The following is a 68971-nucleotide window of genomic DNA, read 5'->3' on the forward strand; positions in this document are numbered from 1 at the left end:
TTTGCGAAAATTCTCTCTCCGCTTTCAAGAATTTCTTCAGACTTTCTTCACCTTCAAAAAGTAAGAAAAATGTCTTCTTCTTCTTCTTCGGAGTCGGGTAGCGGTAGGAGAGGCGGTAAGGGGTCTTCTGGCCGGAAAGAGTCCGGGGAGAAGACCGTAGAGTATTTCCATAGTATTTTGAGTAAGGATACTGTGATATCCCTACCCGAAAAATACTTTTTTCCTGGGGGGAAGGCGGTGGTACCTGACGGTGATCATAGGGCTGACTCCCCGCCGGAGGGTTACGCCACCGTGTACGAGGCCTGCTTAGAATGCGGGCTTCGTTTCCCCCTCCCTTCTGCCTTTATAGATTTACTAGATTTTTTTCAGCTTCCTTTAGGCCAGGTGACTCCGAACTCTTGGAGGCACTTGTCGGCCTTCGCTGCCGAACTCCGTAAGTTAGGAAGGGATTTGTCTTTGAAGGCGATCCTTAAATTCTTTCAATTTAAGAGGAAGGGGTCTTGGTTTTACTTGATCCCTGTACAGCCCTTTAGGGCCTTTTGTAAAACGAAGTGGCCGAAGTGGCAAAACCGCTTCTTCTACTATGATAGGACCGCGGCTCCTAGTTTTCCCTGGAGAGGGCCGAAGTCCGTTATCCGTCATCCTCGGCCTGAACCGTTGGACGAGCTCGATGGCGAGCTCAACAAGATTCCCATAGTTAGGAAACAATACACGGAGTCTGAGCTCGTCAAGGGCGACGTCGTGTTCGACATCTCGTCTTCGGACGAAGAGGCCGAGGGTGAGGATTTCTCTTTATCTTTATGCTCTACTGCTTTAACGAAGAAAACTAACCTGGCTTTCTTGCTTTTTGGCAGTGTACATGTTGAATAAGGCTATCCGAAAGTCCTCCGAGCTTGTGGAGCCGGAGAGGCAGAGAGCCCCTCGCTCGGCGTCTGAAGCCGAGAAGAATCCGAAGAGGCAAAAAACCTCTTCTTCGGATCCGAAAGAGCCGGAGCCGTGTTCGGCTAAAGGGAAGGGGAAATTTCATGAGTCCCCAAGAGTGCCGGGGAAAGACCTGGTCATCTCCGAGGTGGTTGCAGACATCCCGGAACACGTCCCTGAGCCTTTTCAATGGCCGACGAATTTTGTGGAGGTAAGCTTTCTGACTTGGCTTCTTTTCCACATTTTTTGATGGCCATTCTGTTGAGTTTTTTCCTTGTTCATCTTCAGAGAGCCAAGCTCGTCTCCGTGGAGCTCTCCAAAGCATCCCACGACTACGAGGAGATGCAGAAGAAGTTGCATCTTGCTCGTAGTCTGGCCGAACAGGCTGAGGCCAAATTTGAGAGGGCCCGAGCTGCTAGGATCTCGGCTCAGGATGAAGCCCGGTCAGCCAGAAACCAGCTCATCATCCTGCAAGAGCAGACGAAGCACCGGGAGGCTCAGAAGGAGGCTGCCGCCGTGGCTGCCCAGGGGGAGGCTCTCCGTGTTTACACGGAGAAACTCTTTTTGAGCAGCCAGTTCTCGGCCTTTGTCGGTAGTCTGGTAAGGCTAATTACCGATAAGGGTGAGCAGGGGGCCGACGTCGTGCTGCCTCTGTACAGCCGAGAGATAGCAGCTCGGCTTCAGAATCTGCCGCTCCTTGAGGAGCTCGCTTCATCCTCGGTCCTGCTTTCTGCAGACCGAGTCCGGAGTTGTCGAGCTGATCGGGACGAGAACCTGGAGGCTATCTTTGCCTCCGTGGGACCCGTTTCACCCGCTTCGACTTACAACGGAGAGGGTGAGGCCGAGCCGCTGGAGCTGGAGGCCGAAGTCGAGCGGGCCGGGCATCCGGAGAAGGAAGCCGATCAGGAGGCGGAGGCGAGGCCGGCAGGATGCGAGGCCGAGGCTGAGGTAGCTCAGGAGAAAGAAGCTGAACCAGACCGAGGAGCCGAAGCTGGCGGAGTATGATTTCGTCTCCCTTCTCTTAGTCTAGTTTCTTCCTTGTAAAATGGCCTTGAAGCCCTCCTAGTGTAAAAAATTTTCCTTGTGAATGAAAAATTCTCTACACTTGTCTTCGTATAGCTTTTCGTACTCGCCTTTATTCCTGTTGTATTTTACTATCTGCTCGGTACAGCTGCCGAACTAATATAGCTGCTTTGTACTCAAGGAGATGGAGATACTTCACTGGAAACGGCTGTACTCTTCGGCTTTAGACGAAGCTGAGAAAAGAGCTATAGCCGATCAGACGAAGAATGACGAGCTTCTGGCTCGTTTAGTGAAGCTGGAGGCCGATAATAAGGACTTAGAGTCCGATAAGAAGGATCTGGAGGCCGAGCTGAATACGACCATTGCTGAGAGGACTGCGTACGAGGATTACATCCGTGTGCGCGGGGGAGTGACCATATCAGATGTTCAGTGTCGAGTTGACGAACTGTGGGAGGAATATCATGTACTCCGGAGGAACAATGCGCTGGAGAGCTCGGCTTGCCAACAAGTTGTGAAATCATTGCGGCGCTGGGCTTCTCGGTACGACATCATTCTTTCCCGGCGTCCCTCAATCGAGAGATTCCTTAGGCATTTCCCGCCAACAGATGCTCGCACTCCAGATCAAGCCTCTGGTTCCCTTGTTCAAAATCCTACTCCAAGTCAACAACGAACTCCGGAACAGCCGGAAACGTCAAGACGAGAACGGGCTCAGGAGCAACCGGAATCGTCAAGACAGGGACGGACTGAAATTCGCCGAGGAGTTGTGACTATGAGCGAGCAAGATCAGCAGATGCTTATTGCAGAGACTCTTCATCGCCGAGGGGTTAGAGCTTCTGGGGCTCGCGGAAGAGGTGTTGGGTCGAGGATAGCATCTCGTCGACCTGCTTATTCTTCATCTGCTCGGAACAACCGAACTCGGCTTCCAGAGGATTTTGCAGATAGGTGGCTCAACTTTAGCAACCCCGGACAGTAGAATAGTCCTTTGTAATAGCGTAACGCCATTTTGTAGGGTAGCGGAGTTGTAAGCCGAACAAGATTTAAAAAATGAAATTTTGTTTTCGCTTCTAACACTGTATATTTACAGCTTAGCGAAAAAATTTCATCGTACTTGTCCTCGGTCTTATGAAGTAAACTTCTTTGACCGGACTCGTCTTTGGTCTGATGAAATAAACATCTTTGACCGGACTCGTCTTTGGTCTGATGAAATAAACATCTTTGACCGGACTCGTCTTTGGTCTGATGAAATAAACATCTTTGACCGGACTCGTCTTTGGTCTGATGAAATAAACATCTTTGACCGGACTCGTCTTTGGTCTGATGAGATAAACATCTTTGACCGGACTCGTCTTTGGTCTGATGAAATAAACATCTTTGACCGGACTCGTCTTTGGTCTGATGAAATAAACATCTTTGACCGGACTCGTCTTTGGTCTGATGAAATAAACATCTTTGACCGGACTCGTCTTTGGTCTGATGAAATAAACATCTTTGACCGGACTCGTCTTTGGTCTGATGAAATAAACATCTTTGACCGGACTTGTCTTTGGTCTGATGAAATAAACATCTTTGACCGGACTCGTCTTTGGTCTGATGAAATAAACATCTTTGACCGGACTCGTCTTTGGTCTGATGAAATAAACATCTTTGACCGGACTCGTCTTTGGTCTGATGAAATAAACATCTTTGACCGGACTCGTCTTTGGTCTGATGAAATAAACATCTTTGACCGGACTCGTCTTTGGTCTGATGAGATAAACATCTTTGACCGGACTCGTCTTTGGTCTGTGTTCTAATTTGGCGATTTTTGTTGCCGGGATCGAACTTTCCCTTGTCCTAATTCGGCGAGTTTTATCGCGTGGATCGGACTTTCCCAGTTAACCGAAGTGGTCTTATGCAGTAAACCTCTTTGACTAGACATGGTCGTCCTCGGTCTTATGAGGTAAACTTCTTTGACCGAACTTGGTCGTCCTAATTCGGCGAGGTTTATCGCGTGGATCGGACTTTCCCTTATTGCAGTTCGTTTCAGACGAAGTGCTTATTTCTTAAGCCGAATTGTGGTCTTGTATCTTCCTGAGAAGCTTGGACTCACAATCGTTGGCTTATTGCAGTTCGTTTCAGACGAAGTGCTTGTTAAGCTGAATTGTGGTCTTGTATCCTCCTTAGAAGCTTGGACTCACAATAGTCTTTATTGCAGTTCGTTTCAGACGAACTGCTTGTTTAAGCTGAATTGTGGTCTTGTATCCTCTTTAGAAGCTTTGACTTCACAATCGTTGGCTTATTGCAGTTCGTTTCAGACGAACTGCTTGTTTAAGCTGAATTGTGGTCTTGTATCCTCTTTAGAAGCTTTGACTTCACAATCGTTGGCTTATTGCAGTTCGTTTCAGACGAACTGCTTGTTTAAGCTGAATTGTGGTCTTGTATCCTCTTTAGAAGCTTTGACTCACAATCGTTGGCTTGTATATGTTCTAAGAAGGGGATCAGCCTTCGAAGAACAAGATACCTCAGTAACATTTGCAAGAGACGACACGCACATAGACAGACAAAACGCATATAGACAAATAAAAAGCACATAGAGACAAAAACGCACATAGCCTTAGGACCGAACTAGACACAAGACTGACAGACCGGACTGTCTCTTACAAATGGAACTTTTTGAGGTTGGAAACGTACCATTTTAGGGGTACTTGTGCTCCTGACACGTGAGTCAAATTGTAAGACCCTTTGCCGAGGACTTCTGACACCCGATATGGACCTTCCCATGTGGGTTCGAGTTCGCCCAGCTTTTCTGCTCGGCTTACTTCGTTGTTTCTCAGGACGAGATCTCCCACTTGAAATTGCAGCTTTTTCACCCTTTGGTTATAATACCGGGCTACTTGCTCCTTGTACTTGGCTGCTTTTAGGCAGGCCAATTCTCTTCTTTCTTCGGCAAGATCTAGTTCGGCTCTCAGTCCGTCACCATTCATTTCTGAGGAGAAATTGAGTTCGGGGACTGGGTATGCCGATCTCAACCGGAATCACGGCTTCAGTGCCGTACACCATCGAGTTCGGCTCCGGTGTGACTTCGGTCATTTCGCCTGCCTCTGAGTCCGGCTGCTTTGATTGCTATGCTTGATGGTGCCGATCTGATTGCTCGGCACTTTTAAGCGCAATCTGCAGTCTTGCTCTTTTTTGATCACCTTGGATGACCGCTATCCCTCCTTTAGTGGGGAAGGAGTTCGGTGAGGAAACCTCTGATCGCTATGATCGGGCTTCTTTTTGTCTTCTCTAGATGAGCTGTCTAAAGACCGTTTTCGACGGTCTGCCTCATCGGCACGAGAAAACTGGTCCGCAATGTCCCACATCTCTTGAGCTGTTTGCGGACTGCATTCCACGAGCTTTCTGTAGAGAGCTCCGGGCAGGATTCCATTTTGGAATGCCGAAATGACAAGTAGATCGTTGAGATCATCTACTTGTAGGCATTCCTTGTGGAATCTCGTCATGAAGTCGCTGATCTTTTCGTCGCGACCTTGACGTATAGAAAGCAGCTGAGCCGAAGTGATCCGGGCTTCCGCTTTCTGAAAGAACCTCCTGTGGAAAGCATCCATTAGATCTCGGTAAGATCTAATGCTGCCTTGGGGGAGGCTATCGAACCACCTTCTCGCGTTCCCGATAAGCAGCTCGGGGAACAGCTTGCACATATGGACCTCATTGAGACCCTGGTTCGCCATGTTATACTGATAGCGTCCCAGGAAGTCATGAGGATCCACCAACCCGTCATAAGTCATCGACGGAGTTCGGTAGTTCTGTGGAAGGGGAGTTCGGGTGATATCGTCCGAGAACGGAGTCTTCAATGCTCCGTACATGGCGAACCCGACATCTCTTCGGTATGGAGGAGATGGAGATCTCCTGTGATCCCGGTACCGAGGAGGAACAGGAACATGTCGGGGTTGAGGATTCTTCTTCCTGGAAGACACGGCACTACTGCGGTAGTGACTTTCATGTCTGGATGAGGAAGGAGAATCCACCGTTTTCGTCTTCGGCTCTTGGCTCTTTTGCAGGAAGGCTAAGAACTCATCCTGCTTCTCAGCCAAGAACAGCTTGACAGCCTCATTCAAATCAGGCTGCTGGGAAGACTCGGTGTGTGGACCTTTTGAGCGGCTTGTTCCTTCATCGTGAAAACTGGAAGTAGATGTCTCCCGAGGCGGTTTTCCGGACCTGCGGGCTGGACTAGCTTCCTCATGGTTTTCACGAACGGTATTACGGGTAGTATGTGATCTGGTATGCATTTTTTTGGGGTGGAAAAAGGGTCAAAAATTCGCTTTATCACAAATTTGGTTCTCTGTTTCCCACAGACGGCGCCAGTGATGGATCCGCGAATTTTTGATGGTGAAGAATGCTGGAAAATATAGATCACGACACAGAGAATTTACGTGGTTCGATTTACTGAAGTAAATCTACGTCCACGGGAAGAAGGGAGGGCAAGATTGTATTGCTTGATCTGGGATTACAGCTTACAACACAGACTTGCTATATGATATTTTATCTCTAGAGAGCTTAACCTTTTTCTATCTGATCTAAGTTCTATTTATACATTGAACTAAGATCGTGGCTTGCATCACCACTAATGATGGTTGTGGATGTCGTGGAGGTCATGGCCTAAGATCGTGGATGTAGCGTAGGTCATGGCCTACGATCGTGGCCTGAGTTGACACCACGTGGTAGTGGGTGTGTTGGAAGTTGTGGAAATCCTGTATGGGTCCACTAACTCCTTGTTCGGTCGAATACTGAGACCGAACTGCTTTGGTTGCCGATCTGAGAGTAGAGCTTGATGCCGACCTGAGAGCAGAGCTTGATTGGTTGGCTTTTACCGAGCTGTAGGCTGAGGCCGAACTCTTTGTTCGGTCGAATACTGAGACCGAACTGCTTTGGTTGCCGATCTGAGAGTAGAGCTTGATTGGTTGGCTTTTACCGAGCTGTAGGCTGAGGCCGAACTCTTTGGTAATGCCGAACTCATACTCTTCCTTGGGCTTTGGGATGATGGGCCGTCATTGCTGTTGGGCTTGTTTAGTACGCACCCCATCAAAGTTATATCCAATTATACATGAAAATTAATGGATGTAACTCTAAATTCAATTATTACTCTAAAATTGCAAAATATTACAGTTACGATCATACATATACATACTCCCAATTTACTGGATGCAAATATTCGTATAGTTAAACATGTCTAGCAATTTTATTTTATTATTTTAAAATTTTCTTATATTTTTTTATGCTATCAAAATAGTAGAAAAAAATTAATAATAGTTAATAATATATCAACAAATTTAAATTAATAGCCAAACTTTATTATTTATGTTGAATATACGTTTGTGCATATAATATCACCTGTATTCTACATAAATAATTATTTTCAATTTGTCATAATTTTTTTTGCAGCATGAACAAATTTAAGAATAGAAGATAGCTCACACCTTCTCTACGTGAAGATGTTGAGTACTAGACCACAAATCTTCTTACTGGTTCTCGGACTGTATGCTGATATCAGTGTGGACTGATCTCACCAGGATACTAGGACTTGAATAAAGAAGACAGAATCCTATCTCACGGAGGAGGGAAAAAATTGTCCCTCACAGTGCAGGAGAGGGGGATGAAAATTATGAGTATAATTAAGTGTGTTTTCTGTCTCTTTTATTCTCATATTTATATTAAGTCACATATTGGGCCTAGTCAGGGATCTATGGAAGGTTTTGGATATGACCTCCCCAATTGGCTTTCTACTAATTAAATTGAACCCACAATTTAATACCCCATCCGTCCCATAGTAAACTAGAGATCAGCTTGAAAATCTGAGTTTGTATATCCCAAAGGACAGAGCTCGGCTGCATTGTAAACTAGAGCATAGTCCTTAGTCCGTTTAAGGTACTTGAGTATGTTCTTTACGGCAGTCCATTGTCATTGGCCCGGATTCGACTGATATCTTGCCACCATGCCAACAACAAAACAAATATCATGTCTTGTACAAAGCATAGCATACATGAGACTACCAAGTGCTGAAGCATATGGTATCCTTCTCATCTCTTCTATCTCAGACGACATCTTAAGACACATCTCTTGAGATAGATGGATGTCATGTCTAAAAGGTAAGAAACCTTTCTTGGCATCTTGCATGCTAAAGCGACTAAGTACAGTGTCGATGTAAGGTTCTTGAGATAAGCACAACATCCTCTTCTCATGATTCCGAAAAACATTGATGCCGAGAATGTGACCCGCGTCTCCTATATCCTTCATCTCGAACTGGATTGACAGCCAAGTTCGTACTAATGACAACATCTTTTTATTGTTTCTAATTAGAATAATGTCATCTACATATAAAACTAAGAACACAACATTTCTCTTTTCAACCTTCTTGTAGACGCAGCTTTCATCTGGGCACTTTTCGAATCCAAACATATGAACAGTCTGATCGAAACACTGGTTCCATGATCTAAATGCTTGCTTGAGGCCATAAATGGCTTTCTTAAACTTCCAAACCATGTGTTCATTGCCCTTCAAGGCGTATCCTTCGGGTTGTTCCATGTAGATGGTCTCCTCAAGACTAACGTTCAAGAACGCAGTCTTAACGTCCATCTGCCATACATCTCAATCTATGTAAGCTGATATAGACAGAAGTATCCGGATCGATTTAAGCATGGCCACCGGCGAGAAGGTCTCGTCGTAATCGACACCTTCCTTTTGGGTATACCCCTTAGCCACTAGTCTTGCCTTAAAGACTTTAACTCGTCCATCGGGTCCACACTTACGTTTGTGTATCCACTTGCTCCCAATGGCAGTATAGCCTTCGGGTGGGAAAGACAAATTGTAGACGTCTTTGTCTATCATTGATTGTAGTTCCGAATCCATTGCTTTCACCCATTCGCAATGATCGACATCTGTCTGCGCCTCTGCAAAATTCTAGGGATCTAATACATTGCTGTCCGAGAAGTGATCCATATATTCCCCCAAACAAATGTATCTATCGGGCTTATGTGAGACCCTCCCACTGCGATGCGGCACTACAACAATTGGAGTAGAAGTTGAAGTTACGGGAATTGTTTATACACTTGGTACGGGTTCTTGGTTAATGGAACTTGTGACAGAAGTTAACTCTTTAAGAGCCACATCACTGCTGGGTTCATTACAAAGTCTTCCTCTAAGAATGTCCCGTGAGTGCTCACGATGACTTTCTTATCTCAGAGACTATAGAATTCATAAGCTTTCGATCCTTTAGGGTAACCTATAAACAAACATACCTTTGTCCTTGATTCCAGCTTAGTTGGATCATTTTCCAATACATGAGTCAGACAACCCCATATCTTGAGATGTTCTAGATTGGGCTTGCGCCCAGTCCACAACTCATACGCAGTAGTAGGAACAGATTTTGAAGGTAAATTGTCTAAAATATGACTTGCAGAAAGCAAGGCATGTCCCCAAAACGAAATAGGTAGTCGTGCATAACTCATCATCGATAGGACCATGTTCAACAAGGTCCTATTCCTTCTTTCAGCTAGGCCATTCTGCTGGGGTATGAACGGCGCAGTCAATTGGGATTCAATTCCCTCTACTGACAAGTAGTCCAAAAACTCAGCACTTAGGTATTCGCCTCCGCGATCGGATAGCAGGCTCTTGATACGTTTTCCATGACGTGTCTCAACATAAGCCTTGAATTCTCTGAACTTGTCAAAAGATTCAGACTTGAAACGCATCAAATAAACGTGTCGGACTTTCGAATAATCATCAATAAAAGTGATTAAATATCGATAGCCACATTTTGCCTCTGTTGACATTGGTCCACACACGTCAGTATGAACGAGATCTAGTACTTCGTTGGCCCTATTACCTTTCACCCTAAAAGGTCTCTTAGTATTCTTGCCTTCTAAGTAGGATTCACGTGTTGAAAACGACTCCTTCTCTAAACTTTTAATAAGGTCTTTGTCCACAAGAGAATGGATCATTCTTTCATTGGCATAACCATGTCTAAGGTGCCATAAGTACATTTCGTTCATTGAACTTGAAGGTTCTTTCCTTTTCTTTGAAATTTTCGATGTTATATTGAGTTCTGATTTGCGATCAATAAATTGTGTAGATGTGATTGTGTACAGATTGTTTTGTATGATACCACGATAGATATAAGAACCATCTTTCTTAATAATGCAATTGTCATTAAAAGAAATCGAATATCCATCAAAAACTAATTTAGAAACTGAAATTAAATTTCTTCTAAAAGAAGGTATCAACAAAACATTCTTCAAAATAAAAAAATCTATCACTACTAAAACGCAAATAAACGTCTCCCACTGCAACGGCTGCCACTTTTGTAGCATCGCCCAGCTGGACCTCGATCTCACGATCATATAGCCGCCTTGTCACCTGTAGCCTTGCCCTACCTAGGACAGTCTGGCTTCCACTGCCCCTTCTGTCCACACTTGAAGTACTTACCAGTTTGTTTCTTGTTTACCTTCATTTTCTTCTTTCCCTTAGCATCCTTGGCGGCAACCTGGTTCGGCACTTTCTTCTTTCCTGCGCTAGGCCTAGAGCCAGAGGAATGATGTGTCGAACTAACCATCGTCGTCTTAGCTTGGACCATAAGGTCCTCTGCCGACTGAAGTTCAGTCAACAATTCAGCCAAGGTGTAGTCCCTTTTGTTCATCTCAAAGTTGAGCTTGAACTACTGAAAGCTAAGAGGTAGACTTTGAAGGATTATAGTAACTTGGGACTCGAGATCAATTGTCCCTCCCAAAACCTCAAATTGATGGCTCATCATCTCGAGGACATGGTCCCGCATAGATGTGCCTTCCTTCATAGTTTTCGCCATGATACACTGAGAGGCTTGAGACTTAGCCGTTCGATTCTGAGTACCATAAAGATTTGTGAGATTTTGCATAATCTCGGTAGCAGTCGCCATGGCAGCATGCTGATGTCTAAGCACTGTTGACATGGAGGCCAACATATAACACTTATCCATCTCATTTGCCTTATGCCACCGTTTATGTGCATCTCGTACTACCTGCGCGGCATTAGCCGCCGGCACAGGAGGTCGTGAAGTAGTGAGCACAAACTTGTACTCATCGGCTGTGAGAACGATGTCCAAATTTTGTTTCCATTCTATGTAATCTTGGCCCTCGAGTTTGTTTACTTTAAGAATTACAGAAAGAGGATTGAATGACATTTTGACGATTTAGGTTGCACTGCAAAACAGAAGATTTACTATTTGTCATAAACTTATGTAATGAAATTGAAGAGATTAACCATAGAACTTTTAAAAATATTACAACTGTAAAATTAAAATTTTGTGCCCTACGCATTAAAATTTTAGCATTTTTACTGGTCACAACACCGACGAATAGTCCAGAGACCGCAGCACGGCATGGCCGCCAAATGTTGCATAAGCACGACCATCAGATTTAGCATTACGGAATCTTCTTTCTACAACACACTCCCATAACAATGCGGATGTGTTGATAACAAAACCATGTTTTCTCATAAATCTGTTAGGACTTCTGAAACTTGTAATTTCTTAGGATTATTGTCTCCACAGCATGCGTGGCAATAATATTCAGAAAATGGCTTCATAAGTTGTGGACCGATCGATGAAGACCATATACAAAACGTGGTTCTGTAATTATCGCTTAGATATTTTAGTTATGGTTTTTCATTAATTATCCTTAGCCTTAAGGCAGAAAAGGGCTTAATTAAATTCTATTGGTATTTAATTGACTGGATAATTAAAGCTTTTATCATCTTTAAATATCTTATTTAATAAAGTTATATTAATTACTTAAAGTACAATTCTTATTCATGTCTCTGAATTCTTATTCATGTCTTCGATAAGATGTATCTTAAATAAATTAAATTATTTATATCTCGGACTGACATGAATAATTAAACTTAAATTAATTAATCGTTCAAGATTACAAAGAGAATATTATATTATTTAATGTATTCCTACGTATCTATCCTAATTAGGATTGTAGATATATATTATATTTAGGAAACTATTAAATTAATCTTGTCCATATCATCTAGGAATTTAATAAAGTATATTTACTTCCATAGATATAGTTAATAATCAAAATATTCCTAAAATCTAGGGAAATCTTCCCAAAATATTTTATTTTCATTAAATAATAATATTTTAATGATTTCTATTAATTCAATGAATTAAATAATCATAAAATAATATTCCATCGTTATCTCGTCGATCGAGGTTAGCACTAATCAACGACGATGAAAATCCGACGAACATGCCGTCGGAAACCGACGCACACACTCGTCCCACAAAAATATGAGCATTTCCATTTATGGAAAGTCGTCATCAACTCATTACCCATATTCATCAATTTATATACTTATACTACTATGGCCCACCATTACAACTCAATAAACAACAACAACAACAACAACAACAACAACAATAATAATAATAATAATAATAATAATAATAATAATAATAATAATAATAATAATAATAATAATAATAATAATAATAATAATAATAATAATAATAATAATAATAATAATAATAATAATAATAATAATAATAATAATAATAATAATAATAATAATAATAATGTGAGTCCCACTATACACTGCTACTACTTTAACTATTTTTCTCCTCATCTCTCTTACTTTATCAATTATGCATTAATTCTCGTGTAATTTCAATTGCACATATTTTTATGGGACGTATGAAGCATGAAGATTATTTCGCTTCAGGCATAAAATAAATAAACATATTTGCATCAGTAAGATTTAGATGCAAAAACAACGAGAGGAGTATCCTTCGCAATAGTGAGACCTAGTCGCTCAGTCACATCCAAGTCTTCCCTTGTCACTCCGTCAGGCAATGCCCAGTCAAACCTAAGCAATAGATTTGCGACTGCATGTTCTACTACAGCGGTCCCAAATCCAAGCCCTGGGCAAACTCTTCGCCCGAACCCAAAGGGGATCAAATGAAAATCAAGTCCTTTAAAATCTCTAGACAAATTCAAAAATCTCTCGGGCATAAATTTTTTTGGCTCGTCCCAACATGAAGGGTCTTGCCCGATAGCCCACGCGTTGATCACGACCATCGTCTTTGGAGCAACTTCGTATCCCATTAGGTTTATATGGTCCCTTGTGACGCTGGCGATAACGGGAAGTGGAGGGTGCAAACGAAATATTTCCTCGATGACGGCTCTTAGATATTGCATTTTTAGCAATACATCCTCTGTTATGTGTTGTTTTCCATTCTTTTTTTTAAAAGAAACTCCTATATTAAGAAGGAGGAAATTACAAATAAACTCCTAAAGAAAGGAGGAAATTACAATTAATGTCAAGAGGGCTCGAACTCGGCACCTCTTACAATAATGTCTAAGCTCATTGCCGCTAGGACAAAGGCTTTGGACTGTTGTTTTCCATTCATAGTACCTCGTATTTCATCTTGCAGTTTCTTCAATACAGTTGGGTGTCTTAACAACTTTGTCATAATCCATATTAAAGTTGTCGTTGTTGTTTTAGTTCCAGCTCTTCTCCCCGGGGTCTTCTGCCGCTTTCCAATCGGCTAAGATCTTGACCATCTGAGCACGCTTTTGTTGACGCGCGAAGAATTTGAGATCCTCTGTCGACTGGCCAAGGGGGGATGCCGACTGGACCTCCTGGGACCCCTGGCACCCCCCTCGCCTCCCGTTGCACCCGCCTTTGACCAACCGGGCAGAGTTCGGCGAGCGAACGATGGAGGGGGCGGGAGCTCCTGAGCACCCTCGGGGAGGTCGTGAGAACCACCGTTGCTGCCGCTGTAATCACCGGTATAGTTCAGTCGTTGCTTCTTCGGCCAGCCAGCGTCGACACCTGCCCGGAACTTCTCGGAGTCATTCAGCACCTCATAGCAGTTCCAGTAGGTGAACTCCTTATACAACCCGGGCTGGGGGAAGGCTTTCTCCGCTATCCTCCTGCAGTCATCCTCCGTTTGGCCACTGCTCTGCATGCGGAGGGCGTTGGCGTACAAGCCCGAAAATCGGGAGACCCCAGCCCTGATTCGGTCCCACGCCTTCCGGCACTCCTCCCCGTTGCGCAGCCTCCCCTCCGGCAAAATGCCTTGTAGGCAGCTGCTATTTTGGCCCACATGTTGACGATCCTCTGATTGTTCGAAGTGAGGGGATCATCGCAAACACTCACCCACGCCTTGGACAGCGCGACGTTCTCTGCATCTATCCACCTCCTCCGTACCGAGCAGTCGTCCTCAACCGGCTGCGACGACTCGCCGACCCTCTTGCCCTTCCCCTTGACCTTCCCCTTTGGGGGCCCCGACCCCGCCCTACTTCCCCCGTTTGAACGGGAGTTTCCGGAACACCGAGAAGATCAAACCCCAACTCGTCTAAGGAGAAAGTCTCATATTGCGTGAACTACGCCTCCGCTGGGGTCGATGTGTGCGAAGAAGTAGTCGAAAAATTAAAACTGGGGCGATAGACGTTTCCCCCCCCCCCCCGGCGTCCCCTACGTCGCTGGTACCCCTCCCGGCATCATCTGCATCCCGGGTGCCCACCCCGACATCGCCGGTAACCCCCCGTCATACTCCCCCCGGCGATCTCCCCCCGGCTGCCATCCCGGGCATCATCTGCTGCCACGGGTACATGTTGTAATACCCGGGCATCGGACCCCATACACCTCCCACGGGTACCTGGGGAGTTTGAGACCAGCTCGTCATTGGAGTACCTTCGTTGTTGTTCTCCATTTCACGTTGTTGAGCTTGTACAGAAATTAAGATAGAGAGAGTACTCGTTAAAACAAGTGGTGCGAATGAAAATGACGTGCAAAGCGCGTATATATAGTGTTTCGAAAATTAAAAAAAAATAAAAAAATTTGCTCGCCGATCGCTCGCCGGTCCGGAGTCTGCAATGGCGGCGACCGGACCGGCGAGCGCATCGCCCAGAGCTCGCGAATCGGCGTGCGCTCGCCGATTTTTCCTCCGAAATGGCGCTCGCCGGTTACAATGGTTCGACGAGCGAACCGGCGAGCGCCGGAGATCGGCTAGCCGGTCCGCTCGCCGCCATTGTGGATGCTCTAACCCCAAATATGAGTTGCTCTGTTAAAACACTCAGCGTCTCCATCATTCATCATCCTGCGCCGACGCTTTTCATTGTTGAAATTTTGATTGAAAAAAATTATTTTGCAAATATGTATTTATAAATGTGTGTTTTGTTTCAACTTGACTCTTTTTTTATTTCTGATTAATTAGGTAGAATGAAAAGAAAGGATCTCTGATTTTTGTGTTAATTAGCATTGAGTGTACAATAAAGAGAAGATCAATGTACTTTAATAATATTGATTGTAGAATAAAGACTGTCGAATGAAAAGAAAGGGTCTCTGATTTTTGTGTTAATTAGCATTGATTGTACAATAAAGATCAATGTTTTTATTAATACTGATTGTAGAATAAAGATTGTAGAATGAATTAAAACCGTTTCATGTGTTCTATTCTTAAATCTTTATTATATTATTTTATTACAATATTCTTAATGACATTATTATTATTATTATTATTATTATTATTATTCCCAAAACTCCCCATTTTGTATAAGTATAGATGATGATAATAATAATAATAATAATAATAATAATAATAATAATAATAATAATAATAATAATAATAATAATAATAATAATACTCCCTCCGTCCCAAAGAGCATAAACTTTAGGTTCGATATGGATTTTAATAAATAAGAGGAAAAGTAAGAGAGAGATAAATGGTAGTGGAAATAATGTTAATGGAGAGGGTGGTCCACATTAATAAATGATATAGTAATTATTTTATTGAAAACACTGACATTTAAAATATTATTTCATTATATATCCTCGAACTAATTTGTTAATCTAACCCTATCTTTAAGACGATTTTATATTTATTGATATTTTATTAAAAATTTTAATTTAGCTCAAACTTAAATTTTAAGATCATATGAATATTCAATCTTTATGTATAAATTTGCATTGTTTCTTATCATTCATGATAAAATTGAAACATGAGTAATATTTTGAAAATATTCAAACATGTGACATTAGCTATTTAATTCCTTGGAGATTATTTTTATTAATAATAGTATCTGAAATTAAGACAATGCAAAATTACAAATTAATACTGCAAAATTAGGATACTTTCATAATAAATAAAATTGATCGATAAATCAAGATAAAAAACAATTAAAAATTAGGGGTAATAAAAACATCGAAAAATACCAGAAAATGAGTTTTATAAGGAAGAAATGGCCTCATTTTATTATTTTCATATTAATTAATGCAGATAATGATAAATATGTATACTATTAAAAAAATTAGAAAGTGTAATTAATGATAAAATTCTAATTACGTATGATGTACCAAAAATGTGGCAGAAGTCACATGTCAACAATATAATGGAGTGACAAAAATGCCTTATTAGGGTCTGAGTGTGTTTTGGTCCAAAAAAATATAATTCGTAATTATATTTAACGTTAGGATCCCCTGACGATATTTTTTTGTTAGAGACCTGTGGTGTGACTACCGAAAAGTTAGAGACTTTTGAGACAGTTCGTTCTAAGTAAATATACAGGCATAAATATAAAATATTTAAATATCTTCCACTAGAATCTAGAACTGCCGTTCCAGTCCAAGCAAAAACGACGTCGTTGTCTACTCAATTTCATGTATAAATTGTGGCCTATAGGGTGGTAACTGGATACTGGTAGGCAATCACTAACTCTACTTCACGCCGTTTGCATTCCTATTTTCCATCTAATCTGCAGCTTATAGCGTAAATGGCGAAGGAGATTTTATACGTCGAGTTGAACACAGGGGCCAAAATTCCATCGGTTGGACTAGGCACGTGGCAGTCGGAGCCCGGCGTTGTCGGTCAAGCTGTTGAAGCTGCCATCAAGGTATGCCTGCATGACTCTGTCCAAGTCCAATTTCAATTCGTTTAGTGTCTATTTAGCCTGTGATTCATCAGATCTCATTCGCGCTTCGTGTTCTAAGTCGTGAATGTAATTCGATGCTGTTTCAGCAATCTGATGATTAATTTTTGCGGTTTCCAATCATTTTTGCAACATCGGTTGTGGAGTCATGATTACGAGATGTGGAATTTTCCCTTTGTAACGGCATTGAATTTTATGTATTTTTTGTTGCAGACTGGGTACCGCCACATCGACTGTGCTCGAGCTTATAACAATGAGAAGGAGGTATATATCGCACTCTCTGATTTTGGATAGTAAGATTGATGCGATTTGAGTTATAGGCTGTTGCATTTATTTAAACATAAACTGCAAGACAAGAGCACTCATGTATTGTTTCTGATGTGAGAGTGACTTGGAAATATATGATGTATTCATTAACCTATGTGATAGTAAAATTTATATATTTATGTGTGTCCAGGAGACTTAATACAGTTTTTTTTTCAGATTGGTGCTGTTCTGAGGAAGTTGTTTGATGATGGGGTTGTGAAGCGGGAGGACTTGTTTATTACTTCCAAGCTCTGGTATGCACTTTATATGGATGTACTTGTGTTAGTTTTTAGAGTTATGTCTATGTACAGCTGCATAGTGATTTGTGTTGTATGTGATTGCGGAGAAAGTAGAAGAGAGGCTACATTGTTGATGTTGTGTATTGAATACTCTATAGGCTTTATCTGTGAAGGTGATCTGCCAGATATGCTGATTGGACAGGATGGTCATAACTAAGAGTTTTTGAATTGATATTGTGAACTTGCACTTTTACTTTGGTAACTTGTATTTGGTGTGTAGTTTTATAATTCTGTTTTTGCATCGGTCTCTGGATTTTGAGCTATTGCTCTTTGAGGTTAATGACTTAACCTTCCAATTGCTGTAGGTGTACTGACCATGCACCAGAAGATGTACCTGTGGCATTAGGAAAAACACTGGAAGAGTTGCAACTTGAATATGTTGATTTATACCTGGTAGGTTCTGTTATGAATCAAACTAATCATATATGCCAGCTTAGTTGAAATGGAAAAGCAGAAACTATTAATAGTAAATATTGTGATTTTGCAGATTCATTGGCCTGTTAGGATGGCAAAGGGCTCTGTTGGCTTTGAGCCAGAAAACCTTTGGCCTTCAGATATACCTAGCACATGGAAGGCTATGGAAGCACTATATGATTCAGGGAAGGCCCGAGCTATTGGGGTTAGCAACTTCTCTACGAAAAAGCTGGGTGATCTATTGAGTGTAGCGCGCATTCCTCCAGCTGTCAACCAAGTTGAGTGTCATCCCTCGTGGCAGCAGCCTAAACTACACGAATTCTGTAAATCTAAGGGTGTTCACCTATCTGTGAGTTCACAAAATCTTCATTGACTTCTTCATTCAGTTTATGTCTTGTAGAATTTATGTTGTCCATTAGATGGATGCATTTGTTTTCACTTTTACAAAATTGGGTGATGTTTAACCAGTGGTCTTAACTAGAATTTCCATAACTTTTAGGGCTATTCACCACTAGGCTCTCCGGGGTCAACCTGGCTTAAAAGCGAAGTCCTCAAGAATCCTGTTTTAGTTTCCAGTGCAGCGAAGTTGGGCAAGACTCCAGCTCAGGTTGCACTCCGTTGGGGACTGCAAATGGGTCATAGCGTACTTCCCAAGAGCACAAACGAGTCAAGGATTAAGGAGAACTTTGATGTTTTCAAATGGTCCATACCAGATGATTTGTTTGCCAAGTTCTCTGAAATCCAGCAGGCAAGTTATACTCATTGGATGCATTTAATTTAAGCTCGTGCAATTTTCATCACTAATTTATGTTGAGAATTTCTGTGATTTTCTTCACCTGAAACCTACAACTCCCTTGGAGCTGATGTGTTTTGTAATTGCAGGCAAGATTGCTTAGGGGCTCCGGGTTCGTCCATGAAAAACTGGGTGAATACAAAACCTTTGAAGATCTTTGGGATGGAGAGATGTGAGCATTGTTTCACTTAGTTTCTTGAATTTCTATCCCATTAAACCCTTCCGCGCAACTTGGTGTTTTTCGAATAAATATTATCATCTCTTGCTATATACCAGTATTACTACGGGTATTTATATCATTAATTCAAAATATTTTGCCATTGTTTTATATTGGTACGAAGTTTGAAATTTTCATAATAAATGATACTAGTATAAAATGTTTTATTTACGCTTCATTTAAATATATTCTATCAAATCCTTTATGTATGTGACTATGTGAGGTAGTACAAAAGATTGAAACTTTTTGTGTAAATATGAAATAAAGATGAAATATTTGTATCAATATAAATAATAGTAATAAATTTTTTACTAATCAAACATGAATTAATGATGAAATTTTTGCTTTCACATTTATAAATAGTTGATGACATTTAAAAAAGTACATAATGAAATAATGAAACACGAATGATACTTTTTGAACCTAAATTTAAATATCACTTTTTTCATTCCATAATAAATGTCGTAATTTTTTTTTAGTTTATTCCACAAAGAATGTTACACTCCCCTTCTTTTTGGAAAAAGTTTTCTTTCATATACAAATATATTATTTTCTTTCTTTAAACATGTAAAATAACATCTCCTAAAATTCCGTGTTATTTCCCAAACTGTCATTTATTATCGATGGAGGGAGTATTAATAGTATAAAACAATAACAAAATAGTAGTATGTTATATGCTTGATGTAAATACCCATGTAGCAATAGTAGTCCATTAAAAAAATAGATAATAACATCATTAATTTTGGTCAAATTTTGATATGTTGTATTGAATTTTGAAATTGAAATATTAAACCACCAAGTTTTAATATAAAAGAAAAAATATAAATTTTAATGAAACACGTTGTTTCAAAATGTCGATGAAAGACAATATTTTGTGCATAAATAAAATAATTAAGAAAATTAAAATTTTATAATATAATATTCTAATTTTAAAGTTGATGAAATAGACTACAATTTGAAGTTATTAATCCTAAGAAAAAAACAAGTGAATGATCGATAATTTGAAGCACTAAAATAAAAAAAAAATAAATAAATAAAATAAAATCGCCGGCCTAATAATTAAGTGCCGTTTACTCTTGTCGATTCCAAGCTTTAATTTGTCCAACAGCTAGTCGGTCGCTTCAGCATTCCGTTTCTCTCTCTAATGGCTCAGGAGATTCGACACTTCCAATTGAACACTGGAGCTAAAATTCCGTCGGTCGGGCTTGGCACTTGGCAGTCCGAACCCGGCCTCGTCGGCCACGCTGTTGAAGCAGCAATCAAGGTCTCCGCCTCACTCTCTATTGCGTATTTGTGCCTTTCTTTAGGTCACCTTTTTAGCGTCTTATTTGATGCTTTCGCAGAATCTCTAAAATCGAGTGTTGTGTTTATCGTTCTGATCCTAATTGTCTCGTCTAAGAAACTGTGAAATGAGTATCAAACTAATCTTATATATAATCACTTATTCTGATGTTTGATGGAGAGTATGTATGTATGTATGTTGTTAGTGTTTGAGCTCATCAAGATCGGATTGAGCTGGTGGAAGAATCAAGTCAGGAAATAGCCGTTGGGAACCAAAACAGGAACTAGCCGTTGGAAACGGTTATAACCGTGTTCGGCAAAAGGAGCTGTTCGGCAATTGGAAGCTGTTCGGCAAAAGGAAGCTGTTCGGCAAAAGGAAGCTGTTCAGCAATTGGAAGCTGTTCGGCAATTGGAAGCTGTTCGGCAAAGGAAGCTGTTCGGCGGTTTTCTTGATCGATACTTCTTAAGGGAGTTGCGATTCATTCCGGAACTAACAACAACAGAAATCAAAAGTGATAGAGAGAGAATTCAAGAGAGGAAGTGTTATCTTTCAGCTGTGCGTTTTTAGCTCTCGAAGCAAGAAGTTTTCGGGCGAGTTGAGGGTTTTCCATCTTGTAAATTCTTGAGAGTTTTGAGTGCTCTTATGTTTGTAATTTCTCGAGTGATCAATAAAGAAACACACCAGATTCTGCCCGTGGATGTAGGCTTACGCCGAACCACGTAATTCGCCTGTGTTCTTCCTTGCATGTTGTCATTTCATTAATTTTGCATTTCGATCATCACAACCGTAGGTTCGTTCTTCACAACGTGGCGCCGTCTGTGGGAAATTCGTCCACTGAATTGATCGAGAAGGCATAAAGTTTTGGGAGTTCTTTCTTTGTTTCCTCAAGAAGGCGCTCAACCTGTTTGAATAATGGCTGCAGCAAGGTTTGATGTTGAAAAGTTCACAGGCCGAAATGATTTTGGCCTATGGAGGCTGAAGATGAAAGCAATCTTGATGCAACAGGGTTTATGGGAAACCCTAAATGGTGGAGGCAGTAATGAGGAGGAGAAGCCCGAGCCTGATGAAAAGGAGAAGGCAAAGGCTCAAGACAGAGAGTACAAGGCATATAGTACCTTGATACTCAACCTCAATGACAGAGTCCTCAGAGAAGTTTCAAAGGAGGAGACAGCGGCTGGAGTTTGGTCCAAGTTGGAGTCATTATACATGGCCAAATCCTTGGCAAATCGGCTGCACCTGAAGCAGAAACTTCTCACTTTCAAGATTGCTGATGGAAAAGGTGTGTTGGAACAACTCGAAGAATTTGGGAAATGCATCGATGATCTTGAGAACATTGATGAAGAGATTAAAGATGAGGACAAGGCTCTGATGTTGTTGAATTCCTTGCCACCAAGTTATGAGCATTTCAAGGATGCTATACTTCTTGGTAGAGAGTCCAAGATTGGATATGAAGAGGTGTACTCTGCTCTAAAGCTCAAGGAAATCCAGAAATCTAATCCAAAGTCCACTGAAATGGTGTCTGAGAGTCTGAGTGTTGCTGATCACAAGAAGAATGTGAAAAGAAAGTCACAGAAGAAGCCATGGAAAAACAAGACAGCTGACTGGAAAGAGACCAGATCATGCCATCACTGCAAGAAACCAGGCCACATAAAGAAGAATTGTTGGGTTTGGAAGAAGAAGCAGGCCGAGGAAGAGAATGGCAAGAACAATGCTGATATTGCAGAAGAGTTGGTGGTCCCGGAGGCTCTGTGTGTGACTGAGGACATGGAAGAACTTCCATGGATCATGGATTCTGGATGTAGCTTCCACATGTGTCCAACTAGAAGTCATTTTGAGGAAATCAAGAATGCAGCTGGATCAGTTTTGTTAGGAAATGACCAGATATGCAGAATCAGAGGAATTGGGTCCATCAGGCTTAGACTTCATAATGGCTCCATCAGGTTACTCACTGGTGTGAGGTTTATTCCAGAGATTAAGAGGAATTTGATCTCTATTGGAGTGTTGGATGCAGCAGGATATAATTGCATATTATCTGATGGGATTATGAACATCGTCAAGAATGGTGATGTTGTTATGATGGCTGAGAGAAAGAGAAGCCTATACTATCTAAAGGCAAGTGTGGTTACTGGATCTGTGAATCTGGTGCAGGTATTAGACTTAAGAATGTGGCATCTCAGACTCGGACACTTGGGAGAAACTGGAATTAAAGAATTGGCCAAGAAGGAGCTGATTAAGCTGGAAAATCCCAATGAGCAGTTGGGTTTGTGTGAGCAATGTGTGCTCGGAAAGAGTAAGAAACTGCCCTATGGAAGAGGAATTCACAGCTCAAAGTCACCACTAGACTATGCCCACAGTGACTTGTGGGGCCCAGCTACACCAGCTTCATTGGGTGGAGGTAGATACTTTCTATCCATTATTGATGATTTTTCTAGAAAATTATGGGTGTTTATCTTGAAGGAAAAATCAGAGACATTCATGAAATTCAAGGAGTGGTGTAGGGAAGTGGAGGTGGAGAAAGGGTGTTCTTTGAAGTGTTTAAGAACTGATAATGGGCTGGAATTTCTGAGTGGGGAGTTTGATTCTTTCTGCAAGCAGAAAGGTATGAAGAGGCATAGGACATCTCCATCTAATCCCCAACAGAATGGAGTTGCTGAGCGCATGAATAGAACCATCCTAGAGCGAGTTAGATGTATGCTCTTTGGCTCTGGAATGGCTAAGAGATTCTGGGGTGAGGCTGTGAGTATGGCAGCAGTTCTCATCAATAGAAGTCCTTCTTCAGCTATAGCTTTTGACACTCCTGATCAGAGATGGTATGGAAAGGCCATGGATTATTCGAATATGAAGATTTTTGGTTGTATGGCTTATGCACACATCAAGCAAAGTAAGTTGGAGCCAAGGGCCTTGAGATGTGTGATGATTGGATACCAAAAGGGAGTGAAGGGCTACAGACTGTGGTGCATAGAGCCAGGAAATCAGAAAGTTATTATCTCTAGAGATGTGCAATTTGAAGAAAGTAGGATGCCATTTCTAGAAAAGGCTCAAGAGAGCCAGAGGCCATCTCATTCTGAGAAAGAACCAGAGCCTGAGAGGATGGTGGAGATGGGTGTTCCAGAACCTGAGGAGGCTGAGGAATCAGTTCAGGTGGAGGTTTCTGGAGCAGATAGAATTGCTGAGCCTGAACAGCAGATGGGAAATCATAGTGAACAAGAAGAAGCAGATGCTGATGTCTTGAACCCTGAAGAAGAGCAGCAGGATTTGGGTGACTATGTTCTAGCCAGAGATAGGGTCAGAAGAATCCCTAAACCATCTACAAGATACAGTGAAGAAGAATACTTGCTATATGCACTATGTGTTGCAGAAAACATAGAGTATGCAGAGCCTTCAAGCTTCAAGGAAGCTATGAGTTCTAAGGAGAGCAAGCAGTGGATGGAGGCTATGATAGATGAAATACAGTCCCTGATCAAGAACAAGACATGGGTGCTTGTGAAGAGACCTTCCACACAAAAACCAGTGAGTTGTAAGTGGATATACAAGAAAAAGTTGGAGGTTGGGAACAAGATTAGGTTCAAGGCTAGGCTTGTAGCTCGGGGGTTCACACAAGAGGAGGGAATAGACTATAATGAAGTATTTTCTCCAGTGGTAAAGCATGCCTCAATCAGAATTTTGCTAGCTATAGTTGCTCAAAGAAGTTGGTTTTTGGACCAACTTGATGTGAAGACAGCCTTTCTTCATGGAGAGCTTGAGGAAACTATATACATGAATCAGCCAGAGGGATTTGTGATACATGGGAGTGAAGATAAGGTTTGTCTACTAAAGAAAAGTCTATACGGTTTGAAGCAAGCAAGTAGACAATGGCATATCAAGTTTGATGAACATATGCAGAGTATGGGATTTATAAATTCCAGATATGATAGTTGTGTCTACTTCAAATCAAAGTCTGAGGGACCTGCTGTGTATTTGCTATTATATGTAGACGACATCTTGCTTGCTGGACCAGATAGACAGGAGCTAGATAGGGTGAAAGCCTTATTGAAAAAGGGATTTGAAATCAAGGATCTGGGGAGTGCTAGCAAGATTTTGGGAATGGATATATTCAGAAATGCAGATAAGAGGGTGTTGTGGTTGTCCCAAGAAAGCTACATTCAGAAAGTACTGCGCAAATATCAGATTGACAAGAGTAGAACAACCTCAGTGCCACTATCACAACAGACTAAGCTGTCCGAATCACAATGTCCCAGAAATCAGCAAGAAGAAAGAGAGATGAGCCAGATACCTTATTCCAACATAGTTGGGAGTGTGATGTATATGATGATATGCACAAGGCCTGATATTTCTCATGCGGTAAGCGTGGTGAGCAGATACATGTCCTGTCCGGGAAGAGAGCACTGGTTGGCTTTGAAAGGGATTCTCAAGTATCTCAAAGGAAGTAGTGATCTGGGAATAATGTTCAAATCAGAGAATGAAGGAGATAAGGATAGCATTATTGGGTTTTGCGATTCAGATTATGCAGCTAACCTTGATAATAGGCGCTCACAATCTGGGTACATATTTACCTTGTTCGGCTCCGCGGTGAGCTGGAAGTCTAATCTCCAATCCGTGGTGGCTCTATCGACGACGGAGGCAGAGTATATAGCTCTTGCTGAGGCAGTAAAGGAAAGCTTCTGGCTTAGGGGTATAGTTGGTGATTTTGGGGTGAAGCAAGAGAATGTTGTGATCAAGTGCGACAGCAATAGCGCGATTTGTCTCTCGAAACATCAGACATATCATGAACGCAGCAAACATATAGACGTGAGGCTGCATTTCATTCGAGATGAGGTTGAGAAGGGTGCGGTGAAGATTGAGAAGGTCAGCACCGAGCACAATGCGGCTGATGCACTTACTAAAGCCCTACCAAGATCCAAGTTCCGACATTGCTTGGATTTGGTTGGGGTGGTCCGAAATTTGTAAGTATGGGAAGGAAGGTGGAACTGGTGGTGATGGATCTTAGATTGCTCAAAGGTGGAGGATTTGTTAGTGTTTGAGCTCATCAAGATCGGATTGAGCTGGTGGAAGAATCAAGTCAGGAAATAGCCGTTGGGAACCAAAACAGGAACTAGCAGTTGGAAACGGTTATAACCGTGTTCGGCAAAAGGAGCTGTTCGGCAATTGGAAGCTGTTCGGCAAAAGGAAGCTGTTCGGCAAAAGGAAGCTGTTCAGCAATTGGAAGCTGTTCGGCAATTGGAAGCTGTTCGGCAAAGGAAGCTGTTCGGCGGTTTTCTTGATCGATACTTCTTAAGGGAGTTGCGATTCATTCCGGAACTAACAACAACAGAAATCAAAAGTGATAGAGAGAGAATTCAAGCTGTGCGTTTTTAGCTCTCGAAGCAAGAAGTTTTCGGGCGAGTTGAGGGTTTTCCATCTTGTAAATTCTTGAGAGTTTTGAGTGCTCTTATGTTTGTAATTTCTCGAGTGATCAATAAAGAAACACACCAGATTCTGCCCGTGGATGTAGGCTTACGCCGAACCACGTAATTCGCCTGTGTTCTTCCTTGCATGTTGTCATTTCATTAATTTTGCATTTCGATCATCACAACCGTAGGTTCGTTCTTCACATATGTATATAATCATATGCATACATTGTATCAAATAAATCTACCAAACACTGCACAAGATACATTCAAGTTTAATTGAGCTTTGGGAATAGGAGTGTCAAGTGTGCATCAGAATATATTCCTTAGTGTAGTGTGCATATTCTAAGTTGAGATTGGTAATTATTTTGTGTTATAATTTTATTTTTTTGTGTAATTTCAGCTATGTCTGGACTGCTAAGTTTGACTACGGTTTAAATATAGTTCTAAAATTGTGAAAATGTCTCATCTACATTGATAGAAATATCATACAGTATATACCCTTTTTTAATGTCTAGCAATTTCTGTTTGCAGAATGGATACCGTCACATTGACTGTGCTCGAGCTTATAACAATGAGAAGGAGGTAATGAAATTTTTTTCTGCAGCATATTTAAGAATCATGATCAGCTTTTATGATTGCCAGGAAAGATACATTATTCAAGTCAAGGGTAAAGAACTGTGCTGTAGTTAATGGTGGTAGACTGGTAGGCAAATAATGATGGACAACATTTGTGAGAATTTTGCTTCGAAAATCCGCTGTTAAGGACGTGGTCCTTGCTTGCAACTCTTCTCGGTCTTAAACTAAAATTTACTTCGAAGAAGAAACATAGAAAATAAATACTGATGCTCTGACATAGTTTATATGCTTGTATTGAGACATGTAGGCATGATCCCTTTCTGTTCAAGAATAATACTTATGCTAATTTAGAATTTATAGTAACGTATATAAGTCAATGGAAGAAATTAATTATCTTTAACATATGGTGAGTTTTTTCCTTCTCAGATTGGGTTGGTTCTGAAGAAGCTGTTTGATGATGGAGTTGTAAAGAGGGAAGCTTTGTTTATTACCTCTAAACTCTGGTAAGTATATATACAGATAAATACTAATATTTTTGGGATTTGTTTTTTTTTCTTGTTCTTTATTATAGTGAAGTTTTGTATATGGACTGGTATATTCTTGATTAAGTCTGTTATTAATGCGAATAGATGTACCAATTTATTTTAATTAAACTCTCTTATAAATGCAGGTCTAGAGACCATGCTCCTGAAGATGTACCTGGGGGACTTAACAAAACGCTGGAAGATTTGCAGCTTGACTATGTTGATTTGTATCTCGTAAGTACATTTTTAAGTTTTTTCCATTCTTTACTGAAGCAAATGGGGTGTTTGGATTCATTGTTTTATAGGTTATATATCAACAGAATTATCAGTGTATGTGCTTCTTAGAGTTGATAATCAAACTTGTTCATTTGCAGATTCATTGGCCAGTGCGGATGAAGAAGGACTCTGTTGGCTTTGCTCCTGAAAACCTTATACCTACTGATATTCCTGGCACATGGAAGGCGATGGAAGCGCTATATGATTCTGGTAAGGCCAGAGCTATTGGGGTTAGCAACTTCTCCATGAAAAAGTTGGGTGATCTGTTGGATGTAGCCCGTATTCCTCCTGCTGTCAATCAGGTGGAATGCCATCCTTCATGGCAGCAGACCAAATTGAGAGAATTTTGTAAATCCAAAGGAATTCACTTATCTGTGAGTCGATTTCTTAATTAATTTGATTGTTCATAATTGTTCATGTTTTCTTCACTTTGTAGATTTGTGGGGCTGAAATTTTGTTCATTATTGAACTTCTACTACTATGCTCTATTTGACTTTATTTTACTTATTGAGATCCCTAAACCCTAATCCTATACCGTCTGCTTGTTATATCTATTAGGGATATTCGCCGTTGGGTTCTCCTGGCACATCGTGGCTCAAGAGCGAAGTGCTCCAGCACCCTGTTTTAGTTTCTATTGCTAAAAAACTAGGCAAGAGTCCTGCACAGATTGCTTTGAGGTGGGGTTTGCAGATGGGTCACAGTGTACTCCCAAAAAGCACTAACGAAACAAGGATCAAAGAGAATTTTGACATCTTTAGTTGGTGTATACCGGATGACTTATTTTCCAAATTCTCTGAAATCGAGCAGGCAAGTTCTCAAATTTCTGGTCAACTTCTATATAACTCACATATTTGTATATTTTGTTTGATACTGGATTTGGCAATAGTCTGTTGTTGAAACATTTATTGCTTCAGAGTGACCTTAATTTCTCCTATGCATCTTATGAATTTCATCTCACTTCATATCTGAAGTGTAAACCAGATCTATCTCTAGAACTTGTGTATCTTATGTGCCGTAAATATATTTCCCTGGTTTATTGGATTCGTCTTGTTTGAATACCTTACACGGCATCTAATAACATAAATCATCGTTGTTTTCTTGATGTTGCAGGCAAGATTGGTTAGAGGCACTTTTGCTGTCCACGAAACACTCAGCCAGTACAGAACAGTTGAAGAACTGTGGGACGGCGAGGTTTGAGTGAGCTCAGACAAGTTAATGGAGTTGGTTGCTTATCAGTGCTAAGATTTATGAACTGGGCTTGTCTAAACGTTATAGGCAGGAGACCTTAAATAAGAAACTGTTGTTTTTATCTTGCTCACATGTATAATTACATTGAAGATAAATTTGAACATGCGTTAGACTATCAATTGATTGTGAATTCAAGCATTGGTGCCCCTGCCAAGACATACCCAGAGTTTTCAACAAGGTCGGGTGGACTCTGTCTAACACGGCCCAAGCCATCAGAAAAATAAGCGGGCTTGAGTTGGGCTCATTGGTTGAAGTGGTGAGCTATAATGAGGAGGCAGTTTTCAAACTCATGCCCATCAGAAACTCAGCTCAGCCCAAGCGTGGCTTAGATAAAGCCCAAGGGTATTTTCGTATTAAAAATGGCAAAATGACCAATTTTGAGATAAACCCTTAGTCTAGGGTTGTCTGACGATATTTTTAAAGTCCAAGGACTATGGGCGAGATAAACCCATAGTCCAAGGATCATTTTTGTAGTTCACTCTATTTTAAATTTTTTAATTATTTCTACACTATTTTTTAACATAAATTTTAATTGTGTTTATCCTAATATTTAATGTTAATATATGTTTTTCAAAATTACATATTATAACTGAATTTTTCTAAAAAAGCAATTGCAATACGATAAATTTAATTAAAAATAATACTCATTTGATGTAATTTTAAGATCATGGAAATGTTTGTGAACTAAAATTTTACAAATAGTTTAATCCTTTTTTTTTTCAATATGCAACAGTTTGATTTATACTCCATTCCTCCTATTAAAAGAGAAGAGGCACAAGATTTAAAAGAAAGATTTAAAAAAATGTTCATGATGTTATTATCAGACCCAGTCACATCAGCAAATGCATGGTAGAGTTATAAATGGTGGTTAGTATTTGGATACGACGAGCCTCTTTTATCCGTTGGTGAAGACGCCTCTCCATGCATGCACTAGGGCCATTTTTATCATTTCTAGTGATACTTCCTAACATCTAGGGGAGCAGACTAGTGATGCATCTCTGCATGTTTATCAAATACTAGGCACCGTCGCATCCAAAAAGGCATATCCAAACTTCATTGTCGATCATATATTGTGACCTAAGCTTTTATTTTATTTTTTGTGGTGGAACAAAAGACAGACAGACTGTCATCGTATTCCGAGAATGATGACAAGGTTTCAAATAGCAGTATCAAACTACATTTATTCCCACCTCTCAATGAAATCACATTCTATACAAATCACAACATTTAAATTATATCAACATTTAAAAACATATGTATAAAAGCATTAATGAGAAGCAACAAAAGAGGCGGTTGGCGGCGTTGGGAAGCCTGGGATAATCATCTGTTGATGGCATCACACAATCTTGACCGTTAAACGAGATCTTCCTAGGAAATCCCCACCCTTCCTTAAATGTAAAGCCTGTATCTTTATGCATCAATATTTCCGTTTGTACATTCCCATTCTTCCCTAACTGCACAAGCCTGTCGTTGTAATATTGAATCCCATAAAAAACCCCACTATCATCTGAAAATTCAATGAAAAAGGTATTGAGATTGAAATACTCACTTTCACCCTCCAATAATGCGTGTAGCTCTGCTTGATGTGCCAATGCACCATTATCGGGCACATGTGGCTCGTGCACTGCACCACCGGCTCGTTCCGACTTAGCTGCAGCATTGTAGGACCCGACACCCCTGCCCTGCACATTCAAATAATATGTAAATCCTATCATAATTATTACTCTTGTGTTATCAGAATCTATACAATTAATTCATAGGAAAAATATTGTGACACATTGAAAAAAGGTTACGTGACACATTGAGATTTAGCCTCATCCTGGCAAGCACAGCTACACATTGGACACTTGACGATGGTCTCATTGTAGAAAGCCGATAAGGAAACGCAGCATCTTGGTGCAAGCGACGCACGAAACTGCGAATACAAACATGTGACATTCCACGTTGATGCACCAAACAAAACATAATAATTTAAAAAATGATAACAAAGAGAGAAAAAAAATGAAAAAGGCATACTCCCCCGTCTCATGTATTTGAAATGACACGTGAATTAATGTACAATTGGTAAAGTAAAAGAGAATAAGAGAAGGGTGGTTAAAGTTGTGTTCGTGGATAGTCCACATTATTATTAGTGTTTTATGGTGGACCTAGTGGTATAAGCGGTAAATAAATTCATATATAAGGGTAATGAATTGGGAGAAGTTTCCATAAATGGAAATGCTCATATTTTTATGGGACAGACGGAAATTAAAAGTGCACACATTTTTATGGAACGGATGGAGTATATACTAAATGCCTGAGTGGTTCTTCGGCCTTGATCTTTAGTGAATTTGGTGGGCGGGACTTGAAAGGCCTCACCACAGGTGTATCCCGGGACGCCAATGGAGAAGGCGGTTGGCACCCGGGTGGTGCGTCGCTGGGGTCTGCAATCCCGACGTGCATGAGGAAAGCGAAGACGTATTTGTTGGGATGCTGAGTGATGGATGTGAGGATTCCGGCTCTGCAGCAGTTGGCGACCTGCATGGAGTAAGGTGCAGCGGGCAGAAGGTCTATGATGACGGGCTCCTTTTCGCAGCAATGTGGCGCAACTTTGCCTCTGAAGAAGGAGCAGTTCCCCTGCTCAGTCGCCTCTGCCCCGAACATATTCCATATTACTTCGCTTCCTCCCCATCTCCAGCTTAGCTTCCATCCCGGCTCCTCGATTTGCCGGAATAGCTGGTAGTTCATTATCGATATTCTTATCTGCCAATCGTTTGATAGGGAAGATAGATAAGACAAACTATATATGAAAAAAATAAAAATAAAAAATACAAGCATTTTAGGCCAAAAATAAAAGAGTTATCTACCCTAACAAACAACGATACGTACATATTTTGAGGAATCGTCGTTTTCCTGCAAGACATCCCATGTGATAGTGATGTTTCCATTGGGATCCAATGGATCATAAGCATCTGCATTTCAACTGAAACTAGCTATCATAACTGCTTAATTAGCTATTAAATTTGTTAACGTCACAAAAATTAAATCTCACATGTTGGTGACATGAATCGCGCACACCATAATAATAAACTAATCACCAAGATTATATCTAATAATTTGTGCTTCATGACAAACGAACATGGGATTACTACCATTAATCTCACACCTCACAAACAAATACAAACATAAATCAAATCTAAAATGTGTGTGTTAATATTTTTGAAACAATTAGTTGGAGTTAATGAATTGTTACCAGTTGTGATAACTAACATAAATACAGGCAGGAATGCGTCTATACGGGAATTATGCATTCAAAGATCATAAATTTCGGTAGATGCCGTTTTGGTTAAAGTTTATCAACTTTTGTTTCCTCCTTCATATGAACAATTCCTTTTTGTTGCATTCTACTATACTATTGATGTACTCCAATAATTTATTATTTAATGCTTGTAATAACTTCTATTTCCTGTCGTAATCATGAATATATATCCACTAGTCTTTTTGACACATTTTGTAAATTAAGGAGAAATGATTTTTTGACATCATACTAGAGAGTAAATTTAATTTTTGTATTAAATTTAATTTTTGTATTAAATTTATATATAGTTTAATGAGGGTGCGTTATATTGCTAACTTTTTAAGTTGTTAACTCATCAACACCGTGTATTAAAAATGTCAATACGAGGACATTAAAATGTCAACAATTAATGTCAAAACAATTTATTGAAATGTCAACAAAATTATGTGTTGACATTTTAATGTTATTGTGTAGCAGAGTTAGCAATAATTTTGTTGACATTTTAATGTTATCGTGTAGCAGAGTTAGCAATTGATCACACCCTTAATTTGATATATACTTTTTTGCCCCTCTCAACCTATTTATTTGTTTTAGTTATGGTTCATGGGATTTGCGAAAAATAAGCGCCACCCGCATATAATTCTGTTTCCATTATTTTAATATATTTCAGTAGTCAAAATCTATCTTTCTTCTTTTCGAATTATATAGTCCATTAACAAATTTCGTCTTCGTAGATTTGCTCAGTTCTGTTTTTTCTATAACAATAAAAAAACCCATTCGCATAATTATTATCACCTACAGGGACGGAACCAGAAATACAAATTAGCCGATGCTGAAATGTAATAAAATAATAATATTATTAAATTATTTAAAATAATAATAGTAATATTTAAAAGAATAGAGCAAAATTGGTGAAAAAGAATTTCTCGGTTCGACAGCAGTGTAATTGTTTACACTTGGGCTTGTTCAAAATTTAATACTAGTCCAGTCCAGCAAACACAATAAAAGTTAAGGCCAAACATAACTAATAATACTAGAAGTACAATTATAATCATCTTCTTTCTCAATTTTTTGTGCGGCACATTAAACATTTTGGATTCAGTGCAATGACGACGGGGCGCCAGCGCAGAGGGAGACCATGGGTGGGAAGTTTCTGCGACCGGCCAAGCCCCCGCTGGAGCGGTGGCTTGGCCGCTGGTGGTTCCGTCCCTGATCACATAGTACAAATTACAATATGCATCTAATCAATTCTTACGTGGTTTTTTTTTAAATGCAAATTCTCTATGTAAATTACAATACTAATTTAATCAATTCTCATGTAGCTTTTAGAACAACTTTTAATAAATTATTTGCTCAAAACTGACATTTTCATGATTCTTAATTTATAGTTAAAACACGATAAAAAAAATTAATTATTTGAATTCATGTTTTATTTTAGTTTATACAATTAATATTTTCTTTTTTTATATATAAATATATATTAAAGTGCTTAGCTCAATTCATTATGGTATGAAACAAATGAATTTTGATAAGTATATGATAGGTTACCTACTAATTGAGTTTTCGGTTTAGATTTTAAGAATATCTCAATTCTAAATTATTTGAATTCTTAATTTTTTGTTACACTTGACGGAAGAAGTAGGAGTACCAAGTTTGGCAGCCACGTTTCACGAAAGAGGGTATCTAATCCTCAAACACGTTTGCTTCCCTTGCTAGAGAGGAAGAGGTCAATAAAGCCATACACGGCCAAGGCAAGGAAGAGGGCATCTCGTTGATTACACGCCGTCGAATCATCAGTGGGAAGGAGAAGAGGAAAATATCAAGGTTGACGTATTCCGGATTATGGAGATGAGTCCCCAACCCCGACCAACTTGTGGTGTTGGGAGTAAAGTTTGCGATGATATTTCTAGTTTTTTTTGTAATGAGTATTACTATGTCTTGAATCTGCATAGTTTAACGCTAGCCAAACGGTTTCTATTTTAGGCCTAATTGTTATATTGGGTCTAGCATATCCTTTGTGTGCACGTAACTCTGTAATCTGAAAACAATATAAATACAATTTGTTCTCCGTTTCTTGCCCGTGGACGTTGCCAATATAACGTTGGTGAACCACGTAAATTCCGTGTCTCTTTGCATTTCTGTTTGTCTCGATTATACAATTGGTCTATTCTGTATAGAGTAGAAAGGTGATTGATCCTCTTGTCAGGATAAACCCTCTCGTTACTCTAGCTATGATTTTGGTGACTCGTCATTTTTTAACTACTCTATCGTCCTCCTATGTCGCCTCATGAAATCAACCAATTCTTTAATAACTGAATTGTTTTACTACTGCCCTATACTCATTCATGTGATGACATATAATAGTATTTTTTTTCTAGAATACTATACTCCTTTCGTCCACCAAAAATACGGCATATTTGTTATTTTTGGTTGTCCATGAAAAATAGAACACATTCTAATAATATGGACTATGCATTCCACTAACACTACTTCTCTCTTATTTTTTTCTCTTTTTTCTTACTAATACTCCCCCCGTATTTAAAAAAATAGAAACATTTGAAATGGCACAGGTTTTAATGCACAATTGGTAAAGTAAGTGAGAAAAATTGGTAGTGTCAGAGAGAGGAAAAGAAAAATGAGTAAAGTAAGAGAGAGGAAGAGAAAAAGTAGTGAAAGTAGAATTAGTGGATTGTGGGTCCATGCCCTAAAATAGAAAGATTTTAAAGTTTCTATTTTTTAGGAACAACTCAAAATGGAAATGGTTGATATTTTAAAAAAACGGAGGGAGTAATATGGACCACACATTCCACTAACATTACTTTTCCCTTACTTTTTTCTCTTCTCTCTTACTTTACCAATTCTACATTAAAACTCGTGTCATTCACAAAGAATCCTATTTTTCGTGGACGAAGTGAGTATATACTTTCTATATTTATCATTACTTTTTTAATATTTTTTTTATATGATCCACATTTTCTAAACTCATTTTCACTAATATTTTATTATAATATTAAATAGAACTCAAATTTCACTAGTTTTTAAACCACTTTATATTACTCACTTCATTCCATGTTAATAAAATCATTTTTCTAATTGAAAGTTCCAATTTAATTGAGTTAATTTTTTTTGGCAAAAAGTAATTTTAGCGCTATTTTATTCTCTCTTCATTTATCTTACGAAAAATATCTGTATTAACATGAAATCATAGGGAATACATTTGTCAAAGTGTGATTGCATAATTAATGAGAACGGATAGAGTATTATTTTTGTGATTGCATAATTATATTTGTCGAAATGAGAGGAAAGGAAATATCTGCAGGAAAGATAATCGATTCACTCCTCCCACATTCCAAAATTGTTTAGGATTGAAGAAAATGGGTTTCGCCGTTATGAATTCACCGGTTCTGCGATATCCATGCTATACTTGTCTCTTCACGTCGTCGCTCCAACACCCACCCGCATTCAATTTCAATCCAACCTCGCTTCCTCATATAATTAGTCCCAAGGTGCGTCCACGTCGCTCCCATTAATACTATTTTCATTTCTTTCCTTAATTAAACCCCCAACTTTTTTTAGGAAACTTTTTTAGATTGTTTAATATTTGTAGCACTCATCAGGTTTTGAGCTGCGATTTTCGTAAACGCCGCGCCATTACCTTGATTTGTCAAGCGACGGCGGATAAATCTGGTGTGTCACTGTCTGGGAACAGAATGTTGGTTAGTTTGTGTGATTGAATGCTCATAATTTTGATGAATTATTTATTCTAGGGAGGAATTGAGTATGATGTTGAGTTGAGAGGTTTGTTGTTGGACTTGGTAGGTGTTCGTCCCGCCGCACCCTTTAATTAAGCATTGGATTTCAGTTCTTCGGAATGAGCAGACGCCTTGTCCTGTATTCAGTATGTCCAACTTTTGCTCAAATTTTGTTACTTGAAAAATGCGTTGGTTAGAAGAGTTCATGATACTTAGAGTTCATGATACTTATTATCACGCAATCTATGCACTCTGTTTAGCAGACACAGTTACAACTTTGTGCATGCCCAATATTCATGATATATAGGAGAGAGAGAGAGAGATGAACTAGACTACTTTTGAAGATAAAGAATAACAATTTTCTAGCACGAAGCATTCATTTTACAATTAATGATCTAAACCTCAAGAGTTGATATTTTGTTCAACAATAATTAACTTAGCAAGCCAATCATCAACGTGGAGCAGTGGCGGATCTAGGGGGGGCAGGAGGGGGCGGTCGCCCCATCCGTGCGACTATTTTCCTCTTATCGGGACGTAAAATTACCATGTCCGCCCCCTCCGTTTGCCTCCGGTGTTGCCACGAACAACGAAAATAATAGCCATGTCCGCACTAAATCAAGCTAATACTATATATTCCGCCCCCTCCGATTCCGGATCCTGGATCCGCCACTGGAAGAGGTGAATCTTGAACTTTAGTAGTAGTAGTTTACTGAATTAGGTGTGGAATATGCTAAAGTATTCCAAATTCATGAAGGTTTCTTCTTGCAGGCTTCCTTGTCTTGTTGTTTGTTTCGTTTTCTTTTTATTCTTTAATTGTTCGACTGTGCTGTTTCAGAGAACGCTATGGCGGAGCTTGGGAGGTTGCTGATATATGAGGCATCAAGGGAGTGGCTGGTTAGCTTTCACAGCTCCCATTTTACATGTTAACATGAAGTAAAAAAGAAAGGAGATAACTTTGATGACAATGCACGAATATCATGAAATGGGAAGACTGCATAAGCAATGTGAACACTTGTAGTTTATTTAGAAAGTATTTCAAGCATAGGCTTAAGCTTATTACTAGAGTATCTATCTTTGCATATGGTAATAAGTTACAAGTTTTGTGTTTTTATGAATTACTGGCAGCCAACTATCAGCGGAGAGATCCAGTCGCCAATGGGTGCTACCGCAGTGGAATTTATTGATCCAAGAGAACCCATTTCAGTTAGTCTCTCCCTCTCTCTCAAACACACACACACACACTCTGTCTTCCATCATCATTCTTCTTTCTCTTCCAACCTTTTATATAATTCTGTTGTTCTTAGGTATAAATTATACTGTAATATGTTGGAAACAATGTGTGCATGCGCATGCGTGCGTATGTATGAGTTTATGGCTATAATTTTGCTTTGGTAGTTGGATTTTGGGCTTAATACTTGAGGCAATCATTATCCTACAGATTGTGCCCATATTGAGAGCTGGCCTGGCTTTGGCAGAGCATGCACCATCAGTTTTGCCAGCTACAAATACATACCATTTAGGTATGGATATGTTGTTTTTCTTATGATTACTAGAAAATAGATTGCATTTCAATCATTGCATGTTGTACCACTAACTACCACTTTTCCCTCTTGGAGGGTATAACTTTTAAGCACACTGGTTATGGTTTCATATTTAACGAATTCTTAGTTGTTTATGTAGTTGTCTACTCATGCATTATCTTTGATCCACTGATTTATTAATTTTGTATTTTGATGAACTCATGTTTATCCTACTTAAATTGCCTTTTCACTGGATCTTTGCATTTTATTTGAACTAATAATGCTAGGCATCAGCAGAAATGAAGAGACACTTCAGCCATCTGTATATTTGAACAAGTAAGTGCCGTTTGCAAAAAAACTTTAGTGGGGTTAAGTAGATCAAATGTGGTCTATATGTTTCAAACCCTATCTAGTGCATTGTACTCTTAATTATAATTGCACGCTCAATTGAATGTTTTCATTTGGATAGATTTGCCTCCAGTTTCTTCCTTTTTTGAATAGTGAGGTCAGGGTTTTCATTAGTCCAATCGACTTTCTACTTTTAAAACAGGTTGCCAGATAAATTTCCTGAAGGTTCTCGAGTTTTTGTTGTTGATCCCATGCTTGCAACAGGTATAGATTTTCAGATATCATCATTTGTTATTGCTGATATAATACAAATATTTATTGTCCTGAGATTTACTTCGAAGGTAGATTTAGGCAAGTCTGCAGTTTGGTATTCGGTTCGAATCAATGCTACATACTAAATATAGGCTGCCCTTCAGCTGTAAGAAAGCCTTCTCTATGTACAGCTCATTAGGTGGGCCACATATAGAGAGGAGTTATGCAAATCTATGTAAAGTATAGCTATGTGGTAATAGGTTAAAGCATTCAAAGAGCACAAAGGATTTTATCTCAATGTTGCTGCATGTGTGCACTTCAGGTCATATGGTTTAATGTTTCTTCTCATAATGTTTCAGGTGGTACAGTAGTTGCAGCTATACAATTGATAAAGGACCGAGGGGTTGACAATCAGCAAATAAAAGTGGTTGGTTTTCAATGTTAACAAAATGCTTCTATCTTAATTCACATTTGTAGCCATAACATTGTTCGAATCATCGGTTCTGTTTGTCATAAAATCCTAATGATTGCTGGTTTCCAAAAGCACGGGGCTCTGACAGGAATCGCCCTGAGGTGGCTGGGTGAGCGATATTCAAGGGGCAAGCCTGGGGCGATTTCAAATGCCTGAACTCTTCAAATCTTTTTTCCTAAAACAACTCAAATATAATTAATGTTCAAATCCGATAGTCTCCTACTTCAACTTAATTTCTTGGTGAATATCACTGGAAAATGAGAACCCACATCTGCTAGGCGACCTGCCTGTCACCCAGTGTGCCCCGCGCTCCTGTCAACACTGGTTCCACATTTTCTTTTCCCACTGCATGTACAATATTCACCGGTTGCATGAATTGTTTGATACAGATAGCCGCTGTTGCTGCTCCTCCTGCCCTTCAAAAATTGAGCGAGAAGTTCCCCGGGTAAATATAACTACATATTATCTGATTATACTAAATTGGGATCCTATATTCTTGCTTTTGCAAGGTATGGGTTAAGTAACCCTCTTATTGTTTCTCAGGCTTCATGTGTATGCCGGAATCCTTGACCCTACCGTAAACGAGAAGGGGTAGGCTAATATTTCAAGGGAGCTAATCAATCGCTGCATGGCTTGCTTACATTGAGTTCCTTTTATTATTTTTGTTCATTTCCTAATTGTCATTTTTCAGGTTCATAATTCCCGGACTTGGAGATGCTGGAGACCGTAGCTTCGGCACATAAATCTGGCTTTTAGCTTATTCTTCCCTTTCTTCATCACCCCCAATTTTGTTTTAAGCAAGGTACGCCAGTCTCTGCCTAAAATTTTCCAACTTATTGACTACTCATGAATAGAAATGAGTTTGATAATTCATTGAAACCTGGAAATCATTCAATGAAAAACGTTAGTACAATTTTGTCACTGACTTAATTTAATTGACTCTTGTCTTGTCTTCAGGTAATTCTACCTTGTATTCAAATCAAGCCCACCGGTGATCACTTACAAAAAAAATATTTTCTACCATCACAAATATCATTCAGTTCCATATAATTTTGCATGTGGCTTGAATTTCATGTCCTTATATTATTTTGATTTTGTTACCTTTGTAAGGCACTTTTTATACTCTGCATATTTGTAAATTATTTTGCGGCAATCATGGCAAATAATTATATCACACATTAAAATTAGTAGTACTCCCTTCGTCTGCATTTAGAGTTTGACACGAGTTTTTAGAAATATAAATTAAAGTGGATGGAAAAGATAGTCGAATGTTGAACTCATTTTTATACTTCTTCTATCCGTCAAAAATAGTCTTAATGTTTTTAATGAAAAAAATGTATTAACACCAAAGGAACTGTATAAGAGAGAAACGGAAAAGAACCAACTCTAATCCATCTACAACATGTAAAGCAAGAACCAATCCCTAATTTATCTATCTTTGCACTATAACCTAACAGCCAGGAAGGTTAAACAAACTAGACACCAAAATATCCACCGTCGCAGCTGCAGGCGCCAGTCAACAAGATGAAGCGGCGGCTTGCTGCTCAGGCAACAGAAAACCAAACCAATCAACAAGATGAAGCCACATGCTGAGGCCAAAGCTTGAGCCCATTGCTCATAATATCCCATCACTTTCGCCTCCACCTTTAGTTATCTCAGCTGTTGCTGGGTCCCATCCAGGATTATCTCTGCATCTAATGTTGAGAGTTGAGAGTGCGTGGGCTGTATATATATGCGTAGCATGGTAATATTATTAATTCTTGAAATCTAGGAGATGATCATGTAGTGCTGGTGAGACCTAACAGCAATACTGCCGGAAATCTGCCTTAATATACCAACCAAATTTCAATTGCATACAGCTATATTTAATTGCAGTTTCTTGTAGATTTGATTAATCCATGCTCTAACGCCATAGATGTCGTCTTCAAAGAGCTTATAATAATGGTTCTTTAATGAAAAGAGCACTGTAAAATTAAGGATTTCTACATCATGCGTTGGCCAGGCCAGCTGATCATATATTCTTAATTCCCCTGTTTTGTGCCTGCGTTGTTATTTCCTTTAAAAAGTATTTTTCTTTTGCTTTTTTATTACTTATCATTTGTTTATGACCTGATGTCTGACCCCATGCTTTCTTAATTAATTTATGAAAAGGGCTAATCTCTCTTGTTGACGTGTTGTCATTCCACAACCGACTTCATGGTTGCACTTTAATATGTTTGCAATTGCATATTCTCGTAATGTCACAAGCAAGAAAAACTAACAAATTCAGTAAGCAATAAAACACCACAAAAAAGCATCCCAAAAATACATGTTTCTAACACAGTTTAGGTAAAAGTTGCTATTACTTTATACACTGATAACAGGACTTTTATACAACACAATAAGAAATCTTTGAATATAAATTCCAAAGATTTCTCAATACTAAACCATAAGGAATCCAACAGTTTTACAGTGTTCTATCTGTAATATTTGCAGAACATGCTCCATGAGAATTTGACAGCCACGCAGAAGTGAGCCGGAGAACATAACACACCATCTTCATAAGCACACCAATCCCACAAGTAGAATGGGAAGCTGAAAAGGATGAGGTATTTCATTGGTCAATATGGTGAAGATTAATATGAACAAAGGTTTATTCATTTAGTTCACTCGGGTGTGACTATCGAAAAAGTAAGGAAGATATGCTTGACCATGTCAAATTATCATCCTTGGCTTGTTCCACAAAAACTCTAGATTTACCAAGCACAGGAATGGAACATATATCAGGGAAACCAAATGTACATGTTATCTTATGACAATGAAAAATACTATGGTTATGTTTCTTCTCAGAGAAGAGATATTCAAAACAACCTTACAACAGAATGTATCAATGTAGATATTCATAAATGTGAAATGGCCAACCATATATATACTCGATTTCCTAGAAGTGGAAGGTGAATACATTGATAGTATAAAACTATCTCACAGGTAGCTTTTACATCCATGCCGTATATTTAATTTAAAACCCCCAAGACTCTTACAATCATACATCATATGAAGTTGCAAAATGAAGTAAGGATGTCAAGAAGCACTTTGTACAAAAACAGATATGTTAATATCCAACTGAGGAGACCACAAATAACACTATGACCATATATGAGACTCACCTGGCTGGGACAAGTATGCAAAATTTAACTATACCAATTCCGAAGCTACCCTGACAATTTCTAAGCAACTTTTAAATTCTGGAACTGTAAGATATCCATTTCATACGTAATGCAACAAAATGCAATCATAATCAATTAAACATATAAAAATATATTGTTTGAGGTAAATGTAAAGATTAGATATTATGCTATTCTCAGGGTAAAGAAACTGACATGTGCTCAGCTACCACAAGCTACAGCTCACTATAATTGCGCCAAACTGCACGGAATTCTTCACGGAATGTGTTCAGCCGAGCTTTCAGGTTTGGCGTTCTAAAGCTAGCATGAATGAGGGTGGCTGAGAGAGAAAGAGGTCAGAGATGTACAAAAGCTTCAACCCAGAAAAGTATATGAAACTAATGCGTAAATTTACCAAGTAGACCAACAGTGAATGCCCACAAGACAGTAACAATGCCACAAGAGATAAACCAAAGGATGCAGCTCACTGCAGAGAGAAGTATTACATATTATTACCAGCATCAAGCTGTTACTTAACAATTGCCAATAAATAGGTCTAAAAATCTCATACCTATGGAAAATGCCAAGGAAAATATCCAGCGTGGCCATCCACATATATGTATGGATCGTCTAGAAGATGGGCGCCCACGAATAACAGGCCTAGCTCAATTATAACCCTAAGTTAGGAGCATAATTTAGCGCTAAACAATTGCAGAGATGTTTAAATTCTTACGTAAGGGGAGGCCTCATTTTGGCAGCTAAATGTGGTGAAAATTGACGAACAGTTCTTGTAACTTTCTCATTAAAAGTGCCTGCAAAGCTAAATGCACAAATATCTCGCAATATAAGAAAGCAGAGAACAAAAACAGCATATCCAAAAAAACATATGATGTCTAATCAAAAGCACTCTGTGTTACAAAAAGCACAGGTCTTGCAACAATGTAATCCATACCTATCATTTAGGAAAGCAATGCTCAGAGCTGCCATTAGAGCTGCAACAATTGCTAGCGGCCTCCTCAGAAACCCCATCCCTGAAATTACCACCATAGCAGTATAATTCAAGCAATGAAATGATCGTGTGAGCACGCACACAAACAATCATCCGCCATCACTGTCTTACCAAGAATGAAAACAATCATGATGAAATAATTGGTCCGGTAACTGCAAAAATTAGATGATAAATACAAAAGAGTAAGGATTGCTCTTCAATAACAACTGAAAAGTATAATTAATGGAAAGCTAATATAGAAATTGAAGAAATGAATCGATGAGAATAAAGCATAAGGAGAAGGATCGAACTAGTAGAGGTTGCATTTGAGGCGACTGTTCCATTTGGCATAAGAGCGCGGAGGAGTGAATCGGGAGAAGAACTCCGAGAATGGACGCGGCGGTGACGACCAGTCGACTTCTCGCAGCGCCTCCACCAGATCCTCAGCAGTGACGTTGCTCCAATCCATCCGCCCGGAACAATTAACTGGGAGAAACCCTAGGCAAGGCAGCAGCTGCCAAAATAGAAGAGGACAAGGAAACAAAGAGAAAAGAAAATCAATGGATTGAAGAAAAAGGTAACGCTGCTGACAGAGTGGTGGAATTCGTGTTTGGACTAAGTTGGGGACAAGTTTGAAGAGAAGGAGAGAGAGACGATCAAAAGCCAAAATGAAGGAATGTCTGAGCCCGGGTTCGAACCGGGGACCTCTAGTGTGTGAGACTAGCGTGATAACCGACTACACCACCCAGACATCATGTCCAAGGCTTAATGAAAGTAAATTATGGCTATATTTATTAGCCTAAATTATTAGTTTTTTTTTTAACTAAGAAAAGAGTAAAGTCCAAAATTGGTCCTGAATATATGGTCATTTTACAATTTTGGTCCTAAATTTTATCTTTTGAATTTTTGCATCCTAAACATTTCAACTCGGATCACAATTGGTCATCCGTTTACAATTCCGTCAATTTCATAACAGTCAACGGGTTTAACCCAATTTTAACCTATTAAAGCTCTTAATTATGATTTTTAATTATTTTGAAATTAAAATCTTATATTCTAAATTATTCCAAATTAAACCTAATCAAAGCACTTTTAATTAAAGATTTTACCTTCACGATAAGGAGCTTGAGACGCAGGTGGCGGTGGCGGTCGAGTATCAGTCAGGGTCGGTGTGTTTTCACTCGACGGAGGTGGATTTTCAGTGGAAGGACGAGCTTCATTTGCATCTGAAGGAATGGGCTTGGAGTGTAACCCCTTCTTCCTCCTCTCGAACGTCCACCGACAGGCGCGAGGGTCACCGTGGCAGCGGAGATACGAGTTAGTCAACTACAAGGCTTCGCCGAGAACTACTCTAATCCCTCATCCAGGAATGGGATTCGTGGGCGATCGAAGTGAGGGGGGAGATGGAGGGTGATTCGTCGCGGGAGAGGGAGAAGACGATTCGTTTTTGGCTAAGTGTTAGGGAATTTGTTTTAATTTCATTTTGTTATTTTAATTTCATTTTTTTAATATATTTATTGTTAATATATTTGTTTTGTTTTATTAGGAGTAAATTAGAATAATAATTAATGATATAATTAGTGAGTTAAAAATCATAATTAAGAGCTTTAATCGGTCAAAATTGGGTTAAACCCGTTGACCGTTATGAACGGAAGACCAATTGTGATCTGAGTTGAAATGTTCAGGATGCAAAAATTCAAAAGATAAAGTCTATGACCAAAATCGTAAAATAGTCATATATTTCAGGACCAGTTTTAGCCTTTACTCATAAGAAAAATACAATATATGGAAATTATTAAAAGTTTAGATTTCATAATTTTTTTTAATAGTTTATTTTGATCATAAGAAGTAATATTAATTTACAAATAAAGAAAGATTGAATAGATAAAAAAATGTATGAATATAACCATTTTCACTCCTTATTACATAAAAAAGTTTAGATTTATTTTGATGATAAGAAGTAGGAGTATAATACTATATCAATAGATAAAGAAAGAAGGGAAACATATCCATCTTCACTTCCCATTAACAAAATATAGAAATAATGAATAGATATAGTATAAAGGGTTGAATCATAGGCCTTTTTTGTTAGACTAACAACTTACGATTGAGTTACTAATTTCGTATAACATTTACTCCCTCCTTCCCACCTCCCTCTTATTCCTTTTTAGTCCGTCCTAACAAAGTTGAGTCATTTTTTTTAACAAAAGACAAAACATCTGATCACTCTTACTTTATTACATCATTTACTTTACTATCTCTTATTTGTCCTACTTTTTCATCTCTCCTATTTATTTAATATAAATTCTTAATCTTCGTGCTCAAAAGTTTTGTCTCAACTTTCTTGGGACGGAGGGAGTATTGAAATTCTATACGTGGAGGAGGGCAATCACACTATATTTTATAGACTCTAGGAATCGATTAGGCTCTCCGGATGATTGGGAGGGGATGGTCGCACCCTCTAATCCTCTAGATCCGCTACTGAGGAGAGCACTAGGATCCTTGCACTATTAAATTAATGACATCCCTCCAATAACAACAGTTGGATCTTAATATGTATTGTGTAAATTGTATCAGAACGAGCTAGGAATTCTGTGGATGGCTCAAAAATATATAAAAATATATTTTAAGAATATAAGAAGGGACAATATATAAGGATATTTCAATAAAAATTAGAAATTAATGATCAAAATAGCATGTATAAATTTTTTTTTTGATGTGAGACATCTGCAACTTGTGGAACTACATTACATCCGTCCCTAAATTGTATGAACCCAGGTTACTACAATGGGATACGTAGTTGCATCGCAAGGGTGTTTATGTCACACAACATTAAATAAGTGTGCTGCGATTTTTTTGGGAGAATTGAATAAACGTCTCCCTCAACCTCTTAGAGCATCCACAATGAGACTGGACTTCACATAGCCTCACATAGCCTTCACACTGCCACATCATCAGCACTAAAATTCTCATGTCACATCAACTGGACACCAAATAGCCCTCACATAGCCTTCCCACTACCTATCCACATCACTAATAACAATTATATAATTTAATTTACAATCGTATCAACATACAGAATTTAATTTACGAGACAAATACGAGAAATTCGAATAATACTATTAAAATTTAAAAAGTACGTTAATTTAAAAAAAAGTACAATAATTTTAAAAAAAGTACAAAAATTAAAAAGTACAATTAAAAAAGTAAAAAAAAATCACTCCTCGTCGCCGTCCTCGTCTCCGTCGTCGCCCAGCCCTTCTTCACTGAACGAACGAGGGGTCGGGACCTCCTGGGCCGTCTCGAGGAGGTCTATCGAACCACCGCTGCTGCCGCTATAATCTCCGGTATAGTTCAATTTCTGCTTCTTCGGCCAGCCAGCGTCGACACCTGGCTGGTCTGAAAAGTACAATAATTTAAGAAAGATAGAGAGAGTACTCGTTAAAACAAGTGGTGCGAATGAAAATGACGTTCAAAGCGCGTATATATAGTTTTTTCGAAAAAAAAATTAAAAAGTAAAATCTGACGTCGGTCTGACGTCGATCCGGGGCCTACAATGGCGCCGTGAGGATCGGCGTCGTCACACGAATCGGCATGGCCACGCCGAAGTTGACGCCAATTTTCACCGACGCCGGTCGCAATGGTTCGGCGTCAGAACCGGCGTCGGCGAAAAATCGGCGTCGCGGTTTTGACGCATCCATTGCTGATGCTCTTAACATCTAAACTTCAACTCAATCGGTATTCAGGGCCAGGCCGCACTGTTGGCCCGATCTCAGACCACTACGCCCCCTCCTGCAATGCGCGGCCCGGTTAGCCGCACGACAATTTTTTCGGCCCACCCCAATTCTGACCCAAAATTAATCAATTATTAATTAAATAAGCAATATTGTTGTTTATGTAAGTTGAATTGTGTAACGTGAAGAAAGAATTTTGTTCAGTATTTATTTACTTCAAAATAACAAAAAAAAAATCGGAAACTGCATTCAGAAACTTCATTCTTCAACACTTAGCAGCAACAATTCTAATTTTTGTCGATTAACTAGTTCATCCCTCTCCCATCCGCATAGCTTAAACTAAAAAGGGCGAAAAAGAAGCCAAAAGGATTAGGAAAAAAGAGCAACAAACAGCCAAATTCTTTTTCCCTTTTCCTGTTCATACTTCAATTTGCTCTTGTCTTCTGCAGAGTTAAGGCCATGTTTGGATGTTCCATTTAGTTCGCGATGGCGCAGAGGGGCTACTACGTGGTGGGGGATTATGTGGTGGGAAAGCAGATTGGGGCGGGCTCGTTCTCCACGGTGTGGCACGCGCGCCACCGCGTCCACGGCACCGAAGTCGCCATCAAAGAGATCGCTACCTCTCGATTGAACCCCAAATTGCAGGACAGCTTGAAGTCCGAGATCGTCATTCTTAAGAAAATCAATCACCCCAACATCATCCGTTTGCACGACATGCTCGAGGTCTTAAACCTACCTTTCTCCCCTCGAATTGTTCATCGATTTTCATTCTTAGGTTACTGCCACTGTGCAATTTATGTCAGTCTCACTTGATGGATTTCAAACTCAGATTAAAAGCTCATAAAATGATTATTAAAGCAAGGATTTTTGGAGGCGAAGTGAAATTCAATATGTCCTGTTTTCCATTAATGTCACCATACATTCTTATGCGCAGCAGTCAATTTGTTGCGATATTTTCAGGAGCCAGGAAAGATGTACATTGTTTTGGAGTATTGCAGAGGAGGTGATCTTTCAATTCATCTTCAACGGCTCCAAGGAGGAATCTCGGAGGCAACTACGAAGCGCTTTATGCAGCAACTAGGTATCACTTATTGTTTTTCCCTCTTCTGTATGCCGAGGGTTTCTTCATGATTTTAATGATATGCAGCCGAGGGCCTCAAAGTTCTCCGTGAAAACAATCTTATACACCGGGACTTAAAGCCTCAGGTGTGCATTTGAAACAAACTTTAAAACTTACTTTATCTCTGTAGTGAGGTTCTTATAGTCTTTTATCAACTCAAAAACGTATATCAATAATTCCAAATGTAACCGTAATTTGAATAGTTGTTATGAACTGAATTGGTGTGCCTGAATCCTGAACAGAATCTCCTCCTTTCATCTAACGGTGACAACAGCATCCTGAAGATTGCTGATTTCGGCTTTGCAAGGCATGCCTATTTTCTCTTGAATCTTGTATTTGTAGTCATTATATGATGAAATAGTAGCATAAATTTACTCCCTGTAACTTGTATGGGTACATTACCAATGTAAAGATTGAATTCGAAACAAAAAATTCTTTCGTTCTGCCAGATCTCTACAACCTTTAGGCCTTGCAGAAACTTTATGTGGTTCACCGCTGTACATGGCTCCCGAAATAATGCAGCTCCAGAGATATGATGCTAAGGTGGCATTCAATAGTTCACATATTCTAATCCTCTCCTACTCCTAGCATTAACCCAATAAAACAGGCAGATCTCTGGAGTGTTGGTGTCATTCTATTCCAACTTGTAACCGGGAAAACTCCGTTTACAGGAGTTAACCAGATACAGGTATGTTATCTTAGATTTTGATTGCTTCGAAGCTTTTTAGCTGTGTTTTCCTTGTAACAAAACATTGTCCGAACTGCATTCCACAGCTGCTCCAGAACATCATTAAAGCAACTGATTTGAAGTTCCCACCTGAGGCAAAGGATTTGAGTCTACACTGCATGGATTTGTGCAGAAAATTGCTGCGGCGCAATCCAGGTATTCCATTGTTTGACCAATAAAAAAAATCTGGTTTTGAATAGTGTCAGAATTTATGAAAATTGTATGGTTACTTTATCAAAAAAAAATAAACATATCAATTTGTTGACACCCTTATTTATACAGTGGAGCGGTTGACATTTGAGGAGTTTTTTAACCATCCTTATCTGTCTCAAAGACAACTTGATGAATCATTCAGGTGAATACAATATGCAAGTTTATTCGATCATGATAATACATATGTTCTTTTCTTTTGCAAACTTCTCTTTTGCAGAAACAGGCAATCAGAAAGAGTTTTAGATGGTTTCCCTCTTGAGGGGAATACAGATGAAAGCTTTGATGAAGATTGTTTACCTGAATGTAATACAGCCCAAAGTTTGCATGAAGAGTGTTTACCGTTTAGTCTAGATGAAGAATCCAGTGGCACTATTGTCAGTCCATCTTACCCAGAAACAACCACCAAGAAGTCGACGCACGAGAGATTTTCTCCTCGTAAAGAAGATATTACTGGGCCCAGAGTAGACAGCCGCCAAGGAAAGCTCAAGGGGTCTCCTAAAACCATGAACCTTGATTTACTACTAGATACTCATCCTAAAAAAGGTAGCTATGTTTATAATCTTATACTATGATTCTGTTGTGGCATAGATTCTTTAAGCACAGCTTATATTACTTGGTAGCTTTTCATTTCTCCGTCTAATTTGATATGACTTGACAGTTGATGATCCGGTGGAGTCCATCGACAAGGATTATGTGATTGTCCCTGGTTCTCCAATGAAAATTCCGTCAGTAGGGCATGCTTTCAAGGCTAGTTATTTTCAGTCTAAATATGGAAGTGCACCTTCTCATCGTGAAAATGTTTCCACTACTCCATATCCGATAATTGGGGGACGAACTGGTAAATTTGACCGTGCACAAGGTATAGAAAGTCCTCTATCTGCTCCTGAGATTTCACATGGATCGGTGAATAACTTAGTTAATTTAGAGCTGCCATCAACCGACTACACGATACGGATCAGTTCATTGCAGCGCTTTGCAGCTGCCATCAGAGAGTTAGTAAAGGACAAGGTAATTTAACGAACTTTGACTGAACCAAGGCAATCTTGCTAAATTATTACACTAATTTGTATATCGTCATTAGTTTGAGATGTACATTTTATATCACCTATATAACATATTGAATCTCCCAACTTTCCTATTTGAGGTATGTAAAAAATATGGCTCTCATTTGATAGATCAAGGGAGGAATGCAGCTAGAAGCCTTTTCAGTTCAGCTCGTTATTCTTGCTATATGGAAGCAAGCTTTGCACATTTGTCACACTCATGCAGCTTCAGCTATGCATGGAAGTCCAAGTCATGATGATACAAGATCGAGAGAAGTCTCTCAGGCTGAGCGTAATTCATCTGGTGAAGAGTTTCTTAATAATATTTCGAATAGGCATGGGCCAGTTAACATCAGCGAACAGATAGAGAGAGCATTTCTTCAAGAAGTTGAGCACGCTGAGGAACTTGCGAAAGTAATAGAGCCTGGTACGAGGACCAACCCTATTAATCTTGTCCATATGCAAGAGTTTTAGGCTCATAGACGCCCACGATCAAAAACCTGAAATATGAAAGTACAACATGCTCTTTCATTGGATAGCTAATTGACAAGGATTTGAAGCTATTCCATTTGCCATCTCTGTATTCATATCCATGTACTAGATAGATATATGCTTTATAATTTATTCAGTGACGAAATCACGAGTTTCTTGATTCAGGAAATAAGGAAATCCCAGATGCCATGGAATTGATATATCAATCTGCACTAGCGTTGGGGAGACACGGAGCAGTAAGTATTAGTTCGTTATTTGCTAGATCCATGAAAAGCTAAAGTTTTGAAGAAGTTACCCAAAATATTTGTGGATTGGTTGCAGGTTGATGAATATATGGGTGATACTGAAAGTGCTGTGATTTTCTACTCAAAATCCGTTCACCTATTCCGGTTTCTTCTAGTGGAGGCACCGTGCCTCGCTTTGAATCCTCAATTTTCCCTCACCAACTCGGACCGATACCGGGTCGAGAATTACATTAATGCCATCATGAACAGGCATAACATTTCAAGGTCTCAAAAAGTTGGCATGTTGAAGGGAGATCATCATCCTAGCTCTTCCTGAAACCGGTGCCGTATCGAGAAAATCACATTAATTTCAATTCTTTATATTTTATTTTTACCTTTTTTTCCTTTTGTAAATTCCTAGCAACATTAAAGCATGCCTGTGCTGTATGTATATATATTCACACTTATTCTTGAAAATCCAAATTTGTACAGACGTTGTAAGCCTATATGGCTCTTTTCTTGAGTTTATTTTACGCTTCCTTTGAAGTCATAACTATTAAGTGTTGGAGAGAGAGAGAGAGAGTCAACCTCCATGGATGACCAACCACAGCCTAATGTGTCATCTCATGCTGCAATAGTCCTTTGTTGGTTCAACCTCCTCTTCTCCATTTCCATTTAAATTCAAATCATCTTTGTAGCATTCAACAATGGCTACATGCTTCCAACCACCACCATCAGCAACCATAGAAGATGACTCTGCGGTGCTCTTCTCGACGTCGGACTCGCCGGAGGAGTCCACCAGCCAGTCCTCCTCCAACCACTCCCCACCCCACCACCACACCCAAACACCTTACAAACTCACAGTCACCAACCTATCCTACACCATTCAAAAAAACACATGGTTCTCCACCCTCGTTTCCGGGGGCGCTAAGAAGCCACCGATCAACATTCTGAAATCCGTCTCCTTTGTCGCGAGAAGCTCCGAGATCCTCGCGGTCGTGGGCCCCAGCGGAACGGGAAAGTCCACCCTCATTAGAATCGTCTCCGGCCGGGTACGTGACCGAGACTTTGATCCCAAGATCATCGTCCTCAACGACAGCATCGTGCCCAGCCAAGAACATCTTAGAAAGATATGTGGCTTCATTGCTCAAGAAGACACCCTCTTCCCTCTCCTTACGGTTAAAGAAACACTCATGTTCAGTGCCAAGTTCAGGTTAAAGGAGATGAGTGCTCGCGACAGAGAAGACAGAGTCGACTGCCTGATGCAAGAGCTCGGACTCGTCCATGTGGCTGACACTTTTGTCGGAGACGAAGACAACCGTGGCATATCTGGAGGAGAGAGGAAGAGAGTATCCATCGCAGTGGACGTGATCCATGATCCTCCCATTTTGCTTCTCGACGAGCCAACTTCTGGCCTCGACAGCAGCTCGGCTCTCCATGTAGTCGAGCTGCTTTCTTCCATGGCTCAAGGCAGGCAGAGGACTATAATCCTCTCTATTCACCAACCAAGTTACCGAATCCTCCAACGCATTCCAAACTTCTTGATCCTCTCCCACGGCTCAGTTGTCCACCACGGCTCGCTCCAGTCTCTAGAGCTAGCCATCACGAAGCAGGGGTTCAAGATCCCACCACAGATCAACCCGCTCGAGTTCTCAATGGAGATGGTGTCCATTCTTGAGGAGTCCTACTCGAGAAGGCAGAATACGAATACGTATTCAATGCTGCAGATTGAAAGAGCCAAGAAGGAAGTAGGCAGTGATCCATTTGTTTGGCAATTATATGAGATAATGGTGTTGTGTGTTAGGTTATGGAAGATTATTTACAGAACTAAGCAGCTTTTATTGGCTCGAACGATGCAAGCACTTGTTGGAGGGTTGGGTTTGGGGAGCGTTTATGTTGGAGTAAGGAAAGACGAAGGCGGAGTTGCAGAGAGATTAGGCCTATTCGCGTTTAGTCTGAGCTTTCTACTGTCCTCAACGGTGGAAGCTTTGCCTATTTATCTTCAAGAGAGGCGTGTGTTGATGAAGGAGGCATCGAGGGGCTCGTATAGAGTGTCCTCCTACTTGATCGCCAACACCATCATCTTCTTTCCCTTGTTGTTTGTGGTGGCGATTCTGTTTTCCGTGCCATTGTATTGGATTGTTGGGCTCAACCCTTCGTATTCTGCATTCTTGTTTTTCACGTTGGTTGTGTGGCTGATCGTGCTGATGGCGAGCTCTCTGGTGCTGTTTCTGAGCGTTATATCCCCAGATTTCATATCCGGGAATTCTCTCATCTGCACTGCTTTGGGAGCATTCTTTCTGTTTTCAGGCTACTTCATCCCGAGAGAGTTCATCCCCAAATACTGGCTTTTCATGTATTATGTGTCTCTTTATAGGTACCCTCTTGATTCTCTGCTTCTCAACGAGTACTGGAGTGAGAGAGACGAGTGTTTCTCGACAAGGTCTGGCGTGTGTGCGCTCACCGGGAGAGATGTGTTGAAGAGCAGGGGACTGGAGGAGGACACCAGATGGATCAACGTCGCCATCATGCTCGCTTTCTTCGTTTTGTATCGGATACTTTCTTGGATTCTTCTTACCCGGAAGGTCTCCAAGACAGATCTGTAATGTAATAAAACCAAATCAACTTTTTTTTGCCTCCTGCTTCTATATGTATCAAAGTTGACGAGAGGGCACATGTTGTTTCTATAAGCGTGGTATCCTCAAAGAAGCAATACATCAATGAACTTCACAGGTGAAAATTGAATAATACAACAATTGAAAAAATGTAATGAATTAAATCATCTCACTTGTAATAATACAAACCAACAGAGCTGAAGAGCTCAGCTCATACAAAACTGTTTCAAGTGTGACAACATTTGATAAAATAATCATAACAAAATCTACTGATGATCTATATCATCAATAAGATGGAAGACCTAAAACTACAACAAATGTTCGCTACAGTAAATCATTGGTGCCAAATTCAACAATATCAATAGACTTTACACTGAGACATCGCCGTCCTTGGAAGATTAGAGTTATCTGCCTATATTAGTAACATTCCTTACAATTTAAATCAAAACTGGCCCTCACTCTTCCCTTAGGGCCAAGGGTTTAATGAGGTTGACAACTGAACTGGTAAGCCATGACCAGATGCAGTGATCGAACTAACTGAAAGGCCCTTGTGCTAGATGCTTCTTCAATGTTTCATAGGTCATGAAAACAATGCCTACACCTGGAACAACCTTGTAGTATTCAGGCATTATCCCTCTATACATTCCACGGAGGCCTTCAGAACGGATAATGTGTTTCAAGGTTCCAAGTAATCCAGTTTTGTATACCCGGGCTCGACCAGCAGCACCTTCCAATTGCATTCTTCGCCTTACGAGATCCAAAGGGAATGTCGCTACAGCCAAACAAGTATATCAAGTTAGTGCATTCTTCACCTTCAGACTTGGACAACTGGCCAAGCTGAGCAGTACAAAGTTACCAGGTGTTGAACATAAGGACTTGCTTGCTTATAAATCTAATGTGTAGCATCAATTCAAGTTTGACTTAATGATACAGTTGAACTAGTTTTTTTGACCACATTTGTATCATAGTCAAGAAAAACAGGAAAGGTACCACAGGCAAGGCTCACCTGTTGATGACGCAATGCCAGAAAGACTACCACAAGCAAGGCTCACCAATACAGTAGAATCATCAGGCCTAGTCAAATAAAGAATTTTAAGCCCATTTATATACAAAAATGGTGGCTAAAATTGAAGTAAAATATCCAAGTTTCTTTTACCTGTGAGAGAGCCAGGAAGATCTCAAACTCTCATAAATTGAAAAGCTTATCGCTATACTGGGCCCAACCCCCTGTAGCCCAAATGATAAACTAAATAAAATCAGAATTCTCTATAGGAAGTCTGAATGGTATAGGAAAGGTACCAATAATGTTTAAGGCAAAGGAAAAAAGACATGTTTAAAGGCAAGGAAAGGTACCAATAATGTTGCTCCTAGCCCTTTGTACAGGCCAAAAAAACCTTCATCTCGGCAGATGGTACGAATTGAATGCCTAATGCCTTCGTAATATATGGTATTCCTCTACAATTTTCAAAAGAAAAAACAAGGTTTGCAATTAATTAATAATTCAAAAGATGAGTATTACGAGGAAGAATTTGCAGTTAGGGTCAAAATGCTTCCCCCACTATCTCAAACTAGAGAAAGAGTTTTAAGGTACTACAAGGTATAATTATGAGAAGACATATCGCCACTAGAAAAAGGAAACATCGGCAAACCAAGATCCTGAACAAAATTAAGTCAAACATTTTTATACATATTTGAGGTTCTAGAGTGATGTCGTGCAAGCTTCATTTTTGTGACATTTCTTCTCTTTCTACTTTTTTCCTAGTATTTCATTTTCAGTGATCCAGAGGTTATGGCTAAACATAAACAGGTCATGCTTCAATTTCAGCATTGTAAAACTTTACCTGTGCCGCCAGCCTTGTTCTGACAAGATCCAAAGGATATGTAGCAGACGCAGCAGTCATTCCTGCCAAGCCACCACCTACAAAATGCACAAATGCATCTGCACGGGGATGTTCTCCATTACCTTCAAGACCGGGTATTGATCTCAAAATCTGGCAGGCAATTGAAAATACCTCTATTGTCAGCACGTGAACAAGCTTCAACCATGATAGTAATGCAATATGCTCAATTAAATAAAATTACTCACTCTTTTGTACTGTTCATAAGAATAGAAGTTGACTGAAGAATAAGGAAGACGATGAGCTATGGTAACCAAATTCCCTTTCCAGAATGCCCTAACACCCTCTTCATTAACTATCCGTAAGGCCTCGCGCCATATACAAGGCTTACTCAATATCGCAACATCTGAATGCATGCCTTGCAGCTACCATGAGATTAAAAAAATTGTAAGACAAATATAATAAGAAACGTGAGACTGTCATAAAATTAAGTTTCAACAAAATTAGTGGACAAAAATAAAACGTCGATTCTTTCAGTAAAGCTTATCAGGCTACAACTTTCCTCACCAATTTAAGCAAGGGATATTTCTTTTTTTGTTCTAGACTAAAACTTAGATTCCGTAAGTGTACTGGAGTTTTTTTTATTCCGGGTTTGGGAGAGACGCATGACCTTCATGCGTCTCCTTTTAATGAGACGCATCACGGACATGCGTCTTTCAATTTTTCTGAAAAAAAATTTTAACGACGCACAACCATCATGCGTCTTAAGGAGAGACGCATCTCCCTCAAGCGTCGCTCATTTTTTTTACAAAATCATTCTTGATTGTTTATCTTTTATGGAGACATCCTTGAATGTTTTATGTTTCACCTTCGATGTGGGACAAAACTCATTCTTGGTTGCTTCTCTTTTATAGATACATCCTTGAATGTTTTATGTTCCACTTTCGATATGGGACAAAACTCATTCTTGGTTGCTTCTCTTTTATAGAGACATCCTTGAATGTTTTATGTTCCACTTTCGATGTGGGACAAAACTCATTCTTGATTGCTTCTATTTTATAGAGACATCCTTGAATGTTTTATGTTCCACTTTCGATATGGGACAAACTCATTCTTGGTTGCTTCTCTTTTATAGAGACATCCTTGAATGTTTTATGTTCCACTTTCAATGTGAGACAAAACTCATTCTTTGTTGTTTCTCTTTTATAGAGACATCTTTGAATGTTTTATGTTCCACTCAAAAATATGGGACAAACTCATTCTTGGTTGCGTCTCTTTTATAGAGACATCCTTGAATGTTTTATGTTCCACTCAAAGATGAATTTGAGTTTGATGTAATTGTTGGAGCTAGCTCACAAGTTAATTACTATAAGACGTTGATGAAGCCTCTAACTGATGTATCCAGCATCAATCTTCTTTCCAAACTTCATCTGAGCTATTCATTTCAAGGCCACAATCACTAATAAATACATCCTCCGCCCGTCATTAGCAGTGCTAGATTACTATTTTAATTTGTTCACGACTAAAAATCGTGGTTTACTCTTACTCAAAATGGTAGGTAGTCGTCACATTCCACTAAATTATTTCACTCACCTTTTATTATAAAAACTAGTATCACACCACCCGTGCGATGCACCGACTAAGATATTTTGAAACATTGATTTAAAGTTATAAACTAATTAAATGAAATTAAAATAATATCATTATATGAAAATTATAAACAAAAAATATAGCACTATATAATAAAGAAAAATCAATATTAAAATATAATAAACATGAAACAACTACAAAATATAATGTTTCAATATTAAATTACATGATATAAAACTCATCACAACAACCAATTGAATAAAAGAGTAATTGCTCATAAGTCGTTTTTGATAACTTGTTTATACAGTTGGTTTCATGATTAAACTATCATCACTAAAACTTATAATGAGTTTATATGCTCATTGTATATTTTCATTTTATTTATTTTTGAAAAGTCAATTTACCTAGAAAAGTGTTGCTGATTAATATCGTATTTAGGAGTATAATTAACTTAACTATCAATTTTATTCTAACAGAAAATGAAAGAAAAAGAAGGAAAAGATGTTTGCTAAATGTTCATGTGGTTGTTTTATGTTTTATAGAGACATTCAAGAATGAGTTTGTCCCACATCGAAAGTGGAACATAAAACATTCAAGGATGTCTCTATAAAAGAGAAACAACCAAGAATGAGTTTTGTCCCATATCGAAAGTGGAAGATAAAACATTCAAGGATGTCTCTATAAAAGAGAACAACAAGAATGAGTTTGTCCCACATCGAAAGTGAAACATAAAACATTCAAAGATGTCTCTATAAAAGAGAACCAACCAAGAATGATTTTGTCTCACATCGAAGGTGAAACATAAAACATTCAAGGATATCTCTATAAAAGAGAAACAACCAAGAATGATTTTGTTAAAAAAATGAGCGACGCATGAGGGAGATGCGTCTCTGCCTAAGACGCACGATGGTTGTGCGTCGTTAAAAAATTTTCGGAAAAATAGAAAGACGCATGTCCCTCATGCGCCTTTATGAAAAACGCATGTCCGTGATGCGTCTCATTAATAGGAGAATGCGTCTCTCCCAAACCTGGAATAAAAAAAAACTCTAGTACATTTACGGAATCTAAGTTTTAGTCTAGAACAAAAAAAGAAATATCCCATTTAAGCAATAAAACAGAGTGAGGGATGGATAAGACGTAATTTACCTGGAACAGAATGGTGAGCCGCGCTAGAGGAGCAGTACATGTCTTGCTGAAAGCTCCGGCGATGCCACCGGCGAGAAGCTGCGGAACCGTGCCAATCTGCGATATTTGCGGCTGCTGCGGCCGCGATTGTTGGTGTAGAAACTTCCTCGCGGCGGAGCCGCCATCCACTCCAACTCTAGCTTCCATCAATTCAAACCAGAATCAACAAAAAATATACCTAATCAACAACGCCACAGAAGTCCCCTAAAATCTTCAGCGTGTGGAAGGGAAATCCAATTCGAGATTGACGGCGACGAAGAAGCGAATCGAACTCCCCATTCCTCGCGGAGATTTCTCTGATTTATGAAAATGGTATACTTCTAAAACCTAGTGGAAAAGCCCTAGTTTGGGTGCCAATTTGATTCCGTGGAATATTACGTTGAACTTGAAATTTGAAAGCTAAGAGCTTTCACACCACATGAATTATGGGCCAGGCCTGGGCCTCTTTTTCTTGTGATTGACTAAACTTTGCATCGGCCTTTTAATACAAAGCCCATTTTGAATATTCTTCTATACACTTGCAACCCTTTCTGCAATAAAGCGCATTTAATTTTTAATTATGTCATCTTTCTTTTTTTTTCTTTTAGGGAAGTATTCTTCTTTTATTAACTGAAAAAGGAAGTTTGCATTGATTCTGAAAGAAAAGGGTAGACATAGGTAAACTACATTAAAGTTACTAGTAATAATGAGAAGGGCAAGCAAGATTCTTTTAAAAACCGGTATCACAGTATTCGAAAAGTTTGAATTAAAAAATAGTTGTGGAAGATAGGTTCCAATGATTGGTCGATGGGAAGGAGTAGTAGTTGTTGTTGTTGTTTATTACTTGGTTTGGTGTGGAAATTAGCAGAACCCGATTAGCTTATCCCCAATAGGTGGGTTCGCCTATTACTGGGAATAAATAAACAAAACAATCCTCACCACTACTAATCATCAGCTCAATAATGTATTACACCTTAAAAGACAGTTTTGCCCTTTCTACTTTTAGAGCATCACCAATGGCGGACGTCCGGTCGGACGTCCGCGACGGGCGACCGGGACGTCCGCCATTGTGGCGTCGAAGGTCGGATACGGACGTCCCGTGAGGACGTCGGGTGTCCTCGGACGTGCGGGCGACGGGCGGGCGGACGTCCGCCATTGTGGAGTGGGTAGGACGTCCGGTAATTAATTTTTTTTTTAAACTCTATATATACGGCTCGTTGAACTTCATTTCATTCGCACCACTTGTGTTAACAAGTTTCTCTCTTCTTTTACTACAAATTTCATTTCTACTTAATGGAGAACGATAGGAACTCCCCTGCCACGAGCGAGTCGCAGACTCCGGCGTTTCCCATCGACCTGGAGGGAAACGTTAGCGGAAATGCGACAACAGTTCCGACAATGTCGGGGATGGGTGGAATGGGTGGGATGATGTCCCCTTATATGTACAATTGGATGAGTGGGATGGGTGGTATGATGCCCAGGGCTGCGGGGATGGGGGGCATGACCCCAAATATGATGATGCTGGGGATGATGGCGGGGATGGGGATGGGGGGCATGACCCCAAATATGATGATGCCGGGGCTGGGGATGGCGATGGGGGGCATGACCCCAAATATGATGGGGATGCCGGGGATGATGCCGGGGGGAGGGGGTGGCAGGGGCCCACAAGCGGACGCTGTCTATCGGCCAGTTATCGATATGCTGTCTACTGATACCCCCTCCACTTATGTTCCGGAGACTCAGTTCACCAGCTTGGAAACTTTCTCTTTAGAGAAGTTGGGGCTATCTCCAGTCAGGGAGACTCCAGGCAGGGGGAAGGGACGTGGCAAGGGCAAGGGGAAAGCCCCGGGCTCTTCCTCGCGAACGGTGGCGGAGGAGGAGGATGAGGATGAGACGGGAAAGAGGACGGTATGGAGCCCGTGGGAAAATGTCGCGCTTGCGAAAGCTTGGGTTTCAGTAGTCGAGGATCTCTATGTCGGTGCCAACCAACATATTGCCAAACTGTGGTATCGCATCGCTGAAGCCTACCACACACACAAACCGGATGGGGCGAAGCATCGCGTTCCCGAACAGTGCCGGAAACAGTGGGAGCGGTTGTGGCCTAAGCTTAGTCGATTTGCGGGCCTCTACCAAAACAATCTCCGCCAGGCAAGCAGCGGTATGTCCGAGGAGGATGTCCGGAACCGTGCCTTTGCTCAGTACCCCGACAGAGCCTTGAAGTTCAAACAATTCGATCAGTGGGAGGCCTTTCTCGTGGTGAAGGATTCCCCAAAGTTTTGTGGGGGAGTCGAATCGGGCTGGGCGAAGCGGACGAAGATCAACGCTTCTGGTGAATACAGCAGCATTGCTGGTTCGCACGAGCTCCCAGAAGCCGACGAAGTGTCCCCGCTACCTCAATCAGACTCTCGCCGCCGTCGTCGCCCGGTTGGGCAAAAGGTTGCGCAGCGGAGGGCTAGGGGAAGCAGCAGCGGGTCGTTCGAGGTCCAATCGGAGGCCCCTGCTCCCCCAGAAGATATCGACAGACTCGCCCGCGCGCAGTTAACGACTAGCTTGTCCGGACCATGCATATGTGGCATAGCACGACAGATCCGGTGTACAAGAGGATGTTGAAGGATGTCATCGATGGATGTCGGCGCGATTTGGGGATGCCACCCATTGGAGATGATGGCGCCGAGATTAGAGGCGGGACGACGGGGCCGGCACGGGCCACGGGGCTGGCACGGGTGACGGGGCGGCACGGGCGACGAGGACAGCGCGGAGTGAGCCGGGGATATTGGACTATGTATTTTTCTTTTTTTGAATGACTATGTATTTTGTTTTTTTTCTAACTATGTTTTTTTATGTTTTATGACTATGTATTTTTGCCCGTATTTTGCTTTCCCGTATTCCGTGTTAAAATTATAATTCCGTTTTTACGTAATTACATTATTGTGATTTTTTTTATTGTGGGAAGGGCGATGGGAAGGGCGGATTGTGCAGGGGATGTCCTAGTGACGTGGCAGTGGGATGAGAAGTCCTAGTGACGTGGCAGGAGGTGTTTTTGGGATGTCCTAGTGGATGTCCGAGTGGGACATCCGCCCACTGGAGATGCTCTTAGCAACCACTTCTTGAATGGACTACTACTATTTTTTTGCTACCCTCTCTTCCCACGAGAATATATACATTTTTAATTAGACACAAGTTTTATTACATAATTAACAAAGTAAAATAAAGTATAAAGAAAAAATAATGAAAGTATTGTCACACTTCATTAGAGGGAAAAAGTTTCGAAATTTTAAAAGTGAATATTCTTGTGCGACGGACTAAAAAGGAAAAATGACTAGATGGACGGAGTGTCAAATAATATTGGTAGTATTTGTTTACGGCGATAATTCAAAATAGTTTTTTCTCTTATTCATTTACGATATGTCAATTTACTAAATTGGTACCTCACTCACAAGTAAAAGTAAATTACGGAGTACTTAATTACCTCTCTTTCGAGGGTCTTTATTGTTTTCCAATAGTAAAAATTGAAATAGTTGTGGAAGTGAAACACAGGTGATTAATTGAGAGATGTGAAAGTGAAAAGTTATGAAACATAAATTTAAAATGGATATGATAAATTGTAACACTATCGTCATATATATTTCATAAAATGAGAGTATAAATTTAAAAACAATCAATGTTGAATTGAACATTAAAGGTAAAATATTCAATGTGAAATTCAAAATGAAATATGTAAAATGTAAAATAAAATTTAGTACTACTACATAAATGAAGTTTTCTCCCTATCCATTTTATATCCATTTTAAATAAAATTTTACTCTTTGCACGGATCGAGGAAACTCCAAAATTAGTAGAAATCTATATATGGTGGAGTTTTGGAGAGAATAAGAAAAATATCATATTAGTAAAATTTGTTGGTGAATTCTTCATATGCAAAACTCCATATTTATAGAAGGATCACTTGTATGGAAATAAAACCAGTACGTCATCATATATTTTTTAATCATTATTATATACTACTATTATTCTATAAATAAATAAAATTTTTAAGTATATCAAATAATTTTATTTATTATTTTATAAGAGTGAAGCGGCTCATTACCAAAGCGGAGCCACGGGAGCCGACATTCTGAGGTCGGCTTTGCGAGTCTACTTCGACGACACCGCCAAACAATTCAAACATGTCGATGTTTGGGAGGTCGTCAAAGACGAGGAAAGGTGGGCCGGCGGTGTCCGGTCCAGCTCGGGTTCCACCTCGAAGCGCACGTAGCACACGGCTGGTGGCCAATACTCGTCTAGTGAGGGTGGTTCGGGCAGTGCCGCACAAGAGTTTGCCTCGCAGGAGGTTGAGGGCACGACTGACGATGCCGGGCGGGCTCGGGCTCGGGGGCACCCTCGAACTCCCTAATGTCCATGTACATGACCGCCACAATGGCGGACACTTCCCGCATGACGCCTCCCCAATACCAAGCCTATCTTGCCGGAATTGAGTTTATGGCAAGACAAGTTGGTATTCCGCCTCCAGGTGGCTTCAGTGCACCTCCACCGCCTTCGGGGGATGATTCGCCCGCGGAGTAGTTTTTTTTATTTTCTATAAAATTGTATTTTAAATTATGTAATTTTTATTTTTTTAGGATTTTGATGATGTGTTTTTTTATTTTTTTGAATTTTAAGTTGTATTTTTATTTTATGTTGTAATTTTATTTTATTTAATGAAGTGTGTTTTTTATTAATTGAATTTGTTGGAAATAAAAATAAAAAATGAAAATGAATGAATAGTAATTTAAGATATGGTTAAGAGACGGATAAGAGATGAAGGGTTGCAGGTTCAGTCCCTTAGTTAAGAGATGTTGTAAAAAGTACAGTGGGGCCCAAGAATAGTAATTTAAGAGGCGGTTAAGGGACGGATAAGAGACAGCGTTGTAGATGGCCTAAGGGCATTGTTAATGGGTGGAAATTAACTTTTAAATAGAGAAATTGGAAAAGTTAAACGTAATTTTTAGTAAATTTAACTATGTGTTTTTTTGGTGTACATATCATTTTCAAACTCTAGAAATACTAATACATTTTCACTTTATATATTTTAATTTTTAATAGAGTACTTTATTATTTTAAAATTTTGAAATTATAAATAAGCTGGTATTTAAAATAAAAATTTGAAAGTTAAAGGAAGACTCTTGTTGAGTACAAACTCATCTCACATAGGGAGTCTGAGCGAAGAATGACCCCAAAATAAATCCGTGCAACCTGGACCCAAAGCGGACAATATTAAACAAATGTTGCAGTCGACAATGCGAACAAGTGGTATCAGAGCCAGTTTGAATCGGGAGCGTTCCGTAATGTCTTGATTTGTCGACTGTTGTTGTGTATGTTGCAATCGAGCATTCGAACAAGTGGTATTAGATCCAGTTCGAGTCGGGACTGTAATGACTCGATCCGTCGACTGCGTTTGTCTGTTCCCGATGTGATCTAGTTTGAGGGGGAGGTTTGTTAAGTACAAACACATCCCACATCGGGAGTTCGAGGGAAGTTAAAAAATATATATAATTCTTGTTCAACTCCAATCATTTCAAGGCCTTTTGAGAATAATCCAAACACAAAGCGTTAGGGCATCCACAATAGGGCGCTATAGGGCGCCCTATGCTCCGCCACATAAGCATTTCATCCTCCTACCCTTCCACCTGCAGTGGGATGCTCTATAGGCCGCCCTAAGCATTTTTTTATTTAAATATTTAAAACACTATAAAAATTGGAAAAAAAAAACTTCATTTCATTAAAATTCAAACATTACACTACGAAATAAAAAAAACTACAAATTCTCAACGGTGGTTACGGTCTCAAACTTCTTCAATCAAGTCGTTCATGAGCTGAGCATGGTCTTGTTGGTTGCGCATTGAGGCCTGTCTAGATAGAACCTCATTGAAGCCCATCGATAATCCTCGAACGTGGGGCGGGGCCGCCGTGCTGGAGCTAGATTCACCTTCATCATCGCCCCAATCGGTGACTTTTCCACCTTCATGTTCGACTATCATGTTATGCAAGATGATGCACGCATATATGACATCGGCAATGACATCCTTGTACCAGAACCGCGCCGGACCCTTCACTATTTCCCACCGCGCTTGGAGCCAACCAAATGCCCGCTCCACATCCTTCCGCGCAGTTTCCTGCTTTTGCGCGAATAAAACTCTATTCTCACCCATTGGGCAGCTGATCGTCTTCAAAAAAACAGGCCACCTCGCGTATATGCTATCGGCCAAGTAGTACCCCATATGATATTGGCGTCTGTCGGTAGTGAAGTCAATGGTCGGGCCGTTGCCGTTGCATTGCTCGGTGAAGAGGTTGGATGAGTTGAGGACGTTGATGTCGTTGTTCGACCCCGCTACACCGAAGTAAGCATGCCAGATTCAGAGCCGATGATCATCGAATGATCAGCGACGGCTTCGATGATCATCGTCGGGTGGCTGCCCTTGTATCCACTGGTAAATTGGCCTCTCCACGCCGTCAGGTAATTCTTCCACTCCCAGTGCATACAATCGATACTCCCTAGCATTCCAGGAAAGTCGTGCGCCGTCTCGTGCATCTTCATCAATGCCTAGCAATCCTCAGCAGTCGGCTTTCGCAAATTATTGTTGCTATAAGCCTCCACAACTCCCCTACAAAAATTCTTCAGGCACTCGCGGCCAGCTGTCTCCCCGACGTGAAGGTACTCGTCGAACATGTCCCCCGTGGTGCCGTAGGCCAACTACCGGAGCGCAACCGTGCACTTCTGCAACGGCGTAAGTCCGGGTCTGCCGATGCCATCTTCCCAATACTGGAAGTATTCATCACGTGTCTCCAACGTTTGGACAATGCTGAGAAAAAAATCTCGCCGCATTCTAAAACGGTGGTGGAAAACCGTCAGGCCCCACCGTGGTTGCTCGTCAAAATAGTATGCGAACAGACGTTGGTGAGCTACGTCATGCTCGCGGCGGACAAACGTCCGACGTCGAATCGGACGTGGGATCCGCACCGCCTAGGCCTACTCCGCTGCTTCGCGCTCCATTTCGGCCAAGCATTCCGCCGTAGCCTCATGAGCGCAATCGATTAAGGCCCAAGTCAAGGCCCGAGTAATGCCCTCCGAGGTACTCCAGTAGTCGTCGGGTCTCATTTTTTTCAGTGAGAAAGATTGGAAGTGAAATATTCGTGTGTGGGGAAAGTGAGAGATGGGAGAGAACTATTGGTGTGGGAAATGGAAGAGAAATGAGGGTTTAAATAGATAAAAAAAATCGAAAAAAAGGAAAACGCGTTGCATCGTTTGTGATATCGTCCGCGTGACCCGCAGTGGGGCGGACGATACTGCGGACGATGCGTGTTCCGACGCCATCGTCCGCTGATAATGTATAGGGCGCGGACGATGCATCAGGCATCGTCCGCATGGCTACAATGGCGGACGATAGCCCGCCCGATGCATGGGGCGAACTATCGTCCGCCCCACTGTGAATGCTCTTACAGACTTGATTCAAAGCGCACAATATTAAATTGTTGCTATTGTCGATAATTCGAACAATAGTACGAGGTGAGGAATGGAAAAGGAGAGGCAATGCCATATTGGATCCTAGAATTAGAATAGAAGCTTCACAATAAGGACTCTAAAATTAATTCATTTTTCTAATATGACGACAGTATTTTAAATTTGAGTAACAATACCTACAAATCTACAATATTTTCACTTCTCCCCCTTACAATATCGCCCAAAATGAGTCGCGCAGCTGATTTGGGAAGTGGTCGTGAATTGCCTAATTAAAATAAATTTATATATACCCCTATTGAATATTGTATACGTATGTGATGGTCAGTAAAGTGATAGATGCCTAATCCTACAAGAAGTAGGTCAGTAGCTATGAAGGTGTAGGTGTGAGGCCTACCTTTACTGACAGTTTGTGGGTCCCAACTTTGATGGTAAATCCAAGACAAATCCTACGGCTCTCGTTTTCATTCACCATAGCAAAAGGACCCACATATGAACAAAACTTTTAGAGCACCCGCCGGCGTTCAGCGGTCCATTCCGCCGGAACGACTTCGCAGCGGAACGCGTTGCGGTGCATGGTGTCGTTGAGGAGTCGTTCCCAAGCCGTGCCGGGTGCCGACGGCACGACCCGCGGCACGGTCCGTGCCGCCACGCGCTTCGGCGACGTGACTCTCCCCGCGTCGTGCGTGTCGCCCACTCGCCGGCCCGCGAGTGAGCGACGTCACGTGCTGACGCAATAATTATTTGTTTTTTAAAAAAAAATCGATTTTATACAAAAAAAAATTTTAACGGTATTATTACCATTTTTTTATACCGTTTTTTTTATTTATTTTTTTATTTTTATTTTTATTTTCTTATTCTATAAATACTCCTAATTCATCCTCATTTCACACACAACTACACATCTATTCTTCCTAAATCAACTTCATTTCCTCTCCAATTTTCATATTCAATCTCTTCATAAAATGTCAGGCGACGGCAACTACGGCGGTGGCGGCTCCGGTGGGTGGGATCTCAACGCGTTCGGCGATTGGGAGACCATGTACAACACACTTGGTGGTTCCGGTTCGTCGACGCCGGGGCACCCAGGGGTCGGCGACCCCGGGTGGGTACCAACCACCCACTTTTGATGTGGATGCATACGCTCGACCCTCCGCCTCGCGGCCTTCTCAGGGATTGTCCCAGATTCGGGAGGATATCCCCGTTGAACCCACCCAGGGAGGAGACCGAGGCGGTGGAAGCTCCAGGGCTGCGTCTGAGGCGGCCGAGGAGGAGGAGGAACCGGAGGATCTGGGCCGGCATCCGTACAGCAACGAAGAAACAAAGGCGGTGTACAACGCCTGGCTCACCGTCTCGTACGATCCCATCGTCGGGAATCAACAATCCGCCAAGTGCTTCTGGGAAAAGGTCCGTGATGTCTACCACCAGACTAAGCCGAAAGGGGCCCGGAAGCGCAAATATACAATGCTCCGTGCTCACTTTGGCCGAGTTGACATACAGGTCAAAAAATTCTGCGGCATCTACTCGGCCGAAGCGGCGCACTACCAAAGCGGAGCTTCGGGCACCGACATTCTGAGGGCGGCTTTGCGCGCCTTCCACCAGGACACCGGTCTACAGTTCAAATTTGTTGATATTTGGCAGCTCGTCAAGGACGAGGAAAGGTGGGCCGGCGTTGTCCGCTCCAGCTCGGGCTCAACCTCAAAGCGCACGAAGCACACGGCGAGCGGCAACTACTCGTCTGGTGACACCGGCGAGGGCAGCGAGGGTGAACCGCAGGTATTTGCGGGTACGGCCAGCGAATACGGGGGATCCAGCCGTGGGCGCCGTCGGCCGCAAGGGACGAACGCGGCGAAGGCGGCTAGAGCGAGGAAGGGCCGAGGCGAATCAAGCCAGCCGGCCACGGGATCGGGCTCGCGGGGAGGCTCGGACACACTTATGGTGGCGTACATGAGCGCCACAATGGCGGACACTTCCCGCTTCTCGTACGCCCAATTCGCGGCCTGGTGGAACGGAATTGTGCATATGGCAGCACAACTTGGCCTGCCGACTCCCCCTCAACCTCGACCGCCTCCGGAGGATGATTAGCCGGCGGAGTATTTTTTTATTTTCCCACGTTTAATTGTGTGTTTTTTATTGTGTGTTTTTTATTTTTTTTTAAGTTTAAGTTGTCATTTTTTTTAATGTTGTGTGTTTTTTAATAAAGTGTGTTTGTTTTAATTGAATTGGGTTGGAAATAAAAATAAGAAATGAAATTGAATGAATAGTAATTTAAGGAACGGTTAAGGAACGGCTAAGGAACAGAGGGTTGCAGGTTCCGTTCCTTAGTTAATGAATGGAGTAAAAAAGTACAGTGGGGCCCGCAAATAATAGTTTAAGGAACGGTTTAGGAACGGTATAGGAACAGCGTTGTGGATGGCCTTATTCCTTCCGTTTATATAACAATATGAATTAAAAGCATTTTTTTTCGACCCGAAAATTAATTTTAAAAAAAAGTTACATATATTAAATGAAAAGCTAATAGAATTTAAAAAATATGGTAGAGAGAGTAAAGTAAGTGAAGTAAAAAAAATAGTATTACTTTTTGCTAAATAGAAATGAATACTATTTTCTCTTTTCCAGCTAAGATGACACATTTCTTGGTCGACATGAGATTTATGAGTTATTGGTTAAAGTGTTTAATTGGAGAGATGAAAGGTTGGTGAAAGTATTAAAATAGAGAGAAAAAGAAGGATGAATATTTTAATAGGATTGAAAAAAAAGTTGTTGGGTGTATTAATTGGAGAGAGAAAGTTTCTAAAAAATGAAATGTGTCATCTTAGTTTGGACAAACTAAAAAGGAAAATGTGTCATCTTAAGCGGGACGGGGGGAGTATAATAGAAAGTACTGAAATAGAAAAAATGTCTCCGCTACAGTGGAACAGAGGGAGTACTCTTTACTGTCGTTGTACTTTTCATTTTCGTACATCCTATAAAAAATATGAGCATTTCCATTTGTGGAAAACTGTCATCAACTCAGTATGCATTAATTTATTTATAACTTATACTATTACAGTTCATCATTACAACTCATTAAACATTACTAATCATATAGGTCTCACTATCTACTAACACTACTTTAATTTCATACTTACTTTACTAATTGTGCATTAATTCTCTAGTCATGTTAAATATACATATTTTTATGGGATGGAGAGATTACTAATTTAATTTATAAGAGCATGTGCAACGGTGGTCCTTGCGGCGAGACGTCTCATCCCGACAGTCGTCTCGCCGTGGAGACCACATCTCATCCCGACGCCCGCTCGCCCCCCGGTAAATGGTCGTAATTTTCGATAGTTGTTTTTTTTAATAAAATTGGAAAATTTCAAAAAAAAAAAATCTCAAAAAATTGCAATTTTTTCCTACTTTTCCAAATATTATAGTTTCATTACCTTTTCGATTTTTTTTTATCATTTTTTCAATTTTTAACCTCTAATTCATTCATAAATATCTATCAATATCTCATTTCATTATCCATTTTTTCATTTCAAAAAAACTAAATGTCGCTCATTCCATTCTCTCATTTTTTTAATATAAATTTTATTTGCATTCTTAATTGAAGTATTTCTAGAGAAAGAGGACGAAACAGACGACACCAAGCGATCGCCAAACTTCCACAACTCTTTTAATGAGAACGTTGTTCGTTGCTGTAACGATCGACACTTTCCATATGATGCGGCTAGAACGAGCGACACATCATCAAACAATAGCGCTCCTCATGTCTCGTTTGAACATGTCGCCGCTGCCACTGCTGGAAGAGTAATTTTTTTATGGTTCTTTATTTTTAGGATTTTAATTATGTAATTTTTAATTTTTATGATTTAAATTATGAATTTTTTTATTTTTAGGATTTAAATTACGCATGTTTTACTTTTTAGTAATTTATAATGTAATTTTTGGATTTTTTAATGAAGTTTTGTTATTAATGATTTTTTAATTTTTTTTAAATTAAGCTATAGAATAGTTGGACTCATGAATAGTTTAGAGATGAGATGGATTGTTGTAGGTGTTGTCTCTTAATTAAGAGATGAAATAAAAATGATTAAAATAAAAATGGTTAAAATTGATATAAGGCCTATGAATATTTAAGTGAGGGCTCTCCATAAAGACCACTATTGTGGATGGTCTAAACTTCTTATATAAAAACATCTTCGCTTGATGACTTAATCCTAACTATTTATTCATAATGGAACGTTCCATCTAAAATGAGTTATATTTATGTTTAGCGAAAAATATGTTTTCTATTATTTTATTCTCTTTTCATTTCTCTATTTTCATCCCTTAACTCTTTAAATAATAGTATCATTTTCTTAAATAATGTGACTAAAATAAATGTATGACTTATGATGGAACAAAAGAAGTACCCTATTTATTCCAGTGTAGATATACACTTTCCTTTTTAATTTGTCTCCAAAATATGTCATATTTCATTTTTCCGAAAAAATTCCCTCATATTATTATACTCAGTAGAAAATATATTTTATCCCTCTACTTAACACACAAAATGATACTCCCCTTGTCTCAGCCTAAGCAAGATGCTACATTATGTTATCTCTTATTTTACTTTCTCACCACTTAAACTATTTATTACTATTATTTTTCTATAACACGTGCGGAAATGAAACATCTCATTTAAGCTGGAACGGAGATAATGTCAATTTAATATGAGAATCTTCTTATTCAATTCTTTAGAATTCCTGATGTTTGCATT

At 40.0% G+C, this 68971-nt stretch overlaps 8 protein-coding genes and 1 non-coding gene across 11 annotated transcripts; 5 read left to right on the forward strand and 4 right to left on the reverse strand.

Annotated features, from left to right (window-relative positions):
- The first annotated feature begins 16599 nt into the window (after positions 1-16599).
- On the forward strand, positions 16600-19005 carry LOC121764871 (NADPH-dependent aldo-keto reductase, chloroplastic-like). The gene is made up of 7 exons (XM_042160896.1): positions 16600-16853; positions 17103-17153; positions 17373-17449; positions 17800-17887; positions 17982-18257; positions 18408-18656; positions 18791-19005. Exons 1-7 carry the CDS (start codon positions 16734-16736, stop codon positions 18875-18877), a joined length of 948 nt encoding a protein of 315 aa, XP_042016830.1. The 5' UTR covers positions 16600-16733; the 3' UTR covers positions 18878-19005.
- A 997-nt stretch (positions 19006-20002) lies between these two features.
- LOC121792117 (NADPH-dependent aldo-keto reductase, chloroplastic-like) lies at positions 20003-28352 on the forward strand. The gene is made up of 7 exons (XM_042189939.1): positions 20003-20182; positions 26122-26172; positions 26593-26669; positions 26837-26924; positions 27065-27340; positions 27525-27773; positions 28077-28352. Exons 1-7 carry the CDS (start codon positions 20063-20065, stop codon positions 28161-28163), a joined length of 948 nt encoding a protein of 315 aa, XP_042045873.1. The 5' UTR covers positions 20003-20062; the 3' UTR covers positions 28164-28352.
- A 1171-nt stretch (positions 28353-29523) lies between these two features.
- LOC121780399 (COBRA-like protein 7) lies at positions 29524-30948 on the reverse strand. 2 transcript variants are annotated; one of them, XM_042178008.1, is made up of 4 exons: positions 30573-30948; positions 30008-30129; positions 29764-29896; positions 29524-29678 (listed from the first exon to the last, which is right to left on the reverse strand). In XM_042178008.1, the coding sequence occupies exons 1-4, from the start codon at positions 30939-30941 to the stop codon at positions 29625-29627; spliced, it is 678 nt and encodes a 225-aa protein (XP_042033942.1). In that variant the 5' UTR covers positions 30942-30948; the 3' UTR covers positions 29524-29624. The 2 variants fall into 2 exon arrangements, with proteins under 2 accessions (XP_042033942.1, XP_042033932.1); XM_042177998.1 differs by having other exon boundaries at positions 29524-29896.
- Positions 30949-34765: 3817 nt separating this feature from the next.
- LOC121764007 (uracil phosphoribosyltransferase-like) lies at positions 34766-39028 on the forward strand. Its single transcript, XM_042160104.1, has 13 exons — positions 34766-34997; positions 35109-35207; positions 35311-35389; positions 36079-36137; positions 36369-36446; positions 36682-36763; positions 37051-37099; positions 37314-37375; positions 37723-37790; positions 38225-38280; positions 38379-38426; positions 38527-38637; positions 38793-39028. Exons 1-12 carry the CDS (start codon positions 34866-34868, stop codon positions 38576-38578), a joined length of 864 nt encoding a protein of 287 aa, XP_042016038.1. The 5' UTR covers positions 34766-34865; the 3' UTR covers positions 38579-38637; positions 38793-39028.
- Positions 39029-40092: 1064 nt separating this feature from the next.
- On the reverse strand, positions 40093-42648 carry LOC121764016 (PRA1 family protein A1-like). Its single transcript, XM_042160111.1, has 8 exons — positions 42278-42648; positions 42099-42139; positions 41931-42009; positions 41712-41798; positions 41550-41638; positions 41394-41465; positions 41195-41318; positions 40093-40409 (listed from the first exon to the last, which is right to left on the reverse strand). Exons 1-7 carry the CDS (start codon positions 42433-42435, stop codon positions 41215-41217), a joined length of 630 nt encoding a protein of 209 aa, XP_042016045.1. The 5' UTR covers positions 42436-42648; the 3' UTR covers positions 40093-40409; positions 41195-41214.
- TRNAV-CAC lies at positions 42644-42717 on the reverse strand. The gene has a single exon. It is a non-coding gene; the product is annotated as a tRNA-Val (tRNA).
- Positions 42718-45916: 3199 nt separating this feature from the next.
- On the forward strand, positions 45917-50072 carry LOC121792118 (serine/threonine-protein kinase ATG1c-like). 2 transcript variants are annotated; one of them, XM_042189941.1, is made up of 13 exons: positions 45917-46423; positions 46661-46781; positions 46848-46906; positions 47063-47127; positions 47270-47363; positions 47428-47508; positions 47595-47703; positions 47830-47902; positions 47984-48303; positions 48419-48768; positions 48936-49230; positions 49461-49531; positions 49617-50072. In XM_042189941.1, exons 1-13 carry the CDS (start codon positions 46187-46189, stop codon positions 49854-49856), a joined length of 2115 nt encoding a protein of 704 aa, XP_042045875.1. In that variant the 5' UTR covers positions 45917-46186; the 3' UTR covers positions 49857-50072. The 2 variants fall into 2 exon arrangements, with proteins under 2 accessions (XP_042045875.1, XP_042045874.1); XM_042189940.1 differs by having other exon boundaries at positions 45918-46423; positions 47978-48303.
- A 154-nt stretch (positions 50073-50226) lies between these two features.
- Positions 50227-52153, forward strand: LOC121792119 (ABC transporter G family member 23-like). Its single transcript, XM_042189942.1, has one exon. It carries the CDS (start codon positions 50227-50229, stop codon positions 52123-52125), a length of 1899 nt encoding a protein of 632 aa, XP_042045876.1. The 3' UTR covers positions 52126-52153.
- Positions 52154-52275: 122 nt separating this feature from the next.
- LOC121792121 (mitochondrial substrate carrier family protein B-like) lies at positions 52276-57104 on the reverse strand. The gene is made up of 7 exons (XM_042189943.1): positions 56709-57104; positions 54221-54397; positions 53976-54125; positions 53488-53589; positions 53291-53361; positions 53141-53208; positions 52276-52906 (listed from the first exon to the last, which is right to left on the reverse strand). The coding sequence occupies exons 1-7, from the start codon at positions 56892-56894 to the stop codon at positions 52668-52670; spliced, it is 993 nt and encodes a 330-aa protein (XP_042045877.1). The 5' UTR covers positions 56895-57104; the 3' UTR covers positions 52276-52667.
- Between the last annotated feature and the right edge of the window lie 11867 nt (positions 57105-68971).

Source organism: Salvia splendens, chromosome 2, assembly GCF_004379255.2.
Source record: "Salvia splendens isolate huo1 chromosome 2, SspV2, whole genome shotgun sequence".
Taxonomy (NCBI): Eukaryota; Viridiplantae; Streptophyta; class Magnoliopsida; order Lamiales; family Lamiaceae; genus Salvia; species Salvia splendens.

Coding starts and splice junctions, on each gene's coding strand:
- LOC121792119 (XM_042189942.1), top strand. CDS start 50,227: ATGGCTACATGCTTCCAACCACCACCATCAGCAACCATAGAAGATGAC.
- LOC121792121 (XM_042189943.1), bottom strand. CDS start 56,894: ATGGAAGCTAGAGTTGGAGTGGATGGCGGCTCCGCCGCGAGGAAGTTT. Junction 54,398..56,708: donor GGCTCACCATTCTGTTCCAG/GTAAATTACGTC, acceptor ATCTCATGGTAG/CTGCAAGGCATGCATTCAGA. Junction 53,362..53,487: donor GGCTAGGAGCAACATTATTG/GTACCTTTCCTT, acceptor TTTGGGCTACAG/GGGGTTGGGCCCAGTATAGC.
- LOC121764016 (XM_042160111.1), bottom strand. CDS start 42,435: ATGGATTGGAGCAACGTCACTGCTGAGGATCTGGTGGAGGCGCTGCGA. Junction 42,140..42,277: donor CTCAAATGCAACCTCTACTA/GTTCGATCCTTC, acceptor TAATTTTTGCAG/TTACCGGACCAATTATTTCA. Junction 41,319..41,393: donor ATTCACTGTTGGTCTACTTG/GTAAATTTACGC, acceptor TTTCTCTCTCAG/CCACCCTCATTCATGCTAGC.
- LOC121792117 (XM_042189939.1), top strand. CDS start 20,063: ATGGCTCAGGAGATTCGACACTTCCAATTGAACACTGGAGCTAAAATT. Junction 26,925..27,064: donor ACTATGTTGATTTGTATCTC/GTAAGTACATTT, acceptor GTTCATTTGCAG/ATTCATTGGCCAGTGCGGAT. Junction 27,341..27,524: donor CCAAAGGAATTCACTTATCT/GTGAGTCGATTT, acceptor TATATCTATTAG/GGATATTCGCCGTTGGGTTC.
- LOC121764007 (XM_042160104.1), top strand. CDS start 34,866: ATGGGTTTCGCCGTTATGAATTCACCGGTTCTGCGATATCCATGCTAT. Junction 34,998..35,108: donor CTCATATAATTAGTCCCAAG/GTGCGTCCACGT, acceptor AGCACTCATCAG/GTTTTGAGCTGCGATTTTCG. Junction 35,208..35,310: donor TGTCTGGGAACAGAATGTTG/GTTAGTTTGTGT, acceptor TGGACTTGGTAG/GTGTTCGTCCCGCCGCACCC.
- LOC121764871 (XM_042160896.1), top strand. CDS start 16,734: ATGGCGAAGGAGATTTTATACGTCGAGTTGAACACAGGGGCCAAAATT. Junction 17,888..17,981: donor AATATGTTGATTTATACCTG/GTAGGTTCTGTT, acceptor GTGATTTTGCAG/ATTCATTGGCCTGTTAGGAT. Junction 18,657..18,790: donor AGTTCTCTGAAATCCAGCAG/GCAAGTTATACT, acceptor TTGTAATTGCAG/GCAAGATTGCTTAGGGGCTC.
- LOC121780399 (XM_042177998.1), bottom strand. CDS start 30,941: ATGAACTACCAGCTATTCCGGCAAATCGAGGAGCCGGGATGGAAGCTA. Junction 30,130..30,572: donor CGTCCCGGGATACACCTGTG/GTGAGGCCTTTC, acceptor TTGTATTCGCAG/TTTCGTGCGTCGCTTGCACC. Junction 29,897..30,007: donor GCTAAATCTCAATGTGTCAC/GTAACCTTTTTT, acceptor TTGAATGTGCAG/GGCAGGGGTGTCGGGTCCTA.
- LOC121792118 (XM_042189940.1), top strand. CDS start 46,187: ATGGCGCAGAGGGGCTACTACGTGGTGGGGGATTATGTGGTGGGAAAG. Junction 46,424..46,660: donor GTTTGCACGACATGCTCGAG/GTCTTAAACCTA, acceptor CGATATTTTCAG/GAGCCAGGAAAGATGTACAT. Junction 48,769..48,935: donor GAGAGTTAGTAAAGGACAAG/GTAATTTAACGA, acceptor CTCATTTGATAG/ATCAAGGGAGGAATGCAGCT.